The sequence below is a fragment of the Rattus norvegicus genome, chromosome 5 (assembly GCF_036323735.1).
Source record: "Rattus norvegicus strain BN/NHsdMcwi chromosome 5, GRCr8, whole genome shotgun sequence".
Lineage (NCBI taxonomy): Eukaryota > Metazoa > Chordata > Mammalia > Rodentia > Muridae > Rattus > Rattus norvegicus.
In genome coordinates, this window is record NC_086023.1 from 19,446,129 (window position 1) to 19,507,076 (window position 60,948).

General features: G+C 40.7%; 2 protein-coding genes across 18 annotated transcripts in view; both read right to left on the minus strand.

Annotated features, from left to right (window-relative positions):
• Tcea1 (transcription elongation factor A1) overlaps nucleotides 1-20,501 on the minus strand; it is a 52,279-nt gene extending 31,778 nt beyond the window's left edge. For 4 of the 9 annotated variants that reach the window (XR_010066407.1, XM_063287894.1, XM_063287895.1 and 1 more), the window contains exons 1-3: nucleotides 20,231-20,501; nucleotides 9,707-9,769; nucleotides 8-113 (exon numbers count right to left, since the gene is read on the minus strand). Coding sequence is in view for 8 of the 9 variants with exons in the window: in XM_063287894.1 (XP_063143964.1) it covers nucleotides 8-113; nucleotides 9,707-9,769; nucleotides 20,231-20,293 (232 nt within the window). In the remaining variant the exon portion in view is untranslated. The other 5 variants (XM_063287896.1, NM_001025735.1, XM_063287897.1 and 2 more) reach the window with 5 other exon arrangements.
• Nucleotides 20,502-31,279: 10,778 nt separating this feature from the next.
• Nucleotides 31,280-60,440, minus strand: Lypla1 (lysophospholipase 1). 9 transcript variants are annotated; one of them, XM_039109305.2, is made up of 10 exons: nucleotides 60,224-60,440; nucleotides 59,687-59,718; nucleotides 44,906-44,971; nucleotides 43,562-43,609; nucleotides 42,061-42,131; nucleotides 40,180-40,253; nucleotides 37,632-37,733; nucleotides 36,544-36,720; nucleotides 34,875-34,969; nucleotides 32,732-32,925 (listed from the first exon to the last, which is right to left on the minus strand). In XM_039109305.2, exons 1-9 carry the CDS (start codon nucleotides 60,290-60,292, stop codon nucleotides 34,901-34,903), a joined length of 708 nt encoding a protein of 235 aa, XP_038965233.1. In that variant the 5' UTR covers nucleotides 60,293-60,440; the 3' UTR covers nucleotides 32,732-32,925; nucleotides 34,875-34,900. The 9 variants fall into 9 exon arrangements, with proteins under 9 accessions (XP_063143259.1, XP_063143258.1, NP_037138.1 ...); XM_063287187.1 differs by lacking the exon at nucleotides 60,224-60,440 and adding an exon at nucleotides 57,049-57,201 and having other exon boundaries at nucleotides 59,687-59,709; NM_013006.2 differs by lacking the exon at nucleotides 34,875-34,969 and having other exon boundaries at nucleotides 31,281-32,925; nucleotides 60,224-60,363.
• Between the last annotated feature and the right edge of the window lie 508 nt (nucleotides 60,441-60,948).

A 60,948-nucleotide genomic window follows, 5' to 3' on the forward strand; every position in this document is an offset into this window, starting at 1 on the left:
ATTTTACCTAGTAATTTTTTCCAGGATTTGATGAGTGATTTGGCTAGAGATGTGACTTCTTCATCTGTACTCTGCTTGCGAATAGCATTGACAGACATTCCAATTCTCGTGGACTGTAAGGCAACAACAAAGTGTCCATCAATGCTGTTTCAAACAATTTAGTATATTTCTTCTTTTTCAAACTCTCTTTCATATATAAAAACTTCAATTATTTATTTGCATCCTGTTGAAAGTACACACTACAAACTTGAAGGACATATATCTTTAGATCATGCACTAAACTGATCAATGCATGATCAACTGAGACCAACAACCCTGTAATGTGATATCAAGGACAATGGACTACTGAAATGAAATCAGTCTTTCAGGGAGAAATGAAGGTGAGATGTAACATGTAAAACGTACTTGCATAGAAAGTAAGCTGAGATACTCATGGCCAACATGAGAGTATTCACACTATACTTTTCTACAGAGATTATCTCCAAGCACTGCTCGTAACTTATAACAAAGCTATCCAAACAAAACGTACCACCTAGAGAGGATTAAAAGGAAATCTTTATTTTTTGATCCTACCATATAATTAGATACTAAAATGGAGTTCACAGAATACAGATAAACTTAATATGTAGTAATATTTTACACTAGGATTATACTAGAATAAATAAGTGTGTAAATCTTCCAGGGTCTCTTTAACACTGAGATCACTATAACTATTTTTAAAGACAGAGAAACTGGAAATACCAATACAACCTGCCCAGCACTATACCACAGCCAACTGGCAAGACTGGAATTTTCATCTACCCTTGATCACCTCCAGAATGAACGTTCTTTCCAACTCACTAAAAACCATAAAAGCTATGACAGTTCAATTATGACCAGCAAATAACAATGGTAAATTATTCAGCAAGTTCAAGTAGTTAGTAGACAATCTTTCAAAATGTAGTCTATGGGAGAAAAACATGACAAAAGAACTTAGCTGTTTAAAAAAATAAAGGAAAATCCCTGCTGATACCACCTTTAAGGTACAAAAGTAAGCATTTAAAAGCTTCCTTTTAAATTATTCAACACTCGGCACAATAGCAAAAGTTTTGTTCAAAAATTTAGAATATGTAGTGGACTGCAGTAGCCTGTATTATATCTCACAGGAAGCAAAGCGAAGCAAGTAAGGTTAAACAGCAGAACAATAAAAAAGACCCCGATATTTTACACACACACACACACACACACACACACACACACACACACACACACCCACCCACCCCATTTAGGGTTAGCAAAGCAAGTTTTCTAAAAGAAAACCTAACTTTGGATGTGTGGAAGAAATAACTTGAATTACTGAGCTGTTATGAGGAGTAGACTGACAAACAGTGGTAAAATGTGCATCATGGACAGGCCTCAGGAGAACAAGGCATAAGGAGAAGAATGACCTGTGTTGTTGGCTGACTGCTGTTTAGCAGTTATCTATCACAGTATGCTTTGACTACTAAAACCAACCATGACCTTCCTTGGCATCTTAAAATGTAGCTTTCTACAATAAACATACTTACTTAAGTTAGAGGCTATTTACTTGCATAACAAGAGGTCAGGCTGCTGGAGTGGAGTGGAAAATAAAGAATTACAGCCTATTTCTTTTTTCCTATAGGGAGCATACTCTTGAGAAAACGTAAGAAAGCAGAGGATGGAAGGGATTTAGCTGGGCAGACAGGCCTGGATTTCTCAAAACATTTCCTAAAACTGGTATCTAAGATTTAACAGAAGTTATAAATAGGCTGTTTTAAAAAGTGACCTGTTACGCTGTAACAGAGGAATTACCATCTTATATCATTTTTATTTAAAATCAGGCACACAGGAGAAAAAGGAAGGAGGAAAGAAAGGAAGACTAGGAATTGGATTGCACACCTAGACTAAGCTGCTTTGTAAATCATAGATTCTCTTCACCATCACTTCACTAATTCAGGTTTTGGGGACAGAACCCAGACTTTATTTTTCCCTTTTTCCCAACTCCTCCCAGATCCTTTCTACCTCCCTACCCACCTAACTTTGTGTTCTTTCTCTCTTGAAGAAAAAAAAATTGCATAAAATGCACTGAAGTGAGAAAAAAACTAGTAAGACCAAAACTGACTAACAAAATGAAATAAGTTCACAAAACTACCATTCAGTTTATTTTCTGTTGGCCAACTATTCCTGAACATGGGACCTGACCTGGAGTGTGGTCGATATACCAAAGTGAAAACCCACTGGGAGAAAAAAAAAAAAAAAAAAAAAGATTTCCCCTTTCCCAAAAGGTACCGATTGAAGAAAAACTCTTGGTTATGGTGGAACTCTGTGTCTTCACTTTCTCAGTGCTGGGACCCCATCTGGCCTGAACCTATACATTGTTGCCAGTCTCTGTTGAATTAGTATGTGCATTGGTCCTGCTGTGTCTGGAAGACACGTTTCTTTGGAGTCATCTATTACCTGTGGTTCTAACTAACTTCACTTCCTCTCCCAAGCTTTGATTCTTTTTTTTTTTTTTTTTTTTTTTTTCCCCCCCCGGAGCTGGGGACCGAACCCAGGGCCTTATGCTTCCTAGGCAAGCGCTCTACCACTGAGCTAAATCCCCAACCTTCTCCCAAGCTTTGAAAAGCTATGAGAGCATCCCATTTAAGATTCCACAAGTCTCGGGCTGGAGAGATGGCTCAGCGGTTAAGAGCACCCGACTGCTCTTCCAGAGGTCATGAGTTCAATTCCCAGCAACCACATGGTGGCTCACAACCATCTGTAAAGAGATCCGATGCCCTCTTCTGGTGTATCTGAAGACAGCTACAGTGTACTTATATATAATAAATAAATAAATCTTTAAAAAAAAAAAAAAAGATTCCACAAGTCTCTCACTCTCTCCACATTGTCCAGTTGTACGTCTCTGTATTAATTACCATCTATTACAAAAAGAACCTTCTTTGATGTGGGCTGAGAGAAGTAAGGAACTGATCTATGGGGATAGCAAGGTGTGTGCCATTATAAGTTACTTTATTACTGTTCCTTTAGTGAAATAATGCTTTCTACTAAGTCCACAATCTATTTAGTCTCAAATCCCTGGCCACTTTATCAGTTTCAAATATAGGTTCCATCTCATGTAGTGGGCCTCAAATCCCATAAAAAAGTGATTGATTACTTACTTCCATAACACTTGTACCAATACTGTACCAGTGATATTTTGCAGGCGGGTTACAGGATTTGTAGCTGGGTGATACTGATGACTGACTACCTTTCTCCTTCAGTATCATACCAGCACTATAAACAACAGGAGTGAAGCTTCTTGTCAGGTACCAGTCAACTTCTCCACATTTAAGTGTATTCAGCAACAAGGTCTCACCTTCAGGTTGTAGAGAACAACCCATTAGCCTTGGCAATGGCCTGTGATGTTTGGGAATTCCATCGTAGCCCTTTGGTCAATAACTCAACAAGATATAATGCGTTCCTGACACTGGAAGTTTGACTTGACAGGATAAGATGTCTGGTTGGGACATTGTCTCTGCTATTATTTGATGACTCCATTTAGATTCCTTCTACATATTAGTCTAGGAAGGATCTACACCACTAGGTTTCCATATGGTTTCTCATACAGATCAGTGTTAGCAGTCACCCTACTAACTCCCTTCCCTCCCTATTAAGTCTTCCTATTTTAGTTTCCCCTTTATTCTCTGTAACAGTATTCTCCCTTCTTTGGGAGATCCTCCCCTCCCTGGTCCCAGTACAAGGTACCTAACCTTGGAGGTTATTTGAACTGTAGCATACATATTGCAGCACACACATTAAAGGCTTAAAAACTAACATTCACATACAGAAGAAACACACAATACTTGTCTTTTGGGGTCTGGGTTACCTCACTCAGGATGATTTTTGTTTTTTTAGCTCAATCCATTTACCAACAAGTTTCATTTTCTTACCAGCTAAATACTCCACTATGTAACTACACCTCATTTTCATTATTCATTCATCAGCTGATGGTCATCTAGGCTGTTTCCAATTTCTAGCTATTATGGATAGAGCAGTAATGTGGATTGCTGTCTGTAAGCAGGTGAGGACAGGTGAAAGACAAGGCTGGAGCCTGTGAGTGGACAGTGGAAAAGGTGGGCTGAGAGTTTTTGAGAGGCAGGAGAGATAGTAGGGAGGGAGAGAAAGGAAGATGGAGGAAGAGAAAGATGATCCAGATTTTGCCTGGCCTTAAATAGCCACAGGTAGCTATGAATATCTTATAAGGAATGGATAATTACAGGACAATTTCTCTTTTCTAGGTGGGCAGTTTATATCAATATCAATTGGCTCTGAGTTCACTGTGTGGACGTTTTGTGGGGTGAGAATTTACTGATATAAATCTGATTGATAAATTACAAGCCTCTAGAATTTTGATTTGTACCAGGTTATGGGGATTTGTGACTATAACCACAGGGGGTGGATATAGTCCCCTGTGACTGGGAATGTGAGCAGAATCCACAGCAAGAGAGCTGCAAGATCGGCAGTTGGTTAACCCCGGGGCTAGCCATGGAAGCAGCAAGACTCCTGGGGCCAGAGAGTAGTCAGCCAGCGCTAGCATGGGGTGGTGCATTTTTTTAGTATTTCCCGCTACACATGGATGAGCAAGTATCTCTGTAGTAAGATGTAAAAATCAGGGCTGGAGAGATGGCTCAGTGGTTAAGAGCACTGACTGCTCTTCCAGAGGTCCTGTGTTCAAATCCCAGGAACCTCATGGTGGCTCACAACCATCTGTAATGAGATCTGATGCCCTCTTCTGGTGTGTCTGAAAACAGCTACAGTGCACTTATATATAATAAATAAAATAAATCTTAAAAAAAAAAAATAAGAGGTAAAAGTCCTTTGGGAATATGTCCAAAAGAGGCATAACTGGATTTTAAGGTAGATCTATTTCCATTTTCCTGAGGAACCTCCACACTGATTACCACAGTGGCTGTACCAGTCTGTGACTGGGGTTAGAGAACATCTCAATGTGATTTTAATTTGCACTTCCCTGAAGGATAAAGATGTTGAACATTTCTTTCTGTTTAAGTCATTTGTGTTTTCATCTTCTGAAAACTGTTTAGCTCTATACCCCATTTTACAGTTAGATTTCTTTATGCTCAGTTACTTTTTAGTTAATTTTATAGATAGTAAATATTAACTCTCTGTCAAATGTATTATTTTATTTTCCATTCTTTAGGTTGACCCTCTGCCTAAATGATGACGTCCTTTGTCATATAGCTTTTGAAGTTCATGAGGTCCCACTTAATGATTGTTGGTCTTAATGCCTATTAGTATTCCATTTGGAAAAGTAGTCTCCTTTCTCAAGGTTTTCCAAAAATATCCTCCATTTTCTCTTCTATTAAATGCAGAGTATCTGGTCTCATGTTGAAGTCCTTGGTCCATTTAAACTTCAGTCTTTGTGCAGACTCACATAAGTATGGATCTATTTTCATTCTTCTCCATGGAGTCATCTAGTTTGACCAGCACCATTTGTTGGAGATGCTGTCATTTTCCCAGTGTACATTTTTGGCTTCTATCAAAAATCAGGTGTCTATAGATATATGGAATTATGTTTGGGTCTTCTATTCAATTCCACTGATCAATATGTTTTTAATGCCAATACCACGCTGTCTTTATTATTATGGCTCTGTAACAGAAGTTGAAATCTAAAATGGCAATACTTCCAGTTTTTCTATTATTCAGAATTGTTTTAGCTATCCTAGGGTTTTTTGTTTTTTGGGTTTTTGGGGTTTGGTTGGTTGTTTTTTGGTTTTGGTTTCTCTATGTGGTGGTCTGAATAAAACTGGGTCCCATAGGCCCATAGGGTGTGGCACTGTAAGGAGATGTGGTTTTGTTGGAAGAGGTATATTACTAGGTGGCAGGCTTTGAGGCCTCAGAAGTTCAAGCCTGTTCACTTCCTACCGCTTTTTGGATCCCGATGTAGAACTTTCAGCTCCTTCTCCAGTATCCATGCTGCCATGCTTCCTGCCATAATGATAACGGACTAAACCTTTCAAACTGTAAGCCAGCCACTATTAAATGTTTTCTTTTACAAGAGTGGCTGACATGGTCTCTCTTCACAGCAAAAAACCCTATAAGACATGATATAAAGTTGAAGACTTTTTCAATTTCTGTAATGAACTGTGCTGGAATTTTGATGGAAACTGTACTGAATGTATAGTTTGCTTTTGCTAAGATGGTCATTTTCACAGTATTAATCCTACCAATCCATAAGCATGGATGAATTTTACATCTATTGGTATCTTCTTCAATTTCTTTCTTAACTGTCTTATATAGGGGAAATGATGAATGGCTGTTAAAAGGAGGCAGGGCTTTTGTGGGATTTTTTTCTTCTTTTTTTTAGGGTAACAAAAATTTCAGAAATTCTTATGGCTAAGGATAGGAAAATTCTTTGGATATAATAGAAACTACTTGTCCTAGGGTTTCTATTGCTGTGACAAGCACCATGACCTAAAGCAACTTGGGGAGGAGAAAATTTATTTCAGCTTTCAGTTTTTGACTGCAGTCCACCATAGAGGAAGTAAGTCAGGACAAGAACTCAAGGTAGAAACCTGAAGGTAGGAACCGAATCTGAGACCAGAGAAGAGTGTTGCTCACTGGCTTGCTCAGTTTGCTTATATACCCCAAAACTACCTGCCGAGGTAGTAGGCTAGGCCCTTCATCAGCAACCCCTCTCCTGCCCCAGAATTGCCTACAGACCAAGTTGACAGCATTTTCTCATTTGAAGCTATCTATACTTTAATGATTCTAGCTTGTGTTAAGCTGACCAAAAAAACAAAAACAAAAAACAAACCAACAAACTACTAAAGTATACACTTTAAAGAAATTATGTGGCATGTGAAGTTATTGTAACAAAGCTGTTAAAAGACAAAAGATACAGAGCTAGAGATGTAGCTCAATGGTACAATGTTTGCCTAGCTTAATGAAGGATGTCTGGGGCTTAGTCCCCAGCAGAGCAAAAATAAATAAATACAAGAAAAATAATCAAAGATAGCTGTATTTACTAGCTTTTTGGTATGTTTCATACTAAATTCTTCCTTTTACCCTCCCTACTTTCAATCAGCTAACACTTCTTATAAACTGCCCATCATCAAATTCTCCTCAGGCTAAAGATGGAGCTTGGTGGTGAGTCATTGCTTAACCTATGCAAAGCCTTAGAGCCTGCTTTGATCCTTGGTTTAAAATAAATGGGGGCATGCTAGGCATGCTGACACATTCCTGTACTGCAGCACTCAGGAAGGGAGGCTAGAGTATCATCAGGACAAGTCCTACCTCAAATACATGGTGAGATTCTGTCTCAAATTTTAAATAAAACTAAAAAAGTAACCTATTTTGCCTGGTATGTTGACACATCCCTTGAATCCCTAACCTAAGAAGCTAAAGCAGTAGGTGTGCTGTGAACTAAAGCCATTCTGGATTGTTTACTGCTCCCACCCCTTCACCCCAACACTGCTACCATCTCAAATCCTTCTTTCCCCTTTTACTGCCAATACCTTTATCAGAGCATTCTTGAATAACCTCACTAGTCAGCAAGTTTTCCTGTCTTTCAAGTCTCCGGTTTCTTTCAACGTGCAGATCTGTTTATATATTCTCCTAACGCCTCCAGGCAGGACTGCTCTTCAGAGTATATGAAGGTCTGTGTGCCATCTTGCCTCTAGCGTTTCCTTGTCCTGCACTACTCCAATATGCTACACTGCTTTCCTCTTTCGACTTTTGTTAGAATATTCCTTTTTGTCCTGGATGCTGAGGGAGAACCTGAATCGCTTTGGCAACCACCTGTGTGGGCTTTCTTGAACTCTCAGATTAAGTGACTGTGTTAAGAAGTCAACTTCTGGGGCTAGATAGTTCAGTGGTAAAGATCATTTGTTACATTTGAAGAAGACCCAGATTCAATTCCTAGCATCCACATGACAATTCCCAACCCATTTGTTAACTCTATTTACAAGGGATCTGATGCTCTCTTCTGGCACACAGTGCAGACATACACGTAGGCAAAACAGCCATACACAAAATAATAACTTAAAAAAAAAAAAGGAAAGAAACAAACTTCATTCTCCTCTACCCCTACTCAGACGTTCTCTATCTTGGTACACTGTTGTTTTTAAGTACAATTTCTTCTCTTAGTCTTTGAGCTCAGATGGCGAAAGATCTTAGTTTACTGACATTGACAAATCTACAACAACTGTTAACCATGTTAAGAATTCAAACATCTGTTATATAATTAGACTGAAAGAGAAATTAGAGGTGGATATAAAATGCAACCCTACCCAGCTTCCACACTTGTATAAATCTATACATCTCTAACTGCAGGATGAGATCACTAAGATTATTTTCGATGTATTTTTCCCATACAAGCTTACTACTTTCTGGTATTGAAGGGAGTATGTAGGTGGGAGATGGGGTACTATCCAAAAGGAAAGGGCTGCTGATCCCAGAACCCAGAAATTCATACTTCATCACTAGTTTCTTCGCTCTTGAGTCTGTGTGTAGAGTTCTTTTTATTTGGTTTCGTTTTCTACTATAGATTTTTTTTGTCCGTGTGGTAAAACTTACTGACATCTTTCTCAGAAACCTTTTAAATCACATTAAATAAAAAAATGTAAGATTGAAAAAGAACAACTATATATTAAGCACAGTAATATTTGCTTCTTATTAAAATATGTTCCAAGGAACATAAGTAGTCATCAGGATGAACAAATGGATTTTAATATATCTACAACAACAAACAAGTTAACAAAAGTGAAAATATTTGTGATTCTTTTAGTTACAGTCATAAATGCTACTAAAAGGACTGTAGTTTTATCATCATTATAATGTCTGTTTCAGTTAGATTTTTCCTGAACATGCATTTCCTAAGGCACACATACCTTTCTAATTCTTAAATTTTGACTTAATAAAGTTGAAACATCAAGGAAGTTGCTCATGAACAAGATATGTCTACTAGAAACAACTATATTCAGGTTATTGACCACACTCACTTTCCTTTTTAACGCTGACTTTTCTACTTCAGAGGAAACACTAAGGTTTCAGTACAGACTCTACTAGTATTTAGTAGTTTGCATGTCTGGCTGATGCTGAAAAAGGGAGAAAAGTGGTGAGTCCCTCTTATCTTAACACTAAGCTTCATTTGAAATGCTGAAGGTCCAAATCAGGGCCAGGAATCTGTATACCCCTTACAGTGAGGTTTCATGACCCCACAACTGTTCCAGGATATTAATCATACTGTGAACCCCAAGATTATTTACTGGAGAAATCTGTTTGTAATTGGGGTGTGGCTCAGTCCTCGCACACACCTTTAATCCAAGAGCTTTCTTTTTATTATAAACAGGATTAAATAAAATCAACCATAGGTCAAGAGGCAGAGCACACAACCAGTTGACAGGGAGTAAACATAGGAGAAAAAAAGTCAAGGAGGAGAAACAGATGAACAGGAAGTAGAAGGGAGGGACATCCAGTTTAAAGGGTTTTTGAGAGGACACAGAGAAAGGCAATTTCCTTTTGGTAACAGAGCTTTACCTCAGCATACGGCCTTCTAATCATTATTGACAAAATCAAACATTTGAGATTTTGTTAAAAACAACACACAACCTTGGAAAGTTCTTTTTGAGGAACACGTAATGACGATAACTCATTATTTTATACCAATTACCAATTCAAATACTGTGTGACACACCGAAGCACATACCTGTAATAATTCCAGGGTCATGGGAATATTCTTAAGCTCTTTCAGCAAATCCAATGCACCGGCCTATAAAATGAAACAGGTTTATTGAATTCTCAAGGCAGTAAAGCAAGGACTAGCTTTAGTCAATTAACAACTTGCAGTGGCTCATCTATACACACAAGTACAAAGATACATGTATACATATGTACACATACATCATCCTACAATAGAGGTTGAGATATCAGAGATACCTAACATCCAATTTCTGAGTTATGGCTAGCACTTGTGAAACAATTTTGACTTGTATTCCCAACAGTATACGTTCAAATATGTGTTCTGAGAAGAAATGTAAAATTTCTTAATATAATAAAAAACATACTACAACTTCCACAGGATATATCTACATGAGGTTAAAAGCCAGACTGAGAAAATAGGAGGTCCAACAGATGCTGCAATCCCTCTAGTGCTGCAATCCCTCTAGTACTCATCTGTCAACAGGGCAACAAGGAAAAGGCGTTGTTTTGTTGGGAATTTGAATGAGATCTCCATTTCAATGCTCACAGTAACAATACTACCTGCTTCTTAAAGAATAGCAAAAAGTAATTTATGACAGAAAATTCAGAATTTACATCTATGTTATGCTTTTAAGACTATCTAGTGCCACCTAAAGACTATACATGGACTGACCCTGGACTCTGACCTCATATGTAGCAATGAATATTCTAGTAAGATCACCAGTGGAAGGGGAAGCCCCTGGTCCTGCTAAGACTGAACCACAGTGAACGTGATTGTTGCGGGGAGGGTGGCAATGGGGGGAGGATGGGGAGGGGACCACCCATACAGAAGGGGAGGGGGAGGGATTAGGGGGATGATTGCCCGGAAACTGGGAAAGGGAATAACACTCGAAATGTAAATAAGAAATACTCAAGTTAATAAAAAAAAAAAAAAGACTATCTAGTGCCAATTACCACATGGAGTCAAAACCTCCTAATGATGCTGAGGCACAAAAGCCATGGAAAAAAATTACAAAACCTGGAATTAAAGAGGAATAGGGGCAACAGTGCCACCTATAGCCTTTGATCAACTACCACCCCTCATCCTACCCCAATGCCTTTTTTTTTTTTCTTTTGAGAAAACAGTCTAGGGGAAGGGGAAGGGGGGATTGGAGAGATGGCTCAGTGGTTAAGAGCACTGACTGTTCTTACAGAGGTCCTGAGTTCAAATCTCAGCAAGCACATGGTGGTTCCCAACCATCTGTAATGAGATCTGATGTCCTCTTCTGGTGTGTCTGAAGACAGCAACAATGTGTACTCATATACATAAAATAAATAATTCATTTTAAAAAAAAGACAGTCTAGGTAGCTCTAGCTGGCTTGAAATTCCCCACGTAGATCAGAATAGCCTAAAACTCAGACATGTGCCTACCTCTACCTACCCTCTAAGTAAGGGAATTAAAGGTGTGAGACACCACATTGGTATTCACTTAATTTCATGTCACCTAAAATGGTCACTTAATCATTTCATTAACAAAAACAGGGGAGGGGGGTTAATGTTTCAATTTGGTTTTCTATGTGTGTGGATTTTGTGTGTCAGAGAGCCCCGAGAGGTCTTGGGCTGACATCAGGTATCTTCCCAAAGTCCCTCCTCATACTCAGGCAAGGCCTCTCTTGTTCCAGGGAGTCCCTGTCTGCACCTTCTGCACTGGGGTTACAAGACAGCTACCATATCCATATTTGTCATGCCTTACTCCCTGTCCTCTGCTCAAAAATAACTTTTAAGTTATGGTACATTTTTTAAAAAGATTTATGTATTATATATAAGTATACTACAGCTGTCTTCAGACAGACCAGAAGAGGACATCAGATCTCATTACAGATGGTTGGGAACTACCATGTGCTTGCTGAGATTTGAACTCAGGACCTCTGGAAGAACAGTCAGTGCTCTTAACTACTGAGCCATCTCTCCAGCCCGGGTATATTTTCTTATAATTCCTTTTTCTTCTGCTTATTGAAAAAATATTTTAACCATGCACGGTAGTATATGCTTTTAATCCCAGAACTCAGGATGCTAAGACAGATGCATTTCTAAGAGTTGGATGTCAGTTTGGCCTACTTAGAGAATTCCGGCCAGCTAGGGTTATGTAGCGAGATACTATTAACTAACAAACAAACAACAAATCTGAAGAATTCTTATATGTGAAATTTTTATTTTTATCATATATTACCTCCTATACATAAGATGGAAAATATGAATGAAATAAATTAGCTAAAGTATTCATATTCAGAGCCAGACATTTATATCTTACATATCACCTTTTGACTCAGATCTGATAACATCTATTTCTACAGAAGGCTGGATGAGGTGTCACATAACTTTAATCCTAGAACCCAAGGGGCAGACAGACAGCTCTTTGCGGGTTCCAGACCAGCAAATATTGGGGTGATTATGCTGGCAGTGGTAGTAACACATGCCTATAATTCCAGTGCTGGGAGACTAAAGAAAGAGCATCACTAGTTTAAGACCAATCTGGGCCGTATGGGAACACCTTGTCTCAAAACAAACAGACATGAATGTAATGAAAAAACCCCATAAAAGAATCCATAAGAAAACTAATGGCAGCTCATTTTGCAGCATGGAGAATTAGTTCCACTCTTTATATTACTATTTACTTTCTGGGGGGGGGGGGTCAAAGGGTATTCTACCAATGTATCTAATTTTTTCCATGCTAATGATACCAACTCTGCAAATTATTCTTACTGTGCATGTGTGTGGGGATGAGCAGGGGTGCATGCATGCTGCACTTGTGGATGGCAGAGGACAGTGTTAAGAATTGCTTCTCTGGGGGTTGGGTAATTTAGCTCAGTGGTAGAGCGCTTGCCTAGCAAGTACAAGGCCCTGGGTTCGGTCCCCAGCTCCAAAAAAAAAAAATTGCTTCTCTGAACCCACTTTGGGTTTCAGAGCCCACTGGGCATCTCACCAGCCCCTTCTCCAAAAGTTTTGACATTCTGTTGTGAGTACATAGTACACTACAAATAGCCATCTAGCTACTATATATGTAATACATGCTGCCTTCCAAACTCAAAATATAAAAACAAGGCAACCTACAAATCAATAAAAATATAGCTTTAGAACAATAAAAACCTCTTCACATTGTATGCTATAGAAAAAGGCAAGGACTTTTATACTATGTCTTAAAAAAGTTTTTAATGTATTTTTTAAAAATGTGTAAGAGTGTTCTGGCTACACATGCATACCCAGTGCCTTTGGAGACCAAAAGATTATGTTGAAAAACCTGGGACTATAATTACAGCCAGTTGTGAGTCCTCATATGGATAATGGGAATCAAACCTGAGTCCTCTGGAAGAGTAGCCAATTGCTGGGGCATCTCTCTAGCCCCTTGAACTGTTAGTTTTGAAAAATAAGACCAAAAAAAGATTTTAAGGTATGATTGTTTGAAATTATCTGACTTGACCTTCCAGAATAAAATGGCATTAACTGGGTTGGGGATTTAGCTCAGCGGTAGAGCGCTTGCCTAGCAAGCACAAGGCCCTGGGTTCGATCCCCAGCTCCGAAAAAAAAAAAATGGCATTAACTTCTCTTCTGGAAATATCAATATAGAACATTTTAATTTAACTATAAACTTAAAACACTAGAATTAAGAAGCAGGTTATTACAAAGGATTTTAACAATTTGTGGCTTACAGATTTCCCTTTTATGTTAAAATTCCATACATGTCTTATTTATAGTGAACTATTGTGAAACACTGTTAGAGAACATTGGTCTAAGGTTCAATATGAATAAAAAAAAAATCTAGGGATGAGAGAGATCACTCAACAGTTAAGACCACTTGCTGCTCTTGCAGAGAGAATCCTGATTTGGTTTCCAGTATCCATGTGGCAGATAATCACCTGCAATCCCAGTTCTAGGGCACCCAATATCCTGGTTTACACAGGCACCTGCATGCATGTGGTGCACATACATAGACTTAGGATCACACATATATATGTAAAATAAATAGACACATATTAAAGAATTTCTATAGAATTTTTTTTAGTATGAATGAGGTCTAATTCCTTACATGCATATGTCTAACCTTCCTCCAGATCAAAAACTTTCAAAACAAAAAAGTTAAGTCTTCAATCCATTTGGCAGCAAAGGCTACTGTCAACAGATGTACGGCTAATGGGTCTACTTACTCCACTTAAGTAATACTATTGAAATAATAATGTCTGATTACTAGGAGCTGTCCAAATCCCTTTAGGGTATCACATAATACATGAGGTATCATAATATCTTGTAATCTGAAAAATTCTGGAATTCTCAAGAGTCCAAAGGCTTTTAGCAGATGGTGCATCTATCTGTATTCTCTATTAATGATAGCATTTTTTTCTACCCATATCTCCATGGACTTTCTTACCATTTCTAAAGATCAATAAGAACTTAACAAATCAAACTGATAAGTAGTTCTTAAAAGCAGCTTTGCTCTTAAGATATACAAGCTGTCACATATAAAGCAGATTTTTAAAAAACACGTCAGTAATACAATACACACTATAAGTTATTTCCCGAGTAGAGGTAACAGATTTACCTTAATTTGACTTTGTTTCTATTCAGCTCTCTGGTGAGTAGCTATGGCAGGAAGAAAATGCTGAGTGACTGATGGGATGCAACAACTGTGACTGCTCTTGACAACTAACGTGTTCAGTTGAGTATCTCACTCAAGGTACTTTACAAAATAAACTATGATGAACTGAATGAAACTAGCAAAAACCATATGAATATACACTAATTCAGTGACAACTTACCTTTGAGAGCTACTGTGTACCGAGTATTGTGCTAAAAACTTCGAAATTTTGTTTTATGTGTATGAGTGTTTATACATATTTATGTGTAGTGTATTGCCTGCAGAGACCGAAGAGAGCACTGATCTCTGGAACTGGAGTTATAGTTATGTATAAGCCTCCACTGTGGGCACTGGGAACCAAATCCAGGTTCTCTCCAAGAACAGCAAGTGCTTTTAACAAATGAGCCATCTCTCTAGCTCTTCAACAAATATTCTTTTTTTTTTTAAGATTTATTTATTTAATATATATAATACACTGTCCGTAGCTGTCTTCAGACACACCAGAAGAGGGCATTAGATCTCATTGCAGATGGTTGTGAGCCACCACGTGGTTGCTGGGATTTGAACTCAGGACCTCTGGAAGAACAGTCAGTGCTCTTAACCACTGAGCCATCTCTCCAGCCCTTCAACAAATATTCTTAATGTGACATAATAAGTTCCATTCTGTGTGAGCACATAGCAGTAAACAAAACAGCAATCCCTTTGGACTTCAGAGAATTTTATTTTGATGTTGAAATTGTATCCAGAGCCTCACACGTGCTAACCTATTACTCAACTACCAAGCAATATACCCTGCGTCAGGAATTAAAACAAGCAACAAAACCTCTATTGTTTTGTGACCTAGCACAAGTGTGTTTTCCGTTCCTCTGGCCCAGCACTGATAGTGGTGCTTTCTGAACTCACTACAAAACCAGAAGCTGAATTCCATCCCTCCCTTCCCATTTATCTATCTCCTAGCATCAAGTCCATTGCAGCATCTTCTATAGATAATGATGCAAGAGAAAGAAAGAATCGACTGTAACTTCCAAAGTCACCTTTAGTTCACAGTACTGACTGAAAAATAAACTACAAGTATCACACTATTTTATTATATTTTTAGGAGTGTTAGCAGAAATACTTTTACAAAAGAAAGTATTTGAAACTACAGGGAACCTAATCTACATAAAACTGCAGGCTACAAACATCCTTTTCCACATTCGAACAGAGGTCCAGAGACTTATAGGTTAAAAACATATGTTGTGTTTACCCCAGACCCAGATTTAATGTCATACTCTTGTTTCCTAATTTTAAAAATTGTCCTTTTTGAGCTTCTCACATAATGAAGAGAATAACATGGCTAGTAAGTAGATTAAATGGTCAGGTACACAGTGAAGCATTAAAACACAGAAAACACCTGACACAGGAGATAGCTGAGGGGAAGGGAGGAGATAAAGGCCCTATATAGATGTTCCTCCAAAACAGATACACATTCCAGTAAATACAAAAAGATGTCCATAGCATTTTATTACAAAACTGTAATTTAAATGACACATATCAACAGATATTAAAAGAATATGCTAAGATAGAAACAGTCAAACACTCCTGATGGCAATGTAAAATGGCCATTTTGTGGGAAGAAAAAGAGAACTGCATTATTTTTGGATTAGTTTCTCAAATGGTTAGTTGGGTTTGGAGTGTAGGTACAGTGCTTGCCCAAGAGTCCAGCCCCAGGATTAAAAATAAAAATTACACATAGATAGTACATGGCCCAGTACTTCTACTCTTAGGTATAAACCTAACAAATGAAAACATATCAACACACATATAAGATTACTAACATTAGTTTTATAGCCCAAAGTGGAAGCAGCACAGATGTACAACAAAAGATGAATTTATAGGGGCTGGGGATTTAGCTCAGTGGTAGAGCGCTTACCTAGGAAGCGCAAGGCCCTGGGTTCGGTCCCCAGCTCCGAAAAAAAGAACCAAACAAAAAAAAAAAAAAAAAAAAAGATGAATTTATGCATCAGTAAAATGAAACACTATTCTGCCATAGAAAAGAATGTAATTCTAACAAGATATGATACAGATTGGACTTTAAAATGCACATAGTAAGCTGCGCATGTGCCTAGAGTTCCAGACATCTACTCAAGATATTAAAAGAAGAAGAAGAAGAAGGAGAAGAAGAAGAAGAAGAAGAAGAAGAAGAAGAAGAAGAAGAAGAAGAAGAAGAAGGAGGAAGAGGAGGAGGAGGAGAAGAAGAAGTAGTAGTAGTTGTTGTTGTTGTTGTTGTTGTTGTTGTTGTTGTTAGACAGACTCCAGAGAGCCAAATAACCCTATTGAAAAGTGGAATACAGAGCTAAACAAAAATTCTCAACTAAGGAATATTGAACGGCTGAGAAACACCTAAAGAAATGTTCAAAATCCTTAGTTATCAGGGAAATGCAAATCAAAACAACCCTGAGATTCTACCTAACACCAGTCAGAATGGCTAAGATCAAAAAGTCAGGTGACAACAGATGCTAGTGAGGATGTGGAGAAAGAGGAACACTCCTCCATTGTTGGTGGGATTGCAAGCTGGTACAACCACTCCGGAAATCAGTCTGGAGGTTCCTCAGAAAACTGGACACTGCACTACCAGCTATACCTCTCCTGGGCATATACCCAAATGATTGTCCAACATACAATGAAGACACATGCTCCACTCTGTTCATAACAACCTTATTTATAATACCCAGAAGCTGGAAAGAACCCAGAGGAATGGATAGAGAAGATGTGGCACATCTATACAATGGAGTACTATTCTGCTATCAAAAACAATGACATCATAAAATTCATAGGCAAATGGAACTAGAAAATATCACCCTAAGTGAGGTAACCTGATCACAAAAAACACACATGGTATGCACTCACTGATAAGTGGATATTAGCCCAAAAGCTTGAATTACCCAAGATAAAAATCTACAGACCACATGAATGAAGCTCAAGAAAACCAAAGTGCAGATGCTTCTGTCCTTTTTAAAAGGGGGAATAAAAATATCTATAGGAGGGGATATGGAAACAAAGTCTGGAGCAGAGACTGAAGGAATGGCCATTCAGAGCCTGCCCCACCTGGGGATCCAGCCCATATAAATTTAGCCACCAAAACTAGACAATATTGATGAAGCCAAGAAGTGCATGCTGACAGGAGCCTGATAGAGCAGTCTCCTGAGAGGCTCAGCCAGAGAGTGTGACAAATACAGAGGCCAATGCTAACAGCAAACCATTGAACTGTGAATGGTCCCTGTTGGAGGAATTAGAGAAAGAAGTGAAGGAGCTGAAGATGCTTGAAACCCCATAAGAACAACAATGCCAACCAACCATAGCTTCCAGGGACTAAACCACTACCCAAAGACTACACATGGACAGAACAGACCCATGGCTCCAGCTGCATATGTAGCAGAGGATGGCTTTACTGGGCACCAAAGCGAGGAGAAGCCCTTGGTCCTGACAAGACTGGACCCCCCAGGGTAGGGGAACGTGAGGATGGGGAGGCAGCGATGGGGCGGGGGCTGGTTCGGGAGGAGGGACACCTTATGGAAGAAGGGGAGGGTAATGGGATAGGGAGCTTATTGATGGAAAACTGGGGAAGGGAATAACATTTGAAATGTAAATTTTAAAAAAAAAATTGAAGAGCTCTTAACTAGTTAGGATGGGACTACCAACCTAGTAAAATTATCTGAGTAATAAACAAGGTAAGATTGGTAACTACTGGAGTTAGCAGAAAACATGGTTTGGAGTACTAGTTCAAAAATTGGTAGATGGTTTTAATTGACACCTAACTATAATTTTATTAAAATGAAATTTTATCAAAAAGTAGTGGCAACTATCACGCTTCAAGCAGTTTTCACTTTTATGGTCTGAAATAACTTAAAAATAGCTCCTGTCACAGTTCATGCCTATAATCCCATTTATAAAGATACTTACGTCAGGAGAATCTCAAGAGTTCCAGGTCAGCCTGGGCTACACAGCAAGATGCTATATTTAAAACAAACCGAAACAAACTAAAGAATAGGGGTTGGGGATGGTCATGACTATGGCCCCAGTACTGTAATTGAACTACATTATGACACGCAGTCTCAAAAAGTAAGTGTGTGTGTGTGTGTGTGTGTGTGTGTGTGTGTGTGTATTGGCGGGGAGGGGTGCCCAAGAAATGTCTGAACAGGTAAAGGCACTTGATTTCAAGCTTAATAAGAGAGTTCAGTCCTAGGCCAATGCCTGTAATGCCAACACTCAGGAGGCAGAAGATCTGAGATTGAAGCTAGCCTAATCTACAGAGCAAGTTCCAGGACAGCCAGGGCTACACAAAGAAATCCTCGAGTCGTCTTCTGACCTAGTCATGTACACACACACACAGGTTTTTAAATTTTAGAATGTATAGTGTCATTTTGATCTTTTTATTTCATCAGCCTGTTTGAATTTCAGAACAGGAAAATGAAAGAAAAAGCAATTAAAAGAACCAGCTTTCTCTTTCTTTTTCAGGGAAAATTTTCACACTGGTTAAAGTTTTGCACTACAAGAAAGCAGATTTGAGGGCTAGAGAGATGGCTCAGAGGTTAAGAGCACCGACTGCTCTTCCAGAGGTCCTGAGTTCAAATCCCAGCAACCACATGGTGGCTCGCAACCATCTGTAATGGGATCCGATGCCCTCTTCTGGTGTGTCTGAAGACAGCTACAGTGTACTCATATACAAAATAAATAAATAAATAAATAAATAAATAAATAAATAAAAGAAAGCAGATTTGAGAGTGACTTTAAGTCTGTCCTGATGTATTTGGGAAAATAAGTTACCAAGTTAATGATTCCCCCCATCTCCACCCGAGAGCTTCCTCTGTGGCAATCTGGTAACCTCCAGGCAGACTGAGAAGTTTCCCAATTTAATCCAAAAAAATGTTCAACCTTTCGTATAACAAGAATTCATTTCCTTCATCAAGGAATGAAATGGCTCAATCGGTAAGGAAGATAAACAACACAGGCTAATATCTGGAACAGAAAACAAACAGGAAATATTTGAAAAGACCAAAATCACACATACAGCTTAACGGGGCATGAAATTAGATGCTGAGCAACGCACCTGTTGAAGAAAGAGGAACCGGGGTTGTCTGAAGTCTTAAGTTATTTGTTATTACCACTAATTCCTAAGCAGGCAGTGAGTGGTCAATCAGCGAGCTCCTGGCTCAACCAAAACTACACAGTATTTAAGCAACAATACTTTAAGTTTCTGGACTCATAAAACCGAGAGACCATGCACTCACAGCTGGGTCCTAGTCACAAAAGAATTTTGCAGAGGTCTGTAAAGCACTCCACAAATGTAAGCATCTCTGCACGGCTTTTACTTCACGAACGGGAACCGTCTCTGGTATTTTTGAGAATGCAAATCTGCTGAGTACGGAAGAACAAATTCAGGTGAAGTTGGCTTAAGGGAGGTCAAGTGTGAAGCAAACGGATGGAAAGTGGTACACACCGGTGGACTCAAACACAGACCAATGAATGACCGGAGGATAGCATCCGTCCCGCCACTACCTCAGCACCATACCCACCTACCAGCAGCCGGCTGGTGAGGTTTCAAACTCTAGCTGTCCGGCAAATCGCACCCAGGCCTACTTGCTAAGAGACCGCGTTATTTTCTGTTTGTAATTACGAAGTGGGTCGAAGGTAGAGCTGGGATAAACACACTTTATGGCCCGTCTGAAACTGACCGCGCCACCCAGCGAAGCCGTTCTGAGGTAACCGGCGGCGGCCACCGTACATTCTCTCAGCCGCTGACGGCTTCAGTCCTGGGCTCACTGCGGCCGTCCCCAGCACAGACGTGTAAGCCCGGAGGGCGCGCGGCCCGGCCCTGACTGACTCCGCGTGAGCCGGTGTCACGGTCTCGGCCGCGGCCTGCCCGGGGCCCGCCCGCTCACCGCGTTCTTTTTCTGCACCATTTTGTCCATCTTCTTGGCAATGCGAACCACCTCGTCCTCCATGGCTCCGGAAGGCCCCTCTCGCCCGGCCACAGCGGACGGGAAGCGAGAGAAGCTGCGCAGACGCTCGACGAGCCCCGAAGCCCACGGCCTAGGCCTTCCTCACAGACCCGGCCCGCGGCGGCGGAGGCAAACGCTCCACCCCCTAGGTAGTATCAGTCGAGCGCCACGCGCAACGCGCAGGCGCTACCAATCGATCGCGGGAGTCTGGAAAGCAAAAGTCGCTCGCTCTGGCGCGCGCAGTCCTCTTAATGTATTCCCGGCCCCTTCAGTCTGGAACTTCCGGATCTTTCCGGACTCTCCTTGCTGGAGAGTTAAGAGTCGGATTACCCTGGTTGTCATGCCGGAGAGACACCGGCACTAGGCGGTAGACAGCTACCGGTTCCAAGGGAACCCCTCCGGAACCGCGCTCTTTGGGACGCCGGGCGGGCATAGCCGAGGGCTTCAAGTGCATGAGCACCGAGGGTCATTCTTGGTCTCGGCTATTCAAACCTTATCGCCTGGGGGTGAAAACCGACTTAAAAGAAGGCCCTGAGAATTGTGCCTTAGAAAAAAAAAAAAAAGCCAAGGTAGAAAACTTACGAGTATAGTGTCTGGGATTGTTTTTACTTCTGTAAAACGTTGTGTGAAAGTTTTTAGTAAGTCAGGAACCACTGAACATTACAGACTTTAAACCTTAAAATGTCTTCTTTCCCATGAAAAACTTAACCAAAACACATTTTGTGTTTAATTAAACATGTGTCACCAAGCATGAAAGAAGACCGTGGTGTTTAACTAACGTGTCTTTTCACGCTTTAAGTTTATTAATGAGCAAATAAAGTAATTTCCCTGGGTTAAGTTTAAGTTATTAATGAGTTTAAGTTTAAGTTATTAATGAGCAAATAAAGTAGTTTCCCTGGGTAACAGTAAATTCCACTTCAGACAATCAGTTTCTATTGAAAAGAAATAGTTCAGTACCATTTTTCACCCACAGCTCACTTTCCATTGCTTTCTTTGTCCTTTTCCTTCAATTTCCTTGTGAGGTAATAAAGAGGAGACAATCATTTTCTCATTTGCAGATGAGAAAGTGGGTCTGTGCCAGGTAAATCATTTACTACCGATTCATACTATTCTCAGTTATAACAGCGTTTCAAAGTTAATTACCATTAATCAAAATCTACCACTTAGTAAGATTCTCCCTATACTAAGGCTTTTATGGTTCAAAATATCTGGTCTCCACTTCACTGCCTTAAGACAGGGTCTCTCCCTGAACTAGAAGTTTAGGTTGTCAGCTAAGCTGACTGGCATCTTCTAGACTCCCAGGCGTTGTGGTTACAGGAATGCACAACTCTGTGCTGGGAATTCCATCTCAGATGCCCTGGTCCTCATGCTTGGAAAACAACTACTCCAGTCCACTGAGCCATCTTCCCAGCCCCAAGTTGATTAATTTTTAACTGTGGTAAGAGAAACATCAAGTTTACTGTTTTAACTTTTATTTTTAGACAAGTCTTTTGTAGCCTAAGCTGACCTTAGTTTTCTATGTAGCCCAGGTTAGCCATAAGATCCTGATCTGCTAGGAGTACGGGCAAGCACCACCATACCCCGTTTAACTGATTTCAAGTACAAGTATGAGACATTTACGGAGCCACCAGGGCTGTACATTATGACCACTGACAGTTTCCAAGTTTTCTATCATTTTATTATCAGGTCCAAAAGAGACTGAGGACAAATGGATGACTGAGGGGCTGATTAGCATAACTCCATTAGCATCACAAGCATCAGTTACAGAGTCTGGATATCCAGCATCCTAGCCTCTTACTCTAAAATTCTCCAGCTCATGGGCTTCCTTTCCCACAGCTTCTGATTCCTATCTAAAACTGTCATTCCGGCATGCACCATCTAGGTGCTTGGTCCTCCCTCGCCCTGCTGGCCCCTCTCATGGCCTAATCCATTCAGCAGCGATCTACCACTTTCCCTGCTCTTGACTCTTCATGATGCTTTGGCTGTTCTCTTCCTACAATACTTTCTCCTTTACAATACAATAATATAGGGCATACCCTCATTTTATACATTTATCTTCTCAAAAAATGCACAATTTTGCCTGATTTTTCAAAAGATTTATGTATGAATGCCTGGTGCCTGTAGAAGCCAGAAGGTGTCAGGTGCCCCGGAACTGGAGTTACAGGCAGTTGTAAGCCACTATGTGGATCTTCAGTGAGAGCCCACGGATTGACTTAGAGTCTTGCGTCACCGCTCCCAGTCTTCCCTTCCTCAGAACCTTTCTCCAAGTCAAGGCTGGTCTTTGACACACACTTAAGGTTGAGGTTGCTCCCCAATACTTTGTCTGGGGCAGCTCCGCTGGCAGTGAATAAAAACTCCATATGACTTATTTAGACTTCTTGGGAGGTTTTTCTCTTCAGGTACCCCATAGCAGAGACAAATCTCAGAAGCAATGGCCAGATCCAAAGTCATGCAGAGTAACCATTGCCATTTTAATATTGTCTTCTGATGCATTCAAATAGTTATTTCTATTGTTTTGAAGCTACTTTACGTTCAATTGACAATTTAAAAAAAAATTATTTATAGGAGTACTCTGTCACTGTCTTCAGACACACCAGAAGAGGGCATCGGATCCCATTACAGATGGTTGTGAGCCACCATGTGGTTGCTGGGAATTGAACTCATGACCTCTGGAAGAGCACTTTACCTCTTAACCACTGAGCTGTCTCTCCAGCCCTTTGGACAATTTTAAAGTGTGATTTTGTTTGGTTTGGTTTAACTATGGCTAATTTACTCAGTATTGCAGTCTTTAGAATGCGGTTGTAAATGGAGTCTTTCCTCAGTTGCTCCTTCACCCTGCTCATTGCTAGTGTATCGAGCTCTTTTAAATTTGTTGGTTTATTTGGTTGTTTTTTGAGACAGGCTTTGTGGTTGGCCTCTGTTGACCATCACTACCATAGAGCCGAACAGCCACTATTCTCGTGAGTTCAGTTGTGCCTGCGTGGGAAAGCTTGTTGACTATCGAAGGTCCACAGAAGTAGGCCCAGGGGACCATCAGACCTCACCTGAATATTCAGCCACCCCTCCCCAACTAGTTGGCAGTTCTGCCCTAAAAGGAGATGGCCGCAGGTTCCGCGGGGAAGGGATAGTCTGTAGGCTGGGATCCATTATCCACATTATCTAGAGGAAGGGGATGGGGAAGGTGCAGACTTTCCCTTGTGGTTACTCTAGGGTCTTCTATGTACTGTAAATAAGCCTTATAAACTCACTGGTTACCCTGAGTTAACTTTTTGTCCTTGGAACTTTAGGAGTGGGTAGACAATACCTAGGTCCACTCCCAAGGTGAAAATACCCAAGCTTATTGTGTCACTGAGGTTGAATTTATTTCCTGCTTCCACCTCCCAAGCACTAGGCTGATCACCACATCTAGCTAGCATCATTAAAAAAAAAAAAAAAAAAAAAAAAAAAAAGCCTTGTGTTTCTGAAGGCCTTTAAGCCCAGCACTCAAAATATAGCTTGTTTTGGGGCCATTTTGAGTGACCATGGTAGGAAACAAAGAGTTAGTTTATCCCAAATTCCAGGTTCCAAAGTGGAAGCAGTTTCATGAAAGTTTATAGTTCTACAGAAGAGAAAGTCATGAATCAGGGCAAGTTTAAAATAGATTGGTGGATACATCAGAGAGGTGGTTGCAGCAAGATGAAGCTTTTGGGTTGATAGAAGCTAATGGTCTGCTAAAATTCAAAGAGTTTTTTTTTTCTTTTCTTTTCTTTTTTTTCGGAGCTGGGGACCGAAAAAACTTGTGCTTGCTAGGCAAGCGCTCTACCACTGAGCTAAATCCCCAACCCCTCGAAGAGGTTTTTATCTATTAGTCACAAGATTTTAGACACAGAAATGGGCGAGAAGTAATTATTTCAAAGGACTTGAACTAGCCCAAGTTTAGGAGGGTATGCAGAATTCCAACCTTCACAGTATTGCAGTTCTAATTGGGCAATCAGTCTCTGAAGAGGTATAGTTGGAGCTCTACAACTTTTAGTACACTCTACCATACAAATAAAAACAGTTCTCTTTTCCTTGTCTTTGACTGTAGTTGGAAAACTTTTTCTCCTTTGTGGCATATAATGTCCACTGTTTTTTTGGGACACGTGGTTTTCCTATTTCTAGTTTGTTGTTTCTATTGTAATTTGGTGTTGAGATGATTAGGTGTTATTTCTCCTAGTTTCCTGATGAAGGACTATATATTTCCCAACTTCCCTTATAGACTAAATCATTTTCACCCGTTTGGACAGCTGAACACACGGATGACAAAATGCCCCCTTGACGTGAATAAATAAATATGGTCCCACCTGAGGTCAAACCAAGTCCTTCTTCCTGCCTTCTCTCTATAGCTGGTAAAAACGAAATGAATCTAACACTATTAATGGTACATACACATGATTGGTTTAAAATGTTGAGCCACTCTTACTTTCTGGATAGCCTAGAATTTTAAATATGCTCTTAGACTGGGTTTGCTTGTATTTTAAGATTAAAAACAATGTTTACTGTTGGAAAATGGGATCTTGCAGTGTGGCCTTGGTAGCTGGTATTACTGGTGTCATAGACTGTTTCTTTTTTTTTCTTTTTTCCTTTTTTTTTTTTTTTTCCAGAGCTGGGGACTGAACCCAGGGCCTTACGCTTGCTAGGCAAGCGCTCTACCACTGAGCTAAATCCCCAACCCCGTCATAGAATGAGGGGTGTTCTTTCATGCAGTTTGACACAGGTGAAAAGTATTCTTGTAGGAAGGTCAGAATTACAATGTGAAAGTCTCAGTTGACTGCAGCACCTTATTTCTTTTATAAAGGACTTTTTTTAAAAAAAGAGTTATTATATCCAGAGTACACTGTAGCTGTCTTCAGACACACCAGAAGAGGGCATCAGATCTCATTACAGATACTTGTGAGCCACCATGTGATTGCTGACAATTGAACTCAGAACCTCGGAAGCCATCTCTCCAGCCCGACTGCAGCACCTTATTGAGTCAATAAAACATTCCACTGAGTGGGAAACATGTTCAGAATGGCCAAGCACAAGAACTGCTATATAGGCAGGAAAAAAGCTGAAGGAGAAATGTAAAAAATAAAAATAAAAAAATAAAAAGAGTGGTTGGTTACTTTCTTTGTAAACTAAGACAGAGAGAATGATTTTAAAAGAAGTCAGCATTATGTTATGTTTGTGTGAGGACTGAGGATCGTGAATTTTACTAGTCAAACTGAAACTGACTTATTTGGTAAGTGTGATCCCTCCTCCCCCTTCCAAATCTGGGAAGGTCAGATAAAGAGTTTTCAGTTTGATAGCTGAAAACTTTGGGAGAAGTGGCTCCACTCTGACATGTAGCCTGGTATTATGCCGGGCTCTAGTGCAGTTCAGACCACCCGAAAACAATGGTGCCTTGTGGGTTTCTCTTTAGCTGATAGAACTCAATCAGTTCTTTAATCCCAGACTGAGTTTCCACTATAGTGGGAATGATGCAAATGTCTGTAATACCAAGTTCCCTATGTAGGAATAGCAGACACATATTTACCAAGTTCTAAAAATAACACCCAATCACTGCTAAGTCTCATGTCAGCTGACTGCAAATGGCTGCCCTTTTCAAGTGTTTGTTTTGGTTGTATTTTGCAGTGATTTAGGGGGAAAACTGACCATGAAGCAAGTAAGTAATGAGAGCTCAGGAGACCAGGCAAGGGGTTTAATTAAGCTCAGGGGCTCAGGTCTGGTAGGGTAAACCATCTGATCTTGGGCTTTTCTGTTTTTTTTTTTTCTCTTCCCCCCTCTTTTCTTCCTCCACCCCCATCCTGTCTCTTAATGGATCCAAACTCATTTTTTTTCTATCTTCTTGGAGCCAGTCTGGGCAATTTGTATATTTATAGACATTTTGTTCATGTTTATCTATGTTATCTAGGATTTTTGCAGCACTGAGGACTGGACTCATGGCTTCATACATTCTATTCTATTCACAGCCTACTATTTTTACATAGAGTTGTTCATAGTATTCTAGAAATTATTTCAGGCTGGAGAGATAGCTCAGTGGTTAAGAGCACTGACTGCTCTTCCAGAGGTCCTGAGTTCAATTCCCAGCAACCACGTGGTGGTTCACAACCATCTGTAATGGGATCCGATGCCCTCTTCTGGTGTGTCTGAAGACAGTGAGAGTGTGCCCACATACATGAAATAAATAAATCTTAAAAAAACAAAAACAAGCAAAAAATTATTTCAGTAAGGATGCCAGGTAGTTTTTGACAACTTGATACAAGCTAAGTCATCTGAGTCAGGTTCAATTAGGAAAATGGTCCTTACACAATTGGGCTGTGGGCAAAGCCTGTGGGGCATTTTCTTAATGATTGATGGGGAGAGGCCAAGCTCACTGTAGGTAGTGCCATCCTCAGGTGGTCCTGGGTTCTAAAACAAAGCAGGCTGAGCAACGCATGAGGAGCTGCACTCCTTCGTGGCCTCTGCGACAGTTCCTGCCTCCAGGTCTCTCTGAATTCCTGCCCTGACTGCTCTGTGATAGACTATTACCGGGTGGTGTAAGCTGAACCTTTCCTGCTGTTGGTCATGTGTTTCAGCACAGCAGTAGGAACCTAAGAAAGTAAGCCTTTATTTTCCTTAGTAGAAAAGCTGTTCAAAAAACCCTCTTTGGCTTGTTTGACTTTGTTCCTCCTCTAATCTTACTTCTTGCCTATCTCATCTTTAACATTTCCTTCTAACAGCTTAAGTGTAACTGCTTGTAGTCTCCTGCTAAGTATGTTCTTCCAGAAAACTTTTTGCAGTGTCCCACAGGTAAGACACTGAGAGACCCTGCCCCTAAACGGGTTCTGACTGGTAAATAAATATGCAGACAGCCAATGGCTGGGTAGGGCAGAGGTGGGTAGGATTCTCAGGCTGGGGACAGACATGGAGGAGGAGGAATGAGAGCCACCATGCTAGGGTAAGGTGGAGGAAAGGAGACACACCGTGCCTGAGAAGGTGCAGGTCAGAGAGCTTAGCTGCCATGTAGGCTAGGTCTGCCTGACTAGGTCTGGGGCAGCAATGATGGAATAATAGATTTTATTAAGTAATGACTTGAGAATATTAGAGGGAGGTGGATTAACCATGTGGAGGTTAGGAAGTGGCCCAGCCATCGAGCGGTTTTAGGCTTATTAAAATATAAAGGCTGTGTTCTGTGTGTCTTTCATTCGGGAACCCAGAACACTGGGGCAGGTAGCCACCAGAGGGATCAACTGAGTAGATTAATTGGGTTCTGCTACATAGCCAAACTTTTTTGAAACAACTATGCCATTTGACATTCTCACCAGCACTGTAGTAGACATCCAATTTCTCTACATATGTATCATAATTGGCATTATTATTTTTACATTTTCATTTATTCCTGTATATATGTACATATATTCACATGCACAACAGACAACTTTATTTCTTAACGTTTGGTTCTTTTCTTCCGGCATGTGGTGCCAGGGATTGAACTGAGCTCATCAGACTTGCAGCCAATGTACTTAGCTATTGAGCAATGTCACTAGCGCCATTACTATCATTTTACTTAAGAAGATCTAATAGGTATGCCAGTCTTTCTGTGGTTCTTACGATTGCTTTATGGTCTGTAATATCAATCAATCTTAACCATTTATGTAGCTCAGCGAAAGGTTTTTAAAAATTAGATTTTTTTTAATGTTTAAAAAGCCATTTACATAATGTATATGATTGGTTATCAATAGTCTGCAAACATGTTTTGGAAGACAGGGACTTGAACTCACAGAAATCCACCCAGCTCTTTGGATTAAATGTGTGCCAACACCCCACACTTGCTTGGCTTTTTCTCCTGGATAGGCTTGTTGAAAGAGCTGACTTTTTCACTTTTGTCCAAGGTTAAGGTTTAGAGGGAAATGCTCTGTCAATGGCTATCCATTTTGCTCAACCCCTTGTGCCTTTGTAACTGTCGGCATTATTTTGTCCCATTCATGCGAATGCTTATCTCTGTCAATATGAATTTCTGGCACTATTTAGTCATTTCTAAGATGCCACACTTCACTTTCACAGCATTGTTTCAGCCAGGCTCAGTTCTCTTGTCTTTTATATAAACTTTAAAGTACCTGTGTCTAACAATTCATTGGGACTATTTAGGAACTGCAATAAATTTGTGCACCTATGTGGGGAGAGAGAAGCCATTTACTATGCAAAATCTTCCAATATCTGCTAATCAGTTTTTTGGGGTTTTTTTTTTTTTTTTGAAAGTAAAATACAGGATGACATTATATTGGCAAAGGTCCATGTGGTGACACCTTCTTTGGTTGGGATTACCAAGATGGTGCAGGACATTGTCTATCAAGAGGTAGGAGGAATGTGTGGCTATTTTCTACCTCCTATACAGTCACTGTGATTGCAACATACGGTTCTCGGCCTAATGGCTAATCCTGAGCATGTCACAAAAGTCCTCCCTCCAAACATCATTCTATTTTTGTGATGGTTGTTAACCTGACAGAAATAAGGATAATCAGCCAGACTAGCCTCTGGGCAAAACCCCAGTACTACTCCCCAGGCAGGGGGATTTGGAACTGCATAAAGCAGAACAGCTATTGAGCACTGAACGCAATGTGACCAGCTCCCTTTAAATCTGTTGTGCCTTCCACACTAACGAGTGGACTGCAGCTTAGAACCGCGATTTGAAACAGTCAAACTATTTCAGCAACAGGAAACCGAGAGGAGTTGAATTCTAATATATGAACCTCATCCCATCCACAGCCTGATCCACAAACTCCACGTTAGATGTTCATGTCTGCTGCTGTTACTTTGTAGAAGTTTTTGACCTCCAAATCCTGTGATTTATATTTATTTGTTTGTAAGAAACTGTGAATGATGATTTAATTTTTATTCCTACAAACTAATTGCTAGTATATAATCTCTAAAGTGGTAAACCTAACAAAAATGTCTGAATTAAAATGTGCACGTGGGAGCCAGTGAAGGGTGTTGGCTCCCCAGAAGCTGGAGTTACAAGGAATTGTGAGCTGCCAGACATGGAGTCCTGGGATTTGAACTTGGGTCTTCTGGAATACCAAGTACTCTTAACTGAGCTGTCTCTACACCACACATTGTGCATATTTTAAAGAGTCACTATTTGAACATACCCTGAATCAGTCCCAAACTAAGACAATGCCTGTTCATTCTTTTCTGAAAACCACTTTTGTACTTCAGTCCATTCTATGGCATTCTGTCTATCTGGCCCCCTTTTGACATTTGAGTCTTTCAGGTGTTTTTGCTACTTTTCCACAGAGATCTTTCACTGGAGTGGCTGATTTTCACCACATCCCCACTCCCTCCAAATCTGCATTTTAATGCTGTTTCTCCCTGCTGTCTTTAATATTCTCAGACACTAACCCCAGAGTCTATTTCTTCAGTTCTTGGTATCTCATCACCATATACTTTCGTCATGGGCACTCCCTCACGGCAAGTTCTATATGGTTTGAGGGTGCTCACTTGTAATAGGGCTAAACATATGGAACTCTCCACAAAGCATTTTTAAATGTCTACCTCTTCCACATGCCCGAGTGCCCTGATTTTAATTTATAAGTTTATGCATTGCCTATATGTATTACATATATATACATTACATATATATCAGATTTATAATACATATTATAAATTTAAGACCAACATGCATGTGAAAACAAGTTTCTTGTTAAAGAATTTCAGAAGGACAATTTCTCCCCTTTTACAATTCAGTGTAAAAGAGACCAGTGGTCCTTTATTTGTTGTTGTTGAAAGCAAGGTCATTTTACTAGTTCACCTTATGTAGAACCTCCAGAGGATCATGACTTTGTAGTGGTGGATATTTCTGCATCTTTCCTCATCTGCCCGAAGTTAAATGTGCCACATGATCTGTTTCATTAAACCTCTAAGGCTCTGGAGATCACAATTTCTGCACGGTGTAATGATTTGCATCATAATCTGACTCAGCATTTTAAAGGTGTTTCATTATATGAACTATACCTTTGTTTAAAACATATTACCCCATTGGGGCTGGGGGTGTGTGTACAGAGAACGATGGTAAACACCATAGAGTTAGGCGAATTAATCTGAGTGCCAACAGTTCTAGTCCCAGGCACAGCTTACCTCCGCACTTTTTCCTTGTTCAGTTTTTAGGTATCTTTACAAAACTGAAATGTTTTTATTAGGAGTGTGGCAAGGGTCACATACATTTCTTTCCAAAAAGTAATTTAAGACCTACTGCAAAAGCTGGCAAAATTCTGCTGTTTATGACTACAATTAATTAAGCATGGAATGTATTTTTCAAAAATACGGTTGATGAAATACATATCAATACCTGAAGTTAGGGATGTTATTCAGCGGACTGTTTTCCTAGTGCATACATAAGTACCTGGGTTTAATCTTCAGCATTGCATGAGCAAGTAATTAGAAAATATAACGTAAGCTGGGTATGGTGGCCCACACCTGTAAGTATTGTGGAAGCTGAGGCAGGAGGACTGCTGTGAGTTCCAGGACAGCCAGAAGTATATTACAAGACCTTACCTTAACTCAGAAATAAAAACCACAGGAAATGTGGTGCTACTTTGCAAGGTAAATCTGCAAGACTGGATGCTAGAAATGACAGTATTTTTGCTACACATCTTCGATGGCATTAGTTGTTTTTTTTGTTGCTGTGATACGACAGTAGCCAACATCAACGTATAAACATAAAGAGGGGCTTATTTTGGCTGACTATTCTAGGGGTTAAATGTATATCGAAACACAGTGGCACACATCTGTAATCCCAGCACTGGGAGGCAGAGGCAGGTGAATGTGTGAGTGGTGGGTCAGCATGATTAGTTATTTTTCTGTTGCTGTGATACATCACCATGACCAAAAGCAATTTAGAAGAGTTTATTTAGGCAAGTTCCAGGCCAGCAGGGGTATGTAGTAAGATCCTATCTTAAAAAAAAAAAAAAAGAAAGAAAGAAAAGAAATAGTACTATATAAAACAATTGATAAAGCCAAAATTAAATTTTATTTCACATTGATAGAAACTGTGAAAAACATGACATTTTCCCACATTACAGCACACAAATTCAACAGAATATTTCTTACCCCAAATAAATTTTTACAGATACAATAACTGAAGTAAATGTATGCTCTTCAAAGTAAAGCAAAATAGTAAATGATTGTTTGAAATTGTTTTAAATCTAGACATAAACAATCGGCTTCATTGTTAACACTCTATCTCGGACACACCAAATGACCCCACATCAGTTAGCTCCTGCTTACAAAGATGCTTCCTTCTTCTTGGTCGGTTGAAAAACAGCAGGAAAAGAAACCGTTCAGAAATAACCATAATTTTTGTAACATACTCAACTGTGTGGAAACAGTTATAAATATGGGTTTATATATGTGGGTTCTAACCAGTCCTTATTATCCATAAATTAAATAATTTTCAGCAGTATTTTGAACATGTTGATGATTTAAAATCAAATGATTGTTATTTTAATATTTGCACAGGAGACTGATTATCAAAAGCTCCTTTACTGAAGATGAAAATTTCAAATTAGCATGTTACCCAGATGAAAATAAAACAAGTTTGACTGCTCATCTTGAACAGTATTTGGTTTTAAGCATAACATGTACAGAAAATGTAAACTTAAACTCTGCTATGTTTAAGAAATTATATTCTAAAACCAGTCACAAGTATTTCTAAACACGCCAAGATATTATTTACCCTTTAAGTTTTTATAGAAAAATAAAACCACAGAATTAATGACCAGCACTGAAGATTCTGGTCTGAAGATTGTTATTTGAAATATGTACGCTTAAGTAATGTGTGGTTTCTTTTCATATTACCTATATTGGAAATACTGTATGTCTGTGTTTCAGAATGTCAAAATAATATATAATGACAGATATTTCTTTATGACAGGGAGGCAATATTACTTTTCTATGGAAACCAAAAAAGAATCTACCTTTTTCTTCTTGAAAGGAGAAAAGTTACATCGAAGGGGGGAAGCCTGGTCCCCCAGTAGCAGGGCGATTAATTGCAGAGAGCAGTATTACTTTTGACACTTAAGAGCACGATCCCTATGGTCAGGGATGATGTAATACCATCTTAGGTATCCCAGTCACGTATGTGTGAATACAAACAGAAACACAGACACTGCGTGATGACTCAACACTTGTGGAGTAAAACTATAGTCTAACTCACAGAATTAAGAAGTCACTTACATCTTAACAGCTTGTTTAGACCTGAACAAACTTTCAGAGAGCATACTAGTAATTGAAATGATGTAATAAAACTCTGCTTGTGTTATCTTATTTTGCTGAATTAATTTGAGACAAAGAAGCTAGTTGCTTCACTTACCTACTGTAATACTAGTATATTCTGAATTGTATTATACAAATATATGCATAGAAACGTAAAAGGATCATACATTTCCCATGAGGGAGACATCATTTAGTCTGTCTCATTGGTATGTATTTGCAAAACATTTTAACACTGCAAACATTAGCAGTTTTATGATCAGTCATGGGGAAAGGTTTATACTCCACTACTGTGATGCTGGTGAACGTCTACTCAAGGCCTCTTAGTGACATCAATCAATTGGAGGTAGGAGCTTATCAATGAAGTACTTGACATCCATCATTTCCTGTTTGGAAAAAATGATTTATTAACAGCTGAGAAACTACATTTCCAAGAATGACACTAATAAAATCCATGTGGTGAGGATGTTTTACTGCTACAGTCAAAGGAAATGTAAGAAAGTCGAGGCACCAATAGAAATCTCTTAACATTTCTTAGGATCTAGTTCTGTGCAAAGTCTGTTTTCTGATGCATAAATAAAACACTGGGGATTCAGGAGGGTCAGAATGCTGCTCCCTATCCAGAGAGCGTTCAGTGATGTCTACTTACTGACAACTGAGCACCTGCGAAAGAGCTTCGCTTTCTGCTTTCCTCATTAAAATGAAATGATGCATAGCTCATCTTTTTTGCAATGTATGCCTCTCATGAAGAATTACATACAGCTACACATCTGAAACAAAGTATGTAAGGCAGACCTTGGAAAAGATGAAGGTCACTTTCTCCTGGAAGCCTCCTAGGTCTTATATTTTTGGTTGTGAGCCTAGCCTTTAATGGCTGAGCCATCTCTCTAGCCCAGCCTCCTAGGTCTTAATCCATTTCCCCCTTTCCTAAGTCTCTGGCCTTCACTGGCCAACAAGCTAGCCATGCAGTGAACTGCACTCTGAAGCCCTACCTAACAGTTTCCTATAATATTCCAACCTCATCCTTCCACTCTGTTCATTCAGCTCAACGTCCTCCAGAGCCAGCATAGGCACGCATTTACGTGCACGGTACTCAGGGTCTTCAGGCATTCCCGAGTCTCCCTACTCTTCCTTATTCAACAGTTCCTCCTTTCATGGTAGAGTGGGGATGGAGGGCTCTGTAGGATCCAAGGCACACTGGCCTTTTGGGGTACGTCATATTATTATCCACTTCCTTTGTGCCTAAAGCAAGTGATTTAACCTTACTTGGAGATTGTACAACAGTGGACTATAACCCAGAGATTAGCCATCAATCAAATTTTATTCTAGGCCATTACAAGTACCCTAAATCCATCCAGGTCTTTCTCATCTAAGTAATTATATCTTCTACTTCATCCTGAAGACAAAAAGCATGTAACGTAAGCTCCCAATAACTCTGCCCCATCTTGACAACTCCTTATAATACTTGTCCAATCCTTTTCTATCTCAACTCAGAATGTTCTCCTCTTTTAAGGTAGCAGAATCCAGCTATGGTCCCAGATGACATACGAGCTAAGATATCCCCTGATCTTTATCACTTCCTACTCACGATGTCTTTCTCCCATTTCATTAAAAAAGAAAAGAAGACTCCCAATCATTCTTCCTATTTAAAATGTGTTATCTTCTCTAAGACAGAGTCTTTGTTAAGGTGGTCTAGAGTTACAACCAGTTCAATCTGGTCTTAAAAGCAAAGTCTTTCTGTCCCAGCCTCCTAAGTGCTGGGATTGCAGAAGTGTGCAACATTATTTCAACAAACTTTTTTTTTTTAAAGTTAAATGCTTTGAAATTTTTTCTTTTGTAATTTTATTTTATTACTTTATATCCTGCTCACTGCCCCTTCCCAGTCACCCCTTCCCACAATCCTTCTCCTCAACAAAACTTTTAAAAAGAGATCTACATATACTGTGTGTGCCCTCATTCCCTTTCATTAATTTCGGCCTCCCCTCCTCCTCGTTGCAGTGAACTGGTCCTTACACCTACTTTATGGTGGCATATTTGGTAATCAAGTGAACTACAAACCCTTAGCCCCTTTGCTACCTCCTGTCCTATCCATAGAATTAACCTGAATATACTACTGGATTCTGCCTCCCCTGGTTCAGAATCTAGACATCTTGCTTCAATTGAAAATAGCTTACTGCTACCTAGAGAACATGTCCTTCCTCTGCACACCATGTACATTTCTGTAGGAGATGAATCCTTACTCCCTTTATGATCTACCCTCTCCTTTCTCTCTCTCCCACGCCTGTCCTCCCCACACCCTACCCCAGGCTGGCCAGAGTAATTTTGAACTTCTGACCTGCTTCCACCTTTCAAGTGTTGAGATTACAGCTGTGCCATCGTGCTGTGTGTACATCTGAGGTGGTTTGAATATGCTTGGCCCAGGGACTGGCACTATTAGGAGGAATGGCCTTATTAGAGGAAGCTCATCTCTTGTGGGTATCTGCTTTAAGAACCTCATCCTACTGCCTGGAAGACAGTCTTTTCTTTGCCTTCGGAACAACATGTTGTTGCTGTAAAATTATTAAAAAAAAAAAAAAAAAAAAAAGATGTTCTCTTTTACACCGCACTAGGTCTGGCACTGTAGTGCTGCAGGATAACTGCTAGGCATCTTCATCTCAGCCAGCAAAGCCTCTCACCCGCTCTGCTCCATCCCATATCTCACTGCCATGGCTTCTTTCTGAGCCTGGCAACAATCTCCCTACCCATCTAGTTCCCAAGGCAGGCTGCCATGCCAGACATACACGTCTCCAGCCACCACACACTGTCTTGAATTCAATTAAATCGCCACATGAAAGAACACACAGCACAATAAGTTCTGATTCAATTGATAATACGTAATTTGCTCACCCAGACACACAAAGCCCTGTACACACCCATCCTTAAGAACATTCATAACAACCTGTAAAGGTGCAGAGAGGAATCTTAACATCAGCCTCCATGTTCTCCCTGCTGCTTCTTCTGCCTCCTCCAGTCTCCTCCCCTCTAAAACTTCTCTCCTGCCCATCCTTCCTTCTCGTCCAATGACAGCCTCATTCTATCTTGTACCTGCCTTCACCTGTATGACATCCTACACCATGTAGAACTCTCAGCTCTGCCTGCACTGTCTGCCTAGATGCTGCCATGCTCCTGCCTTGAAGATGGTGGACTGAACCCTGAACCTGCGAGCCAGCACCAGTTACATGTTGTCCGTGCAAGAGTTACCTTGGCCGTGAAGTTTGGTCATAAACTCATAACTAAGACAACATCACAGGAAGCACAAAGTGCATGGAACCCTCTGTCCCAGCAGGCCCACTCTACCAAGTGACAGTTGTATTTGCCTGTCAGCCACCTAGTTCCTTTGCCTGCACACTTGGTATGGACATCCTGCCTCCCCACACAGTCTAGCCATCTCACATCACGGTCTCAGTGCCTTCTAAGATAAGTTTTATTTCACTCTTTTCAAGTTTTTTAGGGTAGTCTAAAAGAGCAACCTACAAATACAATAACACACACCCCAATCTATTCTGTCAGTAGCTGTTTGGTTATGTATATTTTCTTTTATTAAACTTTAATTAGGATAACTTAAATTTTACTAAATAAGAAGGCATATTTATAAATTGGGTTTCTGGAGGGCTAGGTATGGTGGCTCACACCTTTGATCCCAGCACTTCAGAGGCAGAGACAGGTGGATCTAGGCTGTCTACAAAGTGAGTTCAGGACAGCCGAGGCTGTATCGAAAAATTTGTCTTGAAAAACCAAAAAATTTAAGATAAATAAGTAAATGGTCATTGGATTATGTTCAATGCTCATTTGTAAAAGGTGATAAGGTTTTTAAAATTTAATTCAATAAGATATTAAAAAATCTGTTAATCTGATTCAACAAGAATTCATTAACTCCTTTAAATCACCAACATCCAACATCTTGGAAATATAACATGGAAAAAATTAAAATAGTGGCTCCACTGACTGCTTCCAGAGACACCTACCTGCTGACATGAGCTGTGCATCATGCCTTCATAGACTTTGAAGGTTACATTGGCTGGATTTACCAATCCTTTTAGTCTTTCAACAGTAAGAGAACCAAACATTAGGGGAACTAAAGGGTCACAGTCTCCATGACACTGGAGAACAGAAATATCTCGATTAGCACTATTGATAGGCCCCTGGAAAACAAACACAAAAGCATTGTTAGGTATCAAGTACATAAAGCGCCGTGGCAGAGTCTTAAAAACTATAGATATGAGTGCATGTGCTATTACTCATAACTCCATCAAACATCTTGGCCAAGTAGAGCCCCCCTCTATTACTGTACCCCCTGACATCTTTAAACGTGGCATATGGGATCACATTGCATGTACTATAATAACAATCTATATGTATGCACACTGAAAAGCTACCACATGGCAAAAAGACTAAACTCTGGGTTAGCACTGAATGTGGCTGTGGCACATATTGGCACATCTGCAATCCCAGCACTTGGGAGCTGGGCTAAGGGGTCACAGATTTATGGTCAACCTGGGCTATACTGCCTCAAGAGCAAACGATGGCGACTGGAACACAGCAGTGATGTACCTGACCAACAATGTTAATCCCCAGAAGTGACAAAAAAGTAAAATTCTGCTGCCAAATGCTATATTAAATATTTAAAATATAAACTAGAATGTGTGTTCTTAGAATGCATCTTAGAATGTATCAAATAATTAAATGTAAGACAGGATAATAAGCTTATTCTACTCTAAGTCACAGAAAGGACATACAGATCAAGTGTAGTAATACATCACAAAGGTCTACAGAAATATCTTAAAATACAATGCCTGATGTAAGCCATGAACTCCGGGTTGGCTCACCAACTGAAGAAAGGGACCACTGTAGTGTGACACGTCTACCTGAGGGGAGGCTGTGTGTGGAGTGCAAACAAGGAATATGAGAATTTTATTTCTCACTCAATTTTCTATAATCCTAAAACTTCTTAAAACATAAAAAGCTCATTATTAAAATAAAAAAGATGACTTGCTCCTAAACATCTGCAAACTCCTAGCTCTGTAATCTTATTTATGCACACCATGCAGGCTACCTGTGAAAACGAAGCCCGAAGTGGAAGCCAGCAACTGAGTGCAGTGACACCAGCCAGTTTCTGCTGTGTGGTGAGAGCAGTGTATAAAGATAAGGCGCCTCCCTGGAACAGAAGCAGGGAGTTAACCGGAGCAGTTCTGCCAAGAGCATGTTAGAGAATTCTTATTAGCAATGTCCATGGAAAAGATACTGTGTGAGCAATGCTAAATCAAACCGGGTAAGAATGAAGTATATATTCAAAATGTATGAACCTTATCTCCAAGAAAACATAACAATGCAGATTTTCACATACAGATTGGCTAAAAAATGGTTTGAATTTATAGTTTTCATATTCCTCTCTTAGATATAAACTCAAAATCTAATTTTAAATTATTTCCCCAAAACAAGAATTAAAATAATACAGATGGTGTGTACCAGACTCCTTAGGATTCACTCACATAACTTACAATACACCGTGTTGGGAACTATAATTCTGTCATCCATCTAGATGCCACTACCCTGACCAGGCCCCCAACTTGCTCCCCAACATGGAGCTATGGGAGACTTTCTGACCCCAGCAGTGATGTTCTTTCTCTCAGGACATCTGTGGAAACTGGGATTCACTTACTCCTGGGCCGCCCCTGCATGGCTGGAAACGCAGCAGGTAAGCCTAGAGCTGTACAGCTTATATGCCAGTGGTTGGTAGAAAGCAAACAGAGAAACAGAAAAATGAAGATGAGAAGTCCTGACTGTTTTCCAAACAGACCCTGTTTCCTGACTTGTAGTTTTATTTTCCATTTCCTTGATATAATGATCAACTGACTTCTTGCTGAAGGCTTTCAGAACTGGGTTCCTTAGGTGTACAGGGTGTTAGTGAGAAGACCAGAGGTTGAAGTCAGGTCTCTTCCACAGTTGCATTCCACCTTACTTTCTGAGGCTCGCATGGGTCATGCTCAGAGGCTTGGGGGCGGGGCGGGGTGGGGGTGAGGAGGGGTGTCGGGTAGCTTGTCATCACTTCCCTAGCACTGGGGCTATGGAGGTTTGCTATCACAAACGCCCCACCTTGTGGTTGCATGGAAAGCACTTTACTGCCTGACCATCTCCCCAGCCTAGGAATTAATTTCTGTAGGCTGTGATCGGTATCAAATGACATAACTTTGTGTATATTATACTTTAAATAAAGCATTACTTTTTGACCTTATCATGTGTGTGGACGTATATTGTATAGCTAGACAAAAACATCTATCAATAACACGTTTTTTTTTTTTTTAAAGATTTATTTATTTATTATATATGAGTACACTGTAGCTGTCTTCAGACACACCAGAAGAGGGCATCAGATCTCTTTACAGATGGTTGTGAGCCACCATGTGGTTGCTGGGAATTGAACTCATGACCTCTGGAAGAGCAGTCGGGTGCTCTTAACCGCTGAGCCATCTCTCCAGCCCTCAATAACACGTTTTTTTTTTTTTTAAGATTTATTTATTTTATGCACATGAGTACACTGTAGCTGTCTTCAGACACACCAGAAGAGGGCATCAGATCTCATTACAGATGGTTGTGAGCCACCATGTGGTTGCTGGGATTTGAACTCAGGACCTCTGGAAGAGCAGTCAGTGCTCTTAACCACTGAGCCATCTCTCCAGCCCCCAATAACACGTTTTTATAAATTATGTTTTAAAGCAATTTATTTTCATGCTTTGTGCATTGGTGTTTTATGTATGTCAGATCCCCTGGAGCTGGAGTTATAGAAAGTTGTAAGTTGCCATGTAGGTGCTGAGAATTGAACCTGGGTTCTCTGGAAGAGCAAGTTCTCTCAATCAATAACACCTTCTTAAAATACTAACCTTATTACTGTAATTATTACGTTCTACTGAGTTTTACTGTCACAAATGATTCCAGAATTTTGACATTTCTCATAGCAAGTTATTGAGGCGATAAGGAACTAGAGCATTCTGAGACCAGGAGCTACATGAAAACTGGAGAGTAAACACCTAACTTCGAGGTGTGGATACAGAGCTTTTTGTTCAGCTTGGGCTAGGACCTAGAGCAAGCACTAGCCTCACAAAACAAACCAGGAAGAATCTACAGTAGGAACCTAGGCACTTACACTTCTTCTCCTACAGTCCTCGTTCACTGACAAAAGTCTGAGCGCAGTGTATTGTGATTATAAAGGACATTATAGTCAGGGCTACATAGTGAAACCCAGTCTCAACACCAAAAACATGAAACAACAACAAAACCAAAACACCCCAAAGTACATTCTAGGCCCCAATCAATTATTTAATGAATCAATTTTGAAAGCAATCTAAAAGACAAAGGCAACTGTGATAAGAAACTAGGAAAGGCAAGAATGAATGAATGAATGAATGAATGAATGAATGAATAGAAGTGTGTTGGGCAGAAGTTATTTCCAGTTCAACCCAACTTAATTCAGTTAATGAGCTTAATGCAAGGGAGCTAAGGTTCTGTAACAGTTCCAAATAAGGAACTCTTCCAGAGAAATGGAATTGAGGTTGCATTCCTGTCAGTAAATATGCTGATGGTATGAACATGCCAATCTGACTTACCTGAGAAAATCCTCCCAAAATAATTCTGTTAGAAGGAATGCCATTCTTCACTTCTTGATCTATCAAGGCTTTTACTAAAAGAAAAGTATCACACACACTTTCTAAGTACACAAAGATGACTATTTGAAAATAAGTAACAAAGGCAAAGCATCTTAAAGACAAATGAGTACAAATACGAAGTGGCAGGCAGTTTCATGATTGGACTCCTCAGACTACGGTGCCGCACAGCTCAACACTGTAATAGCTTCGTGTCATATAGTTTCTCTTCACAGAGAGATCTATGTCCTGTTATGGTTGATTCTCATGCGCATTTCTACTTCTCTCTTCAATAAACTAAATGGAAATTAGGTAAAACTTGTCATTTTAAAATCGTATACATTTAAAGGTTATGCAGCTTATAAATTTATAGTGTGTAAAATCACTAGTCATGTTTCTAAAAACCACCTTACTTTTCCCTGTAAGTCAAATGGCAACCGTGACTGTTCTTTCTGTAGTAGCGTATTCTCTCTCTCCCTGTCTGCCTAGCTGAGTCCTTGACCGTCATTCTCTTAGTGTTTGCGAGGAAACCCCTGACCACCTCTAGTGGTATGAGAGACTCACTAAAGCAGGGCTTACCTCAGCAGGACAGCTCTTTAATCTCCTCAGGCTGCACTCACTAACATAACCTTAGCTCTAGGATTCTAGCGTTAATATTCATCCGATATCTAAAACGTCCCTGATCATGGCTTCATACCCCAAACAGCTCATGCGAGTTCACTGTATGTCCTCTATTTCAGATTTTAAACATTTTTTTAATAGAATAAAAGAATTTTTCTGGATTCGGGGTTTTTCTAATCTATTTTGGAAAACTTTGAATAAATATAAAAGTAGAAAGAGCAGCTCATGTACGCAGCTCCAAGATTCTGTGGTTCCCAATTCTCAGCTGGGCTGGTTCCTAATGCGGCCCACAAACAGCAGTCGGCATATATTCTAAGTCATTTCAGGGCACTGCACTGTATGAAACACCAAGGCTGCTCTAACCCCCACATGCATCTAAGCATAAGAAAAGGCTGCTGCTGTGTAGCTCTTAAGAACTGCGTCTCTCAGTTATAGGAAATGTCCAGCTGGTGAGGAGCTCCGTGACTAATCGGTGCCATCACCACTTCACTAATACCAACTGTCACTTTAACTGTACCTTTACAGTGTTACATTCTTAGGTCATCATTACTTCAAGCCTCTTTAATGACTACATACAACTGTTAAACAAAGTTCTATTTTGTCCGTTGCCTATGTACTTTTGTTTTGAAACGTGAGTTTGCTGTGCAATCTAGGTTGGCTTGTCTCTTACAACAATCGTGCCTCCGCGTTCCACAAGTTGAGATTTATAGATGGGCACCAACATACTCAGCTTTGCCACGCCCATCAAAACAAAGTCTCTACACAGCAGAGCTCAAGGTGGATGACCACCAAAGACTGTAGATAGAGAAAGTGGACCTAGACCTAGTGGTGGTGCCACATGCTTTAATCCCTGCACTCAGGAGGCAGGGGCAGGTGGATTTCTGAGTTCCACGACAGCCAAGGCTATAGAGAAAAACCAGGAGGAGCGGAGAGAGAATGTAGAAAGTGGTGGCAAAGGAGAGAGTAATCAGAATGGAGACAGTGGGCTGGGGACGTAGCTCGATGGTAGAATGCCTGGAGAGTATTTATGAGACCCTAGGTGAGCCCCCAGCATGGCAAAGGGAAGAAAAGGGAAGGCAGGCAGTAAAGGGAAGGGATAGAGGGATTGGTTCTGAAAACACATAACTAGGTCACACTTAATCAAACATTTAATCAAAATGTAACTACTGAATCTACTAAAATACTTAGGAGTTTTCTGCCTTTATAAACATTTTTGGTACTCACCAGTTTCTGCCGCCTGCTTAATTCCAGATTCATCCTCCTGGGAATCTGGTGAAAGTCCAATAATATCAAACCTAGAATACAAGCAAAAGTGTGAAATTCCCAAGTAATCAATAAAAAATATTATTTTAGAAAACTGAAAAAAAGAGAGCTAAGGAAAAGGAACTATTTGATTCTAAAAGCCCAAACCTGGCACATATGTTTACTGACATCAAGGTAGTTTACAGAGAAATTACAAACTGTAGAACTCTCTGGAGAAATGAGGCTCAGTTTAAAATGTGCTGGCTACAATTAACTGAACTATGTGAAGCTGACATTCTGTATGTTCCTTTTACTCAAAGTGGACACAGGTTCTAACATTAAACGGTCAGAGTCACACGCCTGCAACATCTCAACAACCTAGACAGTACTTAATCCAATCTACACTCAAGGAAGGACTGCAGCCACCAAAGCTAACGTCCGCAGTAAACGTTAGTCATTTCCTTCTATTGTAGGTCAGTGTGACAGGACACTCTCGGGGACCAGGTCATTCTCGCATGTACTATCAACAGCCGTCTATAATGGCCTCTGTCCATATCTTCACAAACCTCATACAGCACCACCTCCAATCACAAGTCAGGGCCGTCTTTTGGCCTTTTGTGCTTCTCTGCTGACATGATGGGCTCCAGCCACAATGCATACAACTTTTAGTTCACAGACAGAAATCTTGCCAGACAGAGTAGCTGAAAGGGCCCAAGGTGAAGGGGAGTAGGGACTCGTAAGGCTATCAAGGAATTAAAGAAGCAAACCAGCCAAGCAGAAGAGTACAGAGTGAGCAGGCAAAGTAGAGTGCACAAGAAGACACGGGCTGCAGGTCCTGGGGCAGTCTCAATACCCGGGGCAAAACCAGCCCGACGACTATGCTTGTCAGGGGTGAATTAAATGACTCCAGGGTCGGAGGAGAAGAAGCAAAGGAAAAACAACCCAGTCAAGGTTGTAGATGCACCCAAAGAACAAAACAGTAGAAGCTGGATTGAAAATCAAACTGTCAAGATCAAAACATTACTGTTTGACAAATCCTGGGCTTGAGCATTGGAAAGAAATCCAGAAGTAGCACAGAGGGCCTCTCGCTAGCTCTACTTTCTGACCATGAAGGGCATGAGAGGCACCTTGAGAGGGCGACAAGAGCAATGACCTTGACAGCCAAGCAGGCAGCCAGGAAGACAAGGAGTTGGCAGAATGAAGAGGTTGTGGTGTAATCGATGTGCATATCTCATGAACTGAAGGTCTGCTAAATAAACCCAACGAACACCAAACAGTAGGATAGATTTCTCTTCATTACTTCCAGAAAAAGGCTCTTCCACCTTTTCTTAAGTTAACTCATAGTTATAAAGTATGAATAGTGGAATAAAGGTTAAACTTAAATGGTCTCTTGTAGTTTAAAAATAGCTAAACAAAAGGGTGCACATAAAGCCCTCTTGCGAAGGCTATAAGGTCCGTAATGAGTAAGCAAGCTCTTACTTACCAAGAAGGCATCATCATACTCATGTTTAGTGTGACTGGCATAACAGGCCTGTGTGGGAAGAGACAGACAGCAGCACATCAGGCTAAAGCCTCGTTTCTCACTGTGGCCTACCAGTGGGACGCAGTTCCCACTTCACCTTCACGCTGCTCCCTCTGTCCAGAGATTGCTTTCTGAACAGAGCAGCTGCTGCCGGGGCTGAACTTGGCTCAGAACGAGTACTTTTGGTCTCAATGGCCTTACTTTATACCTGTAATTTCTAGGAGCTGAGACAGTGGAAACAAACATGAGACTCTGGTAAGAGCATTTTATTGCCTAGTTACTGTACCATTAATGCCCAAATGCCTGGGTTACAGTTTGCTTATCCTTAGCTATATGCCTGCTTGATTAAGAGACCTACAAGTAAATATAGGCTCCACCCAAGTGCCCCTTATGCTCAGTTCAAGTCTGGAATAAAAAACAGGCTGAGTAATCAAAAAAGCCGGTACAAGAGGATAACTCTTAATTACCAATGCTACTGTCCTCCTGACTCATACAATAAAACCAATTCAACATTCTATAAAAACATAAACTTCCCCAATTAGGAAGCTGCCTTAGAGCAAGTCAATGTGGGGCAAATAGAGTCAAGAATTCTCTCGTTTGGGTTGGGCCTGCAAGCCAAAGCCTTCAGCTGCGGCGCTCCCTCTCTGGAAGCACAGGCAGCCCTCAGGCTTTGATCCTCTCGCACTCGTCTCATTGTCTGCTGTCCTTTTGGGCAGCCCACTGGCAGTGCTCCAGTGCTCCAGTGCTCCAGTGCTCCAGTGCTCCAGTGCTCCAGTGCTTCCAAGGCTGCACTTAGAAACCTTTCACCTCAAATCAGCCAAGCCTACTGATTTTGAGTTTGATTTTGAGTTTGCTCAAAATTTGCTAGCTTCTTACTGAATCAGCATTTTCAGAACTAGGTGTTAGAACCTTATCTACAACAGCATATCACATTGCCTCTAATTAATAAAAGCTGAGTGTTTTCAATCTAGTAGAGATTTCTCTCCAATCTAGCAAGTAAGCCCTGTTTATAGATACCCCTGGATACCCCTGGGGCTTCACTAGCACTTACGTGTCTAAAAGACTTGCTCTGGCGTTAAGTTCACTTGACCTCTAGGAGAATATCTTAAATTTCAAAAGAGCAACCTTCTAACCCCCAAATTAACCAAGAGAATATTTAGCTTTAAAGAATGCTACTAGTCTCCTTTTCTTAAAAGGATTAATAATTAAAACAATTATATTAAAATATTTTTCTGGAAAAGCAAAGCTGTCACAAAGCTGTTACAGATTCTGAAGGAAAAAACCCTAAATATTAGAAATACTCACGCATGTGGACAGATGTATTTGATGTGGGAACTTTTGATACCTGCGAAGGCTTCTGCCCATCCGTGCCTGGTAGAAAATTATTTTAAAAAAGCATGCTATTAATGACCGTTTTACATCTTACTAAGCTGGTATAGAACAGTACTTAAAACTTGTATGAGGACAGATGTTGGCTCAGTCTAGTACCTGAGCATAAGGAGTGAGCTAGTGAGCACACTGCAGACCTGCAAGCAAGGGCCACTCTCTAATGTTGGCCTAAGCAGAGGAAGACACTCTCTCCTGATCTGCCAACAGACACTGCTGCTGGATAACATACTGATACATAAAAGACCTTTCAAAAAGACCAGGAAAATTCTACAGCTGGTAAACTTTTAGCAATATAACAGAATACAAAATTAACACTAAAATCTATAGCCCGCCTATACACAAATGACAAGTTGAGAAAAAAAGCAAGAGAAACAGTACCTTTCACAACAGTCTCAGATTATATACATACACATACATACACATGTTCTAAATATATTCTTAAAAGTATATATTCAAAATAGTTATTCTAAGATACAGAGAGAGATATAGATAAACAAATTAAAGATCTATATAATAAAAAACTTTGGAGTGGAGAGATGGCTCAGTAGTTAAGAGCACTGAGTGCTCTTGCAGAGGTCCTGAGTTCAAATCCCAGAAACCACAGAGTGTCTCACAACCATCTGTAATGAGATCTGATGCCCTCTTCTGGTGTGTCTGAATAAATAAATAAAGTAAAAAAAAAAAAAACCCTCTAAGATAATAAAGAAATGGAAGACACTAGAAAGTAGAATAACCCCCAAAGCTCATGAGTCGGTAGGATTAATACAATGAAATGGACATCCTATCAAAAAAATCTCCAAATTAAATGCAATTCCCATCAAAATCCCAACACAGTTCTTCACAGGAGTTGAAAATGATTATCCTAAAACTCATATGAAAATAAAACTGACCTGTGATAGCTAAAACAATCTGAGCGATAAAGACACTGCCGGGTGTGTCACCAGCCCTGACTTCTACAGAGCTACTGTAGTAACTGCATGGCCCTGGCATACAAACAGACACACTGAGCAGTAGAAGAGAATGGAAGGCTCAGATAACCGCCTACAGTCCTTCAGTAACCTGATTCTGGACATGCCAAAAATACACACTGGAGAACAAATGGTACTCATCACACTGCAAGAACGAAACTCAAGCCTCATGGGCTTAATTCCAGGTGGACCAAGGATATCAACCTAAGACTTGGTATCTTGAATTAATGAAAGAGAAAGTATGGAGCTCATTAACACAGGAAAGGTCTCTCAGACTAACAATAAATGAGGCCTCATGAAAATAAAAAGTTTCTGTACAACAAAGGACACTATCATTTAAGCAAAAAGACACCCTACATAATAGGAAAAAACTTCCTCAATCATACATCTGAAAGAGGGGTAGTAACAAGAATATAAAAGAAGTAAAAACCAAACTCCAAAATACTGCAACATGAAGGAAATAATCTCATTTAAAATGGGATAGAAAACTATGTATTAAAAGATGAAATACTAATGACTGAGGATCATTTAAAGAAACATTTGACATTCTTAGCCAACAGGAAAAGACAGAATTATTTTTAGATTTCATCTTAGCCCAACTCAGAATGTCTAAGATTAGTAAAAAAGCAAAGGACAGTACATGCTGGTGAGGAACATGTGGGGGGAGGGAACACTCATTGTGAGTCCTGGGCACAGACCCAAAGGACTCTGCATCGTTCTACAAAGACACCTGCTCGTCCATACTCACTGCAGCTCTATTCCTAATAGCCAGAAATAGGAAGAACCTGGATGCCCATCAACAAATGAATTTAAAGGAAAATGTGGTACATTTATACAATGGTACAGTACACAATTCAGCTGATAAAAAGCACGATATCATAGACTTTTCAGATAAATGGATAGAGCTAGAAACAATCAACCTGCATGAGGTAACTGAAACCCAGAAAGATAAACACCACTGTTTTCTTTTAAATGTTTTTTTTTTTCCTTTTTGCTTCATTTAGAGTACCAAGAGATGGTGGTGGGGTGGGGGGAATGGGTCTTCGAAGGAAGGGGATATAAGATATAAAGTTATAAAAGGGTAAAATGAAATTAGAGCAGGAGGACTAAGTGGGGCAGGGATGGTAAGGCAGGGTAGAGGGCCTATGCAGAGGGACAACTAACACTAACAGCTCTGAAAGCCATGTGAAGACCTGTTGCTGTGCATGCTTCCTAAAACATGTACATACAGAGAAGGAGTTTACACTGATTCGCCACATAATGAAGGGAACACCCCAACCAGTCACTATACACTACCAAGGAAAACCTCCAGCAACAGAAATAGGTTACATCTTCCTTTTTTTTATTTTATTTTTTTTAAAGATTTATTTATTTATTATATATAAGTACACTGTAGCTGTCTTCAGATACACCAGAAGAGGGCATCGGATCTCTTTACAGATGGTTGTGAGCCACCATGTGGTTGCTGGGAATTGAACTCATGACCTCTGGAAGAGCAGTCGGGTGCTCTTAACCTCTGAGCCATCTCTCCAGCCCCCATCTTCCTTTTTTTTTAAGATTTACTTATTTTATTTATATGAGTACACTGTTTTCAGACACGCCAGAAGAGGGCATGAGAGCCCATTATAGATGGTTCTGAGCCACCATGTGGTTGCTGGGAATTGAACTCAGGACCTCTGGAAGAGCAGTCGGCGCTCTTAACCACTGAGCAATCTCTCCAGCCCAAGTGTTACATCTTTTTTATTTGAGTTGTTGGATAAAGGGGTCCCATAGGACATTGGCAATGCTATTGGATAGTCCCTACAACCCGATGGTAAGACCCTATTGTTGAAGACACAATATACTTACATCATCAAACATGGAGAAACCGAGCTGGTGCCTAGTGGTTAATAGTCATAGTGATAGAAGGCTCTATATACACTACAGGATTAAAAAAGGAATCATCAATCTCACCCAGCTACGAACTCGGCTATCAATAATAGCAACCTGCCTACTCACTGGTGTAATAATGTCGTGAATGTTAGGTGAGCAACCAGCCACTTTTTAAAATTGAATTTAAAGTCTACTCCAAAAGATAGAACCCATCACTGATACTGTTAATGAGGCCTGGGTAAAAACCTAGTCTAGTAGATGACTGTCTCAATAAAACAACTCCTAAGGACATATTGCTTGCTTTGTCACTGTTCTGTTGCTGGGGAGAGATACCATGAACAAGGGAACGCATAAAAAAGGCATCTGATTGGGGATCTTGCTTGTATTTTCAGAGACAAGCTAGGGAGTGTGGCCACGGGGATGGCACTGAGAGCTGAGAGACACGTGGTAGCTGAGAGGTTATATCTGATCCACAAGCAGGAGGCACAGAGACTAGAACTAGACCTGGCTACTCATGTGACTCTTCTTAACCCTTAGGGTATAAACTGTCTGATGTTCTGACAGTTGACCATCGCATGAGACTTTAGTTCATTCCATCTATTGGCTCCATTCTCCCAGGTCCCAGTGCCTGTCAAGTGGTAAAAAGCGTGTGTGTGTGTGTGTGTGTGTGTGTGTGTGTGTGTGTGTGTGTGTGTGTGTATGTGTGTGTGTATGTGTGTGTGTGTGTCTGTCTGTCTGTCTGTCTGTCTATCTAGCTATCTGTATTAAGATTTACTGAGAAACTATTAAACATGTTTTAACAAAGAGCTACAGAAAAGGAATCAAATCTCCGTGCTTACAGACTTGACATTGTATTTAAATGGCAGGACTCCCTAACTTCATCTACAGTAAACAGAGCCTTAACCGGAGTCCCAGATGACTTTGCAGAAATTGATCCCAATTCTAAAATTCAAAAGGTGTCTCAGTTAGGGTCTTACTGCTGTGCACAGACACCATGACCAATGAAAGTTTTATAAGGGACATTTAACTGGGGCTGGCTCACAGGTTCAGAGGTTCAGTCCATTATCATCAAGGCAGGAGCATGGCAGCATCCAGGCAGGCCTGGTGTAGGAGGAGCTGAGTTCTACATCTTCACCCGAAGGAAGCCAGGAACAGACTGAGCATCCTCAGGCAGCTTGGAGGAGGGTCTCCAAGCCCACCCCCACGGTGACACACGTCCTCCAAGGCCACACCTTCTAATAGTGCCACTCCCTGGGCCAAGCATATGCAAACCATCACACAGGGGAGCAAGAGAACCAGAATAACCAAAACAATCATGCAGAAAGACAAAGTAGGAGGGCTAGCATTTTCTAATTCATAAAGTTACAACAAATATAATAGTAAGAAAGAATGTAATACCAGGGTAAGGACAGACCTATAAATCAAAAGAATCCAGAAATAAGCAACCACAACTGCTGCCAATTATTACTTTTTAAGATTTATTTTTATGAGTACACTATAGCTGTCTTCAGACACATCAGAAGAAAGCATGTGATTCCCTTACAGACGGCTATGAGCCACCAAGTTCAGTTGCTGGAAACTGAACTCAGGACCTCTGGAAGAGCAGTCAGTGTGCTCTTAACTGCTGAGCCATCTCTCCAGCCCAACTGCTATCAATTAAAAATTACCATAAGCCAGTTCAAAAGAGTCTTTTAAACAAATGTAGTTGGGCCAAATTAAACTATTAAATTATTAAACGTACCAAACAAATCCAGAATTTACCAAATAAATAAAATAAAAAATCGACAAAATTTAAAACTTGTGCTTTAAGGGCACAATGAAGAACGTATAGAGAATCTAAAGAAGAAAAAGGTATGTGCAAATCCATACATGTAATAGTACTGTGGTGGTCTGAATACAGTTGGCCCCCATAGATTCAGCTGGCCCCGAGGGAGTAGCACTAATAGGAGGTATGGCTTTGTTAGAGTACATGCGGTCTGGTTGGAGGAAGTGTATCACTAGGCAGGTTGTGAGACTGCCTGTGCTTAAGCTCCTGGTTGCCTTCAGATCAAGATGTAGAACTCTCAGCTCCTTCTCTAGCACCATGTCTGCCTGCACACCACACTTCCCACCATGCTGATAATGGACTAAACCTCTGAAACTGTAAACCAGCCCCAATTAAATGCTTTCCTTTCTAAGAATTGCCTTGGTCTTGATGTTTCTTCACAGCGCTGAAACCCTTTGAAGACACTACTCATTCATAATATATGCATAACACCTCTAACAAACAAAATGGCCCCCCAATTTACAAATGGGCAAAGGACATTTTCTATAAAGGAAATATTCAAATTGTCACTAAATATGAGAATATATACTCACCATCATTAGTCATTAAGGAAATACAAGTCAAATCAACCTCAGGGCTGATAAGAGTACACATTGTTATCATTCCAGGAGACTGAGGCAAGAAGAGATGGAGTTCAAGGGTAGCCTGGGCTGCACAGTCAGACCCTGTCTCAAAACCCACACACATACAAAAACATGTGAGATTCCACTTTATATCCACTAGGATGGCTATAAAACCGTGGTTGCTATTTGTTTGCGGAGATGGGGGTCTCACCTTGTAACTGGATAGCCTAGTATTCTCTAAGTAGCTCAAGCCGGCCTCAAACTCACGGCCATCTTCCTGCCTCAGCTTTTTCGTACTGGGTACACAGGCAAGTGTCACAATGCACACAGTAAGAAGCTTTCCACAGTGTTGACACATGCCTGTACCTCTAGATCACCAGAGCAAACTGGAAATTATCAAGCCATCTGGCAGTCTTGGCCTCTGAGTATCATCCTGAGAGGCCTTTTAAGCCACGTGACCAAAGCAGCATTTAAAACACATGATGTAGGGCTGCAGAGATGGTACCTGTTTGCTTTTACAGAAGTCTGAGTTTCGTTCCTGTCACTGACATGGGGACTCAAAACTGTCCTTAACTTAAGTTCCAAGGAACTGGACACCCTCTTCTGTTCTCCACAGGCACAAGGCCTGTTGATAAAACTCATATACTTAAAATTCAGAGGTCATTGAGTTTACAGCCAACCTGGGCTACAGGTTGTTTTAAAAACAAAAATCCAAAGAACAAACATTGCAATTAAATACATAAAACCACACCACACACACACACACACACACACACACTCACACACACACACACACACACACAGTTACCCCTGTAAAATGCAACAGACCAGCCACATTAGAAACAGTTCTTTCCTTGCTCAATGCCAATGCTGTTTCCATTTCTTTTTGAACTCATTAATGTATTCTCTGTTTTGGGATTTGTGCTAATGACCTCAGGGATAGTTAAATAAGCCATAAAACCATGATAAGATTTCAGTTAATTAGAGCTCTGGGAATGGACAGTCACCAAAAACTACATTTATAAAACAATTGTCCACCAATTATTAAGAGTCCAAGTGGAACACAGGTTCAATTATCTTCCTCAAAGCATTTCTGCCACCCTAGCTGGTAATAGACGCATGTGATGAACGCAGGTAATTGGGTGGCTAGGGCAAGAGGACTGTGGAGCTTGAGATCAACTGGGCTACACAGTGAATTAAAAGTCATGTTAGAAGAGACAGCAAGACAGTCTTGTAAGGGGAAAAATCACCACATATACTAAAGCTTGATTTAACATGACTAACTAGAACACTAGACAGCCTCACCTCCCTGTAATCTCATTTCATTGAGAAGTAGTGACTTAAATGTATAGCATCTAGGGAAATAAGATTCAGACCAAAAAGATTGTTTTTTTACAATGCTTTTTAATACACAAAATCCTTTTTCCAATTCAATTGGTCTATGCTTCAGGCTTTTACACTTCTTATGACCTGTGGCTTGCACATTCATTCAAATTCGATGATAAATTTTAAAAAAATGGAGTCATGGGACAGAAATGTAGCATGATTAGTAGAGTCACGGGACAGAAATGCAGCATGATTAGTAGAGTCACGGGACAGAAATGCAGCATGATTAGTAGAGTCACGGGACAGAAATGCAGCATGATTAGTAGAGCGCTTTTGTAGCCTGCATGACGCTCTGTGCACTCCAGCACTGCACAAACCAGCTGGAGAGGAGAGAATAACAAGTATTCGTGAGAATGAGGAGAAATCAGAACCATCTCACTGCTCAATGCAAAACTCTGTATGTGGAGACAGTTCTGGTAGTAAAATGCTTGCCTTCTAAGCGTGGGACTCCAGTTAAATCCCCAGAATACACATTTAAAAAAAAAAAAAAAGCTGCGTATTCCAACACTCTCGAGGTAAGAAAAGGCAGGACTCTGGGACTCACTGACCAGCCAATTTAGCTTACTTGGTAAGCTCCAGGCAGGCCAATGAGAAACCCTGTTTCAGAAAAACAAACAAATAAAAAGTTTAGTAGGTTCCAAGGAATGGTGTAAGAGGTTGTACTCTGGTATCCATGCAAAGAAATGTAAAATGGCACAATCCCCGGGAAAATACCTTGTGAGTTCTTCAAAGGGTAGAATACCGACCCATCACTTCTACCCCAGCAAACAACATAGAGAACTAAACACCAACATCCATGCAGAAGCCTGTACTTGAATGTTCACAGTAGCATCATTCATAGAGGCCCAAAGGCAGAAATACCCCAAATATTCATTAGTTCTGGAACTGCCTAGCCATGCAATAGATTATTTGGTAATAAATGAGTACAATATCCAGGGTTGCAAGGACAGTTCAGGGCATAACACACTTGTTCTGCAGTGTGAAGACCTGAATCTGAATCCCAGGACCTATGTACAAAGCACAGAGCGGCTGCACATGTCTGTAGTCCCAACCTTGGAAAATGGAGATGGATTCCAAGAGCCTGCCATCCTGCCTAGGCAAAACAATGAGCTCCCAGTACAGTGGGAAAACCTTCCTTAAGTCAAGAAGGCAGTGTGAATACAGGATGGCAGTGTCCTGCTCTGGCCTCACATATATGAACATGGGCACGAGTACAATAACACTTGAGTATGTGCACGCCCCAAAAGAAAATGCAGTATTTATCCATGTTATGACATAAATGATCCTGAAAAACCATGCCAAATGAAGGAAGCCTGATGCCAAAGACAATACAAGTGGGTTTCATTTATATGAAACATTCAGAATGATCAAAACCATGGAAAGTGAACGCGTTAGTAATGCTTGAAAGTGGAGTAAAGACTCCGTCTTTTGAGGGATGTTAGAAATACTCTGCAATTAAGGAGACAATTCTTCCAACTTACTTTGCAAACTAACTAAAAATCACCTAATCATATATTTTAAAGGTATGAATTTTATGGTATGTGGATTATATCTTAACAACAGTAAGTGGTAGGCCACATTTAAATTTGGGCCACTGTTTCCCAACCTCTGTCCCAGTCACAAAGTGATAAAAATTCTTAACATAAGAAAAACTAAAGGAGCTGGGCTGTAGTGGTGACTTTAATCCCAGCACTCAAGAAGCAGTGGGTCTCTGTGAGTTTGAGGCCAGCCATGTTCATAGAACCCATTCCAGGACAGCCAGGGCTACACAGAAGAACTTAGAAAAAAAAGAAAAAGAGTTTAGCATGGTGGCCTTTATTTAAAGTGCCTTTAATCCTAGCACTTCAGAGGCAGAGGCAGGCGATATCTGAGTTTCAAGGCCAGCCTTGTCTCGGTCGATTTGTATTGTTATTTTTCAGATGTAAGAGCTTTAAAAGCTTTAAGAACAAACCAATATTAACCACAAGCCAACATCCAAAACCTAATCAGAGTTGTTCTGTGATACAGACGAGCACGCCCAAATGAATAAATGTTGAGAGAGAGAGAGAAGGAAGAGGGGGAGAAAAAGAGAGAAAATGTCTAATAACAAACTTACATAATGCAAGTTTTAGGGCATTGGCTGGTTTGGATTTTGTTTTTGTTTGAAATGGTCTGGTCAGGCTGGAGAGATGACTCAATGGTTAAGAGTTCTTCTGCCCTTTCAGAAGACCACAGCTAGATTCCCAGCACCAATATGGTAGCTCTCAGTCATTGTAATCCCAGTTGTAGGGGATCCAACAGGTAAATACATGCTGCACACACATGTATGTAGGCAAAATATTCTACTCACAAACTAAAATAATCTAAAAATTAAAAAGGGTCTTGCTCTGTGGTCAGGCTATTTTCAGCTATGTTTAGTCTAGGCTGGAATGGAACTTGAAAACCTCCTGCTTCAGCCTCTGTGTGCTAGGGTGTACTATGGTGGACATCCTCACAACCAGCTACCATGCCAGAGTCTAGGGAAACTGAATAAAACCTATACCGTCACTCCCTAAGATACTGCTTATCTTTCAGAAGAGACTGCAAAGTAAGTCATGCTTTGATTGAGCTCCCTATTCAGTAATAGCAACTGTGATTCTGCACAGATCTGCGCAGGGAATATGCCTAATCCCATCTAAATTCTCAACACATCTAACGTCTCATCCACCTAACTGGCCAAAGGCAAAACGACTTCACATAGGCTGGACTCAAGAGAGGACATGGAGCTAGACCTGTGGAATGACATGAAGGGTGAGACCAGAGACGACTCTGCAACTATACCAAAAGAAGCAAAAGTCAGAAACCACGAGGCCAGAGGAAAGAAAGCGGGAGATTACTTTAGGGGGCTGGTTAGTGCTGAGGAAAAGGCTATCTTCTAATGCCAAATACCTCCTTACAAAACACTTGTAAATGTTTAAACATTAAATAAAGTAAGCAGTTAACATTTTAAATGTTATGTTCGACTATCACTCATAATCACTAGGCATCATCTTAACCAACTGATAAAACAGAGTATCACCGGTACCACAACAAGAATAAAAGTCTGTGTACCTGAGACAAGCACACATTAGCACATCTGATAAACCAGACTGACTGAGGCCAGCCTGAAACTGTGAAAAACAAGCAACTACCAAAGGGGCAGTTTATAGACTATAAATTAGCTGATACCCTTTTTTAAAAAAAGATTGATTGATTAATTGATTGATTGATTGTATATGAGTACACTGTAGCTGTCTTCAGCCACACCAAAGAGGGCATCAGATCCCATTACAGATGGTTATAAGCCACCATGTGGTTGCTGGGAATTGAACTCAGGACTTCTGGAAGAGCAGTCTGTGCTCTTAACTATCTTAAGCCGTCTCTCCAAGCTCACAAAAGACAATATAAAAACTGAAGGAGATATATCAGTATAATCTATAATCCTGGACTGCAACAGGTCAACTGACAGAACAGGAACAGTGCTGGGAGAGTAGATGGTGACATTAGACAGAGTTGATGGCTGTATTATTAGCAGGTGGGAATGTTGCCCAGCAAGATACCTCAGAGGGTAAAGAAGGTACTTGTCACCAAGCCTGATGACCCAATTGATCCTATGCTCACATGATAGAGGGAAAGAACCAAGTCTCAAAGCAAAAGCATAGTCAATTTTATAAAACACACACTTAAGTATAAAGGACTAATGAGGCAATATGGCTGCCTCCCCTCCCCCTCTTCCCCCTCCCCCCTCTTTTTTTAGACAGGGATTCTCAGGGTTTCTCTGAGTAGTCCCCGACCTCGCTTTGTAGACCAGGCTGGCTGGCTTTTCAGTCCTGGGACTAAAGTTGTGTGCACTACCAGGTCCGACTATCTTTTTACTTTTTCTCTACTTATTTTGTTCTTTGTGACAAATCTCATATATCTAGGATGACCTCAAATTCTTCAAACTCATTATGTTATTACTTGTTCTAAATTAGTCAAACTGCTAACTAACTATTTAACTAGCTGCTAAAAATACTGGTGAGAGTCTAGAGAAGAACCACCTTCATGCTCTTAAAGTATGCTCATATATTATCGCACAGATACCTAGCTCTTTTGTTTTATTTTAATGGAATTTCGTAGATAACCCAAGCTGCTACCAATGCACTACAATCCTGCAACCATGCATTACCACCCAAGGCCATGACTTGCTTTTTAATTAAAAAGAGAAAATAAATGCAGTAAGAAACGTGGGAAAGACCATTTTAGCAAGTGACCTGTTCAGAATAAAGGGACAGGGACAGGGACACAGTGGCCCACACTTTAAACTCATGACTTGGAAGTAGAGGCAAGTGGATCTCTATGAGTTTGAGGCCAGCCTGGTGTACAAAGTGAGATCCAGGACAGCCAAAGCTACGTAGAGAGACTCTATGTCAAAACAACAACAATGAAACCAACAAAACAAAAATAGAATTATAGGACAAACAGCACTCTTTTCAAAAACAGAAGCATTCTGCCGCATAGACTTAGATGTGCCAACTAAATGCATGTGTGACAGTGACACCGCTGAAGGAAACTGGCAAAATCTGTGCAACGTGCTACATTAGATAATATTAAACACCCTGAATCGGCTAACTGTCCCGTGGCTCTGTAAGATGTCCTTATACAAATCAGCATCCAGTTTATATATGAGTTATACGGCATCTGAGACATATAGTCACCATCATATTTGTGACTTACCCTCACAGGTGTGGCAGTCATATGTATGTCAGTAAAGGGAGAAATTAGGAAATCTAGACGAAGTATATTCAGGGATCTGTGTTATTCTTGGAACTTTTATAAGTCTGGAAATATTTCAAGATAAGTTTTTAAATGCTGTAAAAAATAGGCCATATCTGGTTTGTGGAATTTCAACACATTTCACTCCCTTTTTCAACATATTCTGAATTTTTTTGCCATATAATTTTAACATTTTCAAATTATAAAAGCTCTTTTTATGTCAGAAAGAAAACTGATTTCATGCGATACAGAACACGATTTCTTCAATATTTACTTTAATTTAATGCACGTTATAAACATAAACATGCCAGATGACTTTGGTTAAAGAGTTTAAACACTAAATTGCTACCTACTAGACCATTTAGTTCTGAGTTCACGTATTCATGAAATTAACAAAGTTCCCGTTTCCTTAGTGACAGTTGGTGTGGGGTTTTCATATCTGGGTACTTCTGAGTTTTTATATAAGCAACTGAAACATCAAAGCAATAACATCTCTCATCACAGCAGCCTCTGCCATTTCCAAATTGATTTTCTTCCTTCACATTTCCACTTTTTAGTTTAAGGAATCTGGCGACACTCCACCTGTAGGGGACCCACCTCTACTTAAGTTTTGTTCTTACTTTGCCTTGCTTGGTCTACAAGACCCGGCAGGAAACAAAATAAAAGAATGAGACAAAACAAAACAAAGAACACCTTCCCAGAAGTTCTGCCATTTAAAATCCTCTTCGTTGCCAGGCATGGGGGAACAAGCCTTTAATTCCAGCACTCTATAAGGCAAATCTCTTGAGTTTGAAGCCAGGTCCTCCTGGTCTACCCTGGGAGTTCCAGGACAGCAAAGGACTTTGTCTTAAAAGAAAAAAAAGAAAAAAAAAAAAGGAACAAAAACATAAGGTCCATTTAGTAAAGCAATTATAGTAGGTAGTGATTTTTCTTTTCTTTTTTTCTTCTTTTTTTTTAAGGCAGAGTCTCACTACACAGTCTAGGCTGGCCTCAAATTCACAGAGATGCTCTTGCCTTTGTCTCCCAAATGCAAGGATTAAAGGCCTGTGTTACCATGCCTGGCCCAAAAGCCCATCATTTTTGTTGGATGTATTGATAAGAGTCCTACAACATTTTCAGTAACTTCATGTTAGACACACGACAAATAGAACATGAGAAATAAATGACTTTTAACAACTAGGGATGGGTCTGGGAGATAGTTTGGGTAATAAAATGCATATCTTCCTTGCAAGCATGAGGACTTCAGTTCAATTCCCAGAAACCATTTTAAAAAACAAAACAAACAAAACAAAATGACAACAAAAAGCAAACCAAACCAAACCAAAAACCCAGAGCCTGGAGTGATGGCTCATTGCTCAGTGGTTAGGACTTACAGTTCTTGCTCTTTCAAAGGACCTGGGTTAGGTTTTCAGCACACACACACACACACACACACACACACACACACACACACACACACGTTGGCTGACAAACTCTAGTTACAGGGCACCTGTATACAGCTCTTCTAGTGTATAAATCAAATACAGCTTTTAAAAACAAAAGCAAAGCCAAAATCCAGGCCAATGCTCAACCCTATCTCAAAAACAAAAACAAATTTGAAAAGGTAACAGTGAACGACACTCAGGATTGTCCTCCAGCCTCCACATGTACGTGCACATGTACACCCACACATAAAAGAACTCTTGCTCCCATAGACTGAAAGTCATGGTGGCAAATACCTGTAAACGCAGCTTTGGGGAGGCAGAGGGAAGAGGGCCACCACCAAGCCTGGTCTACACTGAGCTCAGGCAAGCACAGACAATCTCAAACAAAGAAACAAACAAAGGGTGCATGTAGAGCAGAGGGAGGGAGAAAGAAAGGGCAAGAGAAAGTATCCATCAAAAGGAAAACTTAGTTGAAGAGCAGGCGAGAACTAGAAGGTTAATTTGAAGGTTTATCAGAGGTGGAGGCTGGAAGATAGCTGTTAATTCTGGCCACCCTTGGATACACCAATGAAAGAATAATTAAAAAAAAGTAAAATAAAATAGGTGGGGTGGTGAGATGGCTCAGTGGGTTAAGGCACTCTCTACCAACGCTACAACTTGAATTCAGTCCCTAGGGACCCATGTGGTGGAAGGAGAAACCTGACTCCTCCAAAATGTTCTCTCTCTCTCTCTCTCTCTCTCTCTCTCTCTCTCATACACACACACACAATCTCCCTCTCTCTCTCTCACACACTCACACACACACACACACACAACAAATGTAGCTAAAAAAAAAACCCTAGCCGTCATTTAAAACCATATTACCTTGCATATATATAAACTCCAAAATTAGGAGAGTGAGATATGCTTAGTACCTGAAAGGGACAATTAGTCTAGTCTAATGCCTCATTCATTCATTCACTCACTTATTCATTCATTCATAAGCAAGACCTTGCTATGTGGCCCAAGTCAGTCTCCAACTCTAGGGGTCAGGAAAACTGCCTGTCTCAGCCTCCTGAGTACTTAGCAATGGGCCTAATAACTCACTGAAAAAAAAAATCACTTACTGTCTTGGGTACTTCATAAAAATTTACCTTTATAAGAATCAGTTTCTAAAAATATAATCTTTATATTTATTTCATGTGTACAGATGTTTTGCATTCATGTATGCCTGTGCACCACGTATGTGCAGCTCCTGTGGAGCCCAGAACTACAGATATCTGGAAGCCACTACGAAGGTGCTCAGAATTGAACAAGGTCCTTTGGAAGAGCAGCCTGTGCTCTTAACCATGAAGCCATCTCCCCAGTTTCAACTTATAAGTTTGACAGTCCTATATAACCCAAGTTTCAGTCAGATAACCACTGGATTTAACACGAGAAAACTCAAGGGTTAATAACAGAAAATTGTAAGCTAAAGTTAGTGCAGAACAGACTGGCAAGGAACTGAGGTAAGCCTCCAAATTAATCTCTGAGTTGTGGTCTCTGCCTTCTTTGGTTTTTCTCTTTTAAGGGATCATCTACATTCTGATCTGGGACTCATGCTTCATGTTACTGCTATTTCTCTCAACACAATCAACTACTCCTTCTCAACCTGCTCTGGAATTGCACACTGCCTCTGCAAACATTCCACTCCTCTGGTATCCCATGTACACCCAAAGAGCAGTTAACAATTTTAACATGTTCCAGAGACAAATCTCAAACAGAAGCTCAAGATAAGGGAGAATCTGTGGGCGTTCCTAAGCAGAAAATCTGGTCTCCTTAAGAAAATACTTGTTCCTACAATTTCGACCTTCTTCAGCATACAACCTTTTGACCAGTAAGTAGTGGCATGACCCCATCTCCTTAGTGTTACTAACAATGGTACCTACCCAGTATCTCCCAATCCGTGAAGGAAAATAACCTAAAAGAGAAGAAAAAATAAGCTCACACTGGACTGTTACAGCTTTAGTTAAGTTACAAAAGCGAATGCAGGTCCTAAAAACTTACAACAGAGCACTATCCCACAAGCTTATTAATTTCTTACACCCCTTCCTTTTAATCTCTAAAATAAAACGCCGTTTTAGCACTCAGAGGTGCTCACAGTCGATAAAGATAGCTGTCTCAAAAGTCAAGTCACGAAAGCCTCACGCACAGAGTCGGAATTTTTCATCACAAAAGTTTCCGAGAGCAAAAGTTAATCTGAGCCCCTGCGGCACAGACATTCGCCGCAGGTCGGCTGTTTCAGCACCGGACCTCGGACTTGCTTCACGGGTGGGGGTAGGAGCGCTAGGCAGGCAGGCAAGCGGCGCCCCGCCGGCTCCAATCCCCGGCCCGGACCCCAGAGGAGCCCGCGGGGCGGCGCGAACGCAACCACGCGCGGCGGCCTGGGTCTCGCTGGAGCCCCAGGCCCCGTCGCCTCCACTCACCGCGGCGGTGGCCTTCCGGGCGGCGGGCACAACGGCGGGCATCGGGGCGGACATGTTGTTGCCGCACATCCACCGGCTGGCGGACAGCGCGTCGGAAGCGGAAGGGAGCTCGGGCTCCCGGCAGCCGAAGGGCGTGCGAGCCGAGAGTCCCAGCCCGCCCCTCCGGGCGCGCGCTCAGGCGCGTGCGCGCCCCCGCGCCGCCCTGCCCTGTTCCGCACGCTCGACCCCGAGCTCGCGCCCCGACTCGGCCGCGCGTGCGCGTCACAATGAGGCTTCGGCGCGGACCCGGAGCAGAGTGCTGCTACTGACCACTTCGCCGTCCTTCCACGCGCGCAGGTCCTGGAGCAGCGGCGCGTGGCTGGGATCGCGGCTGGGTGGGGCGACCTCTTGCTGTGGTCCCCTGTGCGTTTGACTCCCGAATGCACTTCCCCAGGCAGGTCAACTAAAGGGCAGATATTAATTGAGATATAACCGTTTTGAACACGAGGCTAAATGGCCACCCTTCTGCACGGCGCTGAATTTCTTGCATACATAGGATGTATAACTAGAGAACGGTTAATGGCAAACATCTAAGGCCAAAACGCCGCGACCTTCAGAAGTCTCCAATTAAGTGAGGAAACCAAATATACAGTTTTTAGGGAACATTTTTTTTTAAGACTGTTTGGGAAGGAGTTGGTGAACCAAAGACTTGCCCATGAATAGTGAAATAGTGAAAAGTTTGAACA

Excerpts from the sequence above, each read along its gene's own strand:
- Lypla1 (XM_063287186.1), bottom strand. The coding sequence starts at position 60,292 with ATGTGCGGCAACAACATGTCCGCCCCGATGCCCGCCGTTGTGCCCGCC. Across the intron at positions 43,610-44,905 it reads AAATACATCTGTCCACATGC|GCCTGTTATGCCAGTCACAC; the intron begins GTGAGTATTTCT and ends CTTCCCACACAG. Across the intron at positions 37,734-40,179 it reads TTTTGGGAGGATTTTCTCAG|GGAGGCGCCTTATCTTTATA; the intron begins GTAAGTCAGATT and ends CTTCTGTTCCAG.